This window comes from Zootoca vivipara, chromosome 4 (genome assembly GCF_965207765.1).
Source record: "Zootoca vivipara chromosome 4, rZooViv2.hap1.1, whole genome shotgun sequence".
In the NCBI taxonomy this organism is placed as follows: Eukaryota; Metazoa; Chordata; class Lepidosauria; order Squamata; family Lacertidae; genus Zootoca; species Zootoca vivipara.
In genome coordinates, this window is record NC_142587.1 from 85,581,875 (window position 1) to 85,653,812 (window position 71,938).

Genomic DNA, 71,938 nt, shown 5'->3' on the forward strand with positions numbered 1-71,938 from the left:
TTTTTTTGTTCCTGTGAGTTACTGTAAGCTGATCTGTATATTATTTCCAGATGGTCAGAGTCTGAAATCAGTAGTTAGGATTTTGTACTGTTTTCTCCCCAATAACAGGGATTGGTAGCTGGCATCCTGTGGGCTGAATTTTCCCTGGCAGGCTTCTCTTTCTCTCTACACTTCTTGAAACAGCGTGGAGAAAGGGAAAGAGGAAGACCTGAGCATGTACGAAGATGGAACGTAGAGAAGGTAGAGGGGAGGGAGATCCGTAGCACTTCAGATAGCGTGAAGAAGAAGAGATGAAGAGAGGAATGGTGGAGGGGGAGTGTGGGCTTTCTGGCAAGCTGTTTTGGGGATGGGGGTCTCCAGAAACACCTTTCAATGTGGTCTGCTCCAGGTGGCTAGATGCTATGGCCTGGGCAAAGATCTGATGACACTGGCAAGCCATATAAAAAAAGGAGCCTTGCAACTTCATCCTGCAGAACATTGGCACTGATCCAACCTTCCCAGAACAGTTATTTTCAGATCTTAATTAAGTAGCAACTGCTTTATGTCAGCAATATTTGCTTTTAGGATCAAATGATTTTATGATTTACAATTGCTTCGGGGATTAAAGCAGACAGGGGTTACATAAAATTTTGTGTAAGTTTTCTGAAGTCCGGGCATAAAAGGGTTGGCTTTCTGGCTAATGTTTATGCTGTACACATTCCTGAATTCTTAACTCAAGACTTCATCAGTTAGTGGACAGGCTTTTCCAAGGCAGTTTGAAATTCTTCGAAACCTTTTCATTTCTTCAACTCAGAGATGATCCATCTCAGTGCATCCTCACTGATCTTCCTAAATATCATATTTTTCATTGGGGCTGATACTGTGTTTGGTAATGTCAAGCCATGTTCTGCAATGGTAAGGTTTACAATGTATTGCCTTGATAAGATTAAGGAAATCCTGCGTTCAACATGTTTTTGCTTCAGAGGGCTATTGTGTGTCTATAGAGAGCAGTTGTGTTTCTGTTGAAAAGACCCTGCTGAAGCTATATTAATGCAACTAACATAGCAAATGCAGTTGCTTGCCTAGTTGAAAAGATAGACTGAAGTTTTTACTAAAGTTACTGAGAGTTTTGACATTAACATCTGTGAAGGCATGGCTTTTTATCAGGTCATTAATAAAAGTTGAACTTAGAGGCATACCTCTTCACAAACAGTAGTCTTTGCAATTTTTGGATCATCTTCTAAACACACATACACTAGTGTAAATACAAAATAACATCATTTGTTTTTATTTTACTTGTGTCACAGGGCATTCTGATCCTTTACTGCAATACATCTAGAGGTTCTCAATGGGTTTGTGTAGAAAGTTTTGAAAAACATTTTTAAGGGAGGATTACATTTCAGTGTTATAATGTTCCTGGCCGTGTGTGTGTGTGTGTGTGTGTGTGTGTGTGAGAGAGAGAGAGAGAGAGAGAGAGAGAGAGAGAGAGAGAGAGAGAGAGAGAGAGAGAGAGAGAGAGAGAACCCTAAAGCTCTAGGTTACTTAACCAACATCTGGTTATGTTATTGCTATTTTGTTGAGGGTCAGTTTATAATTGATGCTAAAATCTTATACTGTACCCACTTACCTGGGAGTAAGCCCCATTTCACTTAATGTGAATTACTTCTCAATATACATGTATAATAGGATTGCATAGTAAGGCAATTTCTTGAGAATCATTCTCACCTCAGTTCTCTAATTACTTAACACTCTGTTTAAAATCTGCATAGTTGGCTGCTTACAGTTCTATGCCCTTAGTAATTGCTTTAGTATTATGATGTTGCTCCTGCCAGAAAGGGAAGATACTGTGGGAAACAGCTGTAGCTCAGTTTGTTCATACCTTGTATGCAAAAGGTCTCAAAAGGTCCCTGTCACCTCTAGGGAGCACTGAGGGGGAAAACCAAGCCTCAAATTCTGGAGAGCTGCTGATAGCCACTGTGTAGACCGGGCAACCCCAAACTTCGGCCCTCCAGATGTTTTGGACTACAATTCCCATCTTCCCCAACCACTGTTAGCTAGGGATCATGGGAGTTGTAGGCCAAAACATTTGGAGGGCCGCCGTTTGGGGATGCCTGGTGTAGACAATACTAAGCTATGTAGAACAATGGGCTAACTCAGTATAAAGGTAAAGGTAAAGGGACCCCTGACCATTAGGTCCAGTCGTGACCGACTCTGGGGTTGCGCGCTCATCTCGCATTATTGGCCGCGGGAGCCGGCGTACAGCTTCCAGGTCAGTATAAGGCAACTTTATAGGTTCTCTATGTTTCTGTGTGTATAGAAAAAGTCAAACAAATACTGTATGCTTAGTCATATGTTTATTCACAAGCAAGTCCCACTCACATGTTTATTCACAAGCAAGTCCCACTATGTTCAATGGAGCTTACTCCTAGAGAGTTTAGGATTGTGGCCTTAAAGCAAAAAATAAGTATATTTTGTTGGGGCTGTAGGAGAGCCACAAAGAATGCAATCTAATCAAAACTATGAGCTGTGCTAACAGAATATTTCTTTATATGGGGAAGGAGAGGAATTTGAAGGAAATATTTGGAAAGCCAATGGCATTTTCTTCCTTGCTTCAGGAAGTTCAACAGTTCAATATTTCCATTTTTAAAACCTTTCTCTTTACTTCTCATTTTTATGCTAAAATGGGAGCATTAAAACACCAGCATTTAATTTGTAAACTGGAAGGTACTGGCCATACAGCCCTGACTGAAAAGTCACACCCTGTGCTTTTAAGCTCTGTACCCTTAATTCAACATCTGAGGGTTGGTTGTGGTTTTTCTCATCATTCAGTGAGGAGGAAAAAGCCCCCTTTTTTACTTCGTCAAGGGGCACTGTATTATGCCTTGTGCTCTGTGGTTGAGCTACATATTCCTGGAAATCACCTGGGTCAAACTGGGTAATACCCAATTATATAACTGCTGCAGAGATTTGCTGGCTCTTTTCTAAGCTGATCACATATTAAATAAGCATAAATGTGACAGTACTTTAGTCAGTATATATCATCCTGAATTTGGCTTGGTAACACTGGCAGCCAGTGCAGCTTTTTGGCACCATGTGCTCCTCTGTGTTTCCTCACCTAACAGCCTAGATTTCAGATCTTCTGAACCATCTTATTCTGAGATGAAAACATTTGCCATCTTTTAAAATTTTTGATAATCAAGAGCCTGTTTTATCTACATTCTGTACAGATCTTTTCCCCCTTCTGTTTGGTATTCCAGGGTACTTTCACCACAACCACTGTGGAAGAGACAGCCAGTCCAGGAACAAAAAATAAATCTTCAGAAAATCCACAGGAGAAGAAAAAATGCCACGTGCCCTGTGATTTTCAAGCTAAAGTGTTAAGAGAAGAAAAACATTACATGTGTAGTATGTACATTTGTATTTTAGAAACTCTTTCCTTTCATTAACTGTTGCAAGCTAACTTTGGATATGATACAATATTGAACTTATTTGTATTTCACTCACAGTATGTTAAGGTTATTTATTAAACATAAATATACTTACCTATTTTTACTATATTAAGAAATTTACATAAATGCAATTAAAATGCTTAACCAGGCATCCTTAAACTCGGCCCTCCAGATGTTTTGGGACTACAACTCCCATCATCCCTGAGCACTGGTCCTGTTAGCTAGGGATGATGGGAGTTGTAGTCCCAAAACATTTGTAGGGCCGAGTTTGCCTATGCCTGTTCTTAACGATTGCCTTGGTCCATACTGAGACTGCTAGGTATCCTGATCCCAAGTTGTTTAGGATTTAAATATCAGTAGCAAAACCCAGAACTTGATTTGGTTATCAATAGGCAGCTAGTGCAGATCAAACTCTGGCCCTCTTTGTAGTTTTGGACTACAATTCCCATCTTCCCCAACCACTGGACCTGTTAGCTAGGGATCATGGGAGTTGTAGGCCCAAACATCTGGAGGGAGGGCCGCAGTTTGGGGATGCCTGATCTAAAGCTCAGTGGGGTTCGATGAGCACAGGGTGAAACAGTTCTAAACGTAGTAGGCTGAACCCTTCCACATTCATAATCTAAATACTTCATTTCCTGCTGCAACTATAGTTTGTTTCAGGAATTTTCTGCATCTACAAATGCAGACATTGATGTTAAGTGGTATGAACATGCAAAACTTGCCTTATTCCAGTTGTTGATCCACCCAGCTCAGTCCTGTCTGCTCTGACTGACAGTAGTTCTTCAGGTTATCCTGACAGATGACTTTCTTAGCCAGGCATCCCCAAACTGCGGCCCTCCAGATGTTTTGGCCTACAACTCCCATGATCCCTAGGTAACAGGTCCAGTGGTTAGGGAAGATGGGAATTGTAGTCCAAAACATCTGGAGGGCCGGAGTTTGGGGGTGCCTGTTCTTAGCCCTGCTAAGGGACTGAGGTATCATTGTCTCCGATGTGCCACCCCCAGCACCTTAAGACACTAAGCAATTTGATTCAAACCCACAAATAATCCAAATCCCACTTTTACAAAGAAGCCGATCTAGGGCCTAACTGTGTGTGACGCTAACAAAGGGCAGAGTAATCATGTTGGCTTAGAAAACAAAGAAACAAACATGGAGAAGCAGAGATTGTTTTCAACTTCACAGTGTGCAAGGAGAGGTGGTTTGCTGTTTCTCTCCCCAGCTATGATCTCAGTAAATGTCCTCATGCCACCATTATCATCAGAAAGAGGAAAGTTCCCATTGATGTTACAACCTACTGTTAACTACTATGGCAGTGAGTTTTAGGAAGTCCACAGCTGGGGAGGGAAGGTTTAAACCTGCCCCAGCACTGCAGTGCTGATTGCTGTTTGTCCCCTGTGCCTGGCATTTAATTAAAAAGAAACCAATAACCTGATAGCTAATCACACAGCATCACAATTGTTAGCATCACATGTAGTCAGGCTTTTACCCTGCTTGAAATATTACCACACAACGCTAATTGCTGAAGAAAGCTCTGTTATGTGTCATTGCATTCTTTCAGTAACTTTTTTAATGACTGACGGTCTGTTTGCTTAAAGGGAACTTGCAGAATTCTCTAGTTGAATATGCAAGAAGTACCAAGAAGATGATACGGAACATGATGGATGATCACCAGTCTTCTCTTGATTATCTTTCCAATCAGGTATAAGTTATTATTTGCAGAAAGCATTTCTTTCTGTACAGGACTAATTCTACTGAATGATCTTAATTCAGCTGAACTAAATGTCAAAATCCAGTTTGCAAACATAGTGAGCTCATTTCCTAAAAACAGTTTGTCTTGCAGCAGCAAGTAATTGGTTATTTTCTGCATTGGGAAGAAACTACTGATTTCTTACAGTGCCACAAACACATTAGATATGAGGGAGCCATTAAGGTCAACAAATATACTGTTAGCTTTTTATGTAGGGCCCTCCTCAGATTTATTCTGCATGAGTCAGTGAATAGGTGGAAAATGGCAGCTGTATTCTTAAAAATTTGAATTATAAACCATGTGTATGAGCTAGCCAAAATTAAGCATTCTTCAGTCGTATTGGTTTTACTAGGAGATACTTAGGCTATTGTCCTCAGCTTAATTTCTAACTCCTGCTGAGCTCAGTGTTACTTCCTTCTGAGAAGTTTTTCTTAGGATTGCTCTACATAAAACTTGCTTAATTGACCAAAATCAATGGGGTGTGCCACCAGTTGTATATTTACAGTATATTTACTCAGTATATTCAGTATATTTACTCAGAATTAAGCCCCATTTAGTAATTTTCTTGGGATTGTAGAAGTAACTAATTTGGGCTGAATTACATCCCATGTTAATGTTTGTTTCAAGGTTATGAGGAAAAGAAAAGAAGGCAATGCTGGGCTCCCCTGAACATTCAGAATGGTTTAAGGTTTTTCTTATGATCACACAGGTCAATGAACTGATGAGTCGGGTTATGCTTTTAAACACAGAACTATCTAGAAAACCAATTGATGTATTTCCTCATCGAGCTGTTCAGTCTCATGGTAAATGCTTTTTGCTTCCTGACTTTTCCCATTTCTCTTCTTTCTCTGTAACCCCTCCTGGTAAGGCAGTGGTACAACTAAGAAAGATTGGGGGTGGGGGAGTGGTTTGCCATTACTGATTTTGCAAAACCAAAAGTGTTTATTGATCATTTCATTGTTGTATTCTTTTTGGAAAAAATAAACTGTATATAAATTTTATGAATTAATACTAGTAATAATAATAATGAATAAGAAGTAATAAATTATTTTTTCTTTGTCACCCATTTGATTGGATATGAAGGGGAAAGACAGAAGTTGCTCCTTGTATACAAATACATGCCAATGTGGACTACTCAAGTCTAATGCAAATAGGGAAATGCGGATTAACAGCTACATTATGCTCAGATGTGGGTAAACTAATTCTTTGGAATGGTACAATAATCTATGGGTCAAAAGACATGTTGCGCTGCAGTCAGGTGCAACTAATGTGTGTATGTGTGTGCATGCTTAACCTTTACCTACCAGTCACTTTGCCTAGAAGCCCGCGTTCCATGTTCTTGTTTATATTCACATGGGTCCGAAACCTTGGCAGAGAGTCAAAGCCAGGGGGAGGCAGTTCAGGGGGAAAGTGATTGTCAGAGAAAAAGTTAACTCTGTTTCCTTTTTACAAAGCTGAACCTGAACTTCCTCTGGTAATGTTGTCTGCCAGGTTTGGATTGCAGCGATATTAAAGATACCATTGGCTCTGTTACAAAAACTCCAAGTGGTCTCTACATAATCCATCCAGAAGGATCAAGTTATCCCTTTGAGGTAATACAGATTTTTCATTTTTACTGTTTGCTTAGATTGTTGTTTCCCCCTTCTTCTTATGGCTGCATTAAAGCATTCCCTTTCGCTTTAGCAGTGGTTTTAACACTTTCCAAGCCGCTGCCAAGTGCCAATATTTTAAATCTGATATGAGGGGTCAGTTTGTTCAACTGGATGTACTGTAACTTAGAGGAGTCGGAAGGTCGGCAGTTCAAATCCCCGCGACGGGGGTGAGCTCCTGTTGTTCGGTCCCAGCTCCTGCCCACCTAGCAGTTCAAAAGCATGTGACGTGCAAGTAGATAAATAGGTACTACTCCTGGTAAACGGCATTTCTGTGCACTGCTCTGGTTTGCCAGAAGTGGCTTAGTCATGTTGGCCACATCACCCAGAAGCTGTCTGCAGACAAATGCCAGCTCCCTTGGCCTATAGAGCAAGATGAGTGCCCAACCCCAGAGTCGCCCGCAACTGGACGTAACGGCTAGGGGTACCTTTACCTTTTTACCCCAAGGAGCAATCTTTGACTTCCTCTGATGTTCACTCACAGAGAACTGACTTATACTGAATCATTGGTCCATGTACCGTAGTTTAGTCCTGAGTGACTACCCAGTTGGTATTGGTTCTGCAGGGTTTCAGACAGGAGTCTTTCCAAGTCCTTCCTGGAGATGTGCAGGATTGAACTTTGCATGCAAAAGGTGTTCTGCCACAGAACTCCAGCCTTTTACTGTATGACCGTATCTCATTTGCCCACACAAATATATATTGGGGAAGACTAGGTCTGCTTGTGTGAGCAAGAAATGCATTGTTAATCTAGTCTCTATGAAATTGAGGGGGCTTAATTATTTAACTGTGTTTGATATAAGCTTGCTGATCTTTCACTGAATTGAAGAATAACAGTAAATGAAATACTAGTGATGCTTGTAAGAAAACACTGAATTCATTTACAAATGCCAGCAAGACAGAACACGCATTTGTCATAGTGCGAAGCTCTCTCTCTCCTTTTGTGTAGTCGACAAGAAAAATAAAAAATACCAATGTGACATATTTTTTATATGACACTTTAACAGTAAAGACAAAGTGGCTGCCAAGGCTGCATTAACACCCCCAGGATGGATAAACATGTCAGTTTCGGGTTCTCATTTTTCCATTCTCAAATTTGCTTCTCCACATTTCCCCATCAGTTTTTTAATCCCCCTCCCCCGAAAAAAGTTCTCATGGAAATTCATCAGCATTTTAGTGTGTATTTCTGCTGATATACACATTTTATTTGCAGCTTTGCCTAATACACACATTTTTTCTGCAGCTTTGTCTAATACCACATTTTTGCAAAGCAATTTCCCTTAATATGTGTTTTTGTATTTTGTTTTCACTTATATATGCATTTATATGCACATGATTTTTTTGTACATACTGTATTGCTTGGCAGGAGAACTGCATTGCAAAATTCTAAGAAGTGCAGATTTTGTAGGATAACCGTGTTTCACTTCTCATAGCGTTTTGGAAAGTGTGAATTAACAGAATCGAATTTCTCCTCAACCCCGAAGGGAGAGAGAAAAAAGGGTTTAACATGGTTCTTTGCTTCTTAGCTGCACTATGATTTTGAAAACCAAGAATGCAGTCATAGCAGTGTACAGAATACTGTTCCAGAGATCTGAACTGACTTGCCAAACTGATCTTGGGATCAGTTTTGGGATTGTTGCTTTTGCCAGATCAGCCTTGTGTGCCTAATAAACACTTAAGAAAATGTGCTTTTGATTGTGTACTCCAGATCTTTAATCGGAGGACTGTGTAGCAAGAACACAAGGAATAAAAGCTGGGCAAGTGTTTACAGGCTAAAGAGTACTTGCAGAGTTACAACTATTATTCAGAACTCACAATTAACTGAACTTTTAAAAGATCTCTTTACAGAAACTCTAGCTAACCTCTCATTGGTATAAACCTTGGCCTATAAAGGGCAGGTTGGAAAGAAAGTCCTGCCACAAGAACAGGGGTGGTCTCTTTCCCTTGGTAATTGTAGTGGCAGTGTCACAATCAGGGATGGAAGGTTCTGTCAATTCTGGTTCTCTCAGTTTCTCATTTTTCCAATCTTAAATTCAGCTTTTTAGTGTGAATTTCTCCTAATATTTATATTCAGTTTTGACTAATGTACACATTTTTGCAAGCAATGTATTTTAGTATGTTATTTTCAGTGATATTCTATTATTTATTGAATTTATATACAGTACTGCCCTATACCCAGAGGTCTCAGGGTGGTTCACGGAATAAAATAAAAATATAAAACCACAAAATAAATAATCAAAATAAAAACAACAACCAAATAACCCCCCCAACCCTCATTTTAAAAGAGCATAGGATGTCAATCAAATGCACACTATAGTTAAAATATCCTTATATATTTTTTGTTCACATTGCTTGGCTGAATTGCAAAATTTGGATAAGTGCAAATTTTGAATGATAGCTGTGTTTTGATTCACATATTATTTCAGAAAGTGCAAATTTGGTAAATTTGGGTTTAAATGCATACTGAATCAAATTTCTCCTCCATCCCTAGTCACAACCAATCTAAAGCTTTTTGAAGCAGATATAGTGGTACCTCGGGTTACAGACACTTCAGGTTACAGACTCCGCTAACCCAGAAATAGTACCTCGGGTTAAGAACTTTGCTTCAGGATGAGAACAGAAATTGCGCAGTGGTGGCGCAGCGGCAGCAGCAGGAGGCCCCATTAGCTAAAGTGGTACCTCAGGTTAAGAACAGTTTTAGGTTAAGAACTGACCTCCGGAACGAATTAAGTTCTTAACCCGAGGTACCTCTGTAGTAAGATAGTCCTCTAGGACAGGTATCCCCAAACTTCGGCCCTCCAGATCTTTTGGACTACAATTCCCATCTTCCCCGACCACTGATCCTGTTAGCTAGGGATCATGGGAGTTGTAGGCCAAAACATCTGGAGGGCTGCAGTTTGGGGATGCCTGCTCTAGGAGCTGTCGGGGGGGGGCAGAGTTCTCCTCTCACAACTGCATCATAGGGCAAATTATGGTGCCCTGATGTTGGTGATTTTGCCATTGTGGGTGTCCTGGAAGCAAGCAAGGTGGGGAGAAGTGGGGAGCTCACCCCCACACCCCTTGCTTTGCCATGTAGTAAGGACATGAGTGAGCGACAGGTTGTCAAACCAGTCTTACTCCCTTCCAACTTTGTAGGCGTGTTGCACTCAAGAAGCAAAAGTGGACAGAGTGACAAATGTCAATTTTACTTTGGCACAGTAGACTAGTTTTACACACACATATATATACACACACACCTCTTTATCTTCCATCCAGGGAAGCAAGAGGCAGTATTGGACTACAAGGACTCATTACAGCCAGGAAAAACATACAAGGAGGGTGTGAACAGAGATGATAAAGTGCACGGCCTGGGAAGAGTGGGTGTGGGTAAGGAGAGGGTTTAGTCTAAGAGGAGTCCCACATCTGCCCCCCAGGCTTGGTTCCTCACTCCCGATTCAGTCTAACATTGCGGCCTGGAAAGAAAATGCTTAACATTGACAGTATCATTCCCATGGTGTATATATATATATATATATATATATATATATATATATATATATATATATATATATATATATAATCCTTCAATTTTGTGCTTGCAGGAGTTAAATATATAAATCATGAAATAGTTCAGCATGCACTGGAGGATACTTTTGAAATAACTAAGATAATTAACTTCCATATTTCCTTTAAAAAAAAAACCTTTCCAGTGTTTAGGAATGACTGCCAATGTCTACAGAAGTTGAAGTCATCAAATAAGTAAAAATGTTTGCTTATGACACTGGCCAGAGATCAAGAACTAATGGAAAAACATGGTTATAGGATGTGTAGCAACTAAGGAGGAGGTTAAAACTGAAAATAAAATTAGGATTTTGAATTTCGGAGGGGGCCAGATGAAGACACTTCAGAACAGAGAAGGGAGAGGTGCAGAAAAGTCTGGTGGCTCACTCTTGAAAGAAAAACAGTTGCCTGCTAGAGGCCATTCACATGGAAAGCACACCTAATTCAATTGGAAACAGCATGCACAAATGGGTGCCACAGTATGTCCCTCATTTCTGGTTGGTCTAATTATCAGGACCGTGCACCTTTGCAAAAGCTGATATTCACCCGCTAAGCTGTTTGGGAGAGGGCTGGCTTTGGTCCAAACATGTCTCTCTCTTTCTCTTTCTCTCTCACACTCTTAAAATACCCTTGCTCCGTTTATATATAACTATAGCAATGTTATCGACAGAGGACACCTAAAAAAAGAAATAAATTAGTTTTGAATCTATACACTCATTGACTAATAATTTGACTCCAAGCCCCAGGTATGCATGCCAAAGGTGCAATCCCTGCAAGCTTCAGAAAAGCTATTTTCTTTCTTATATATATATATATATTTAGGTGTCCTGTGTTGATAACATTGCTGGACCTAGCTTCAACAAATTATTACCAAGAATTTTTCCCAAGATCTTTTTACAGGGAAGGGAAAATGAGAAGAATAACTGAACTCGCTGTGAAAAACTGAAAGCCATTTTTTTTTTGTAGAAATCCATATTGTGTACAAATGTTAGTGTTTGCTTAATTTGGCTGGGGGGGTGGGGTGGATTTGCCAGTTTCTTTACAGAAAGATTTCACCACCATTATCTATATATGTTTCAGGTATTGTGTGAGATGGATTTTCGAGGAGGAGGCTGGACAGTGATCCAGAAGAGAACTGAGGGGCTCGTTGAATTTCAAAGGACATGGTCTGACTATTTGAATGGATTTGGTGACCTTGAAGGTAGCAATTTGTTTTTTGTTAGGGCCTTTTTCTAGTTACTCCAGCCCAGCTAGGGACATACAGATCTGGTGTGTCCATGTTTATTTTTGTTAATATATATATACCTCCCCTTTCCTCCAAGGAGCTCAAGGTGACACACATGGTTGTCCCCTTCCCATTTTATCCTTTCAACAACCCTGTGAGGTAGATTTGTCTTATCGGGTTGGCCAGGGGCATGGACGACCCCCATAAGTAAAAACAACAGGAACCTTTCTAGCCTGTCCCTCCCATCAGCTTACAGCTCTAGGGAATTTTGACAGCCTTCCCCGACGATTTATAGCAGGCATCCCCAAACTTTGGCCCTCCAGATGTTTTGGACTACAATTCCCATCTTCCCTGACCATTGGTCCTGCTAGCTAGGGATCATGGGAGTTGTAGGCCAAAACATCTGGAGGGCCGCAGTTTGGGGATGCCTGATTTATAGGGACTTCGTGGAAAGCATGGCCTCCATGGGGCTGTCCCTGAATAAGTCTGGCCCAACTCATAGCCGCGGACATGCCTTGGACCTGGTGTTTATCTCTATGGATGTTGGTGATCTGACACTAAGTAAAAGCGAAACTAAAGAAGTGCCATGGTCAGATCACTACCTGGTGCAACTGGACTTCTCCGCGACCCTTCCCCTCTGCAGGGAGGTGGGACCAATTCGGATGGTCTGCCCCCACCACTTAATGGATCCAAATGGTTTCCAGAGAGTGTTAGGGGATGCTTTATCCCATGTTGATGGCCTTTCAGCCAATTCCCTGGTGGTCCGCTGGATTGTAGAGTTAACCAGGGCTATTGACTGTTTGGCTCTGAAGCGCCCTCTCTGATTGCATGGAGCCCGGACAGCCCCGTGGTTTTCCACAGATCTGAGGGCAATGAAACAATCACTGAGACGGCTAGAGCGCCGGTGGCGGATAACTCATTCTGAAGCTGAAAGGACACGGGTTAGAGCTCAATGTCGAGCCTACCAAGTGGCGGTAGTGGCGGCGAAGAAGACTTTCTTCACCGCCTCTATTGCATCCGCAGAAAACAGTAGCAGGAGACTTTTTCAGGTGGTTCACAATTTAGTGGAAGGTGACCCGGAAACTACAACTAATCCAGAATGTGGCAGCTAGACTGGTGACCGGGAGTGGCCGCCGAGACCACATAACACCGGTCTTGAAAGATCTACATTGGCTCCCAGTACGTTTCCGAGCACAGTTCAAAGTGTTGGTGCTGACCTTTAAAGCCCTAAATGGCCTCGGTCCAGTATACCTGAAGGAGCGTCTCCACCCCCATCGTCCTGCTCGGACACTGAGGTCCAGTACTGAGGGCCTTCTGGTGGTTCCCTCGTTGCAAGAAGCCAAGTTGCAGGGAACCAGGCAGAGGGCCTTCTTGGTGGTGGCGCCCGCCCTGTGGAACGCCCTCCCATCAGATGTCAAAGAGAAAAACAGCTACCAGATTTTTAGAAGACATCTGAAAGCAGCCCTGTTTAGGGAGGCTTTTAATGTTTAATATATTATTTTATTTCATTTTTCTGTTGGAAGCCGCCCAGAGTGGCTGGGGAAACCCAGCCAGATGGGCGGGGTATAAATAATAAATTATTATTATTATTATTATATCAAGCACAATACACTGATATTTCCCACTGCATGTACTGAGCATTTCCCACTTCTGGGGTGACTGAGGGAACAGATTGATATTCAGCTGAACCTATATGTGAAGTTTCAGATCATTGTTTCGTTATGGTAGAAAAACTAAATAGATCAGATTGATTATGTAGGTAGTTTAATTCTATCAATATGTAATTGTTTTTTAATGATTATTTCAATAATAGTTTTTTCTGTGTTTTTAGTGGATCTCATTTTTATCTGTAAGCTGCCTTGAGTCTGTGTCAGAGGAAAAAGCCGGGGTATAAATCAATAATTTAACATAGCTTCCTTTAACTGGTTCAGGATTAATAGCAAACAGATTGAAGGTGTGTGTGTGTGTGTGTGTGTGTGTGTGTGTGTGTGTGTGTGTGTAGGAATAAATCTTCACTTCTGTTCTTTTAGAGTTTTAATTCTGTTTACAGGGGAATTTTGGCTCGGCCTCCGAAATATTTTCCACATAGCAAACCAGAAAACAGCCAGCTTCATGCTTTATGTGGGCTTGGAGGCTGAAGATGACACGTATGCATACGCATCGTATGACAGTTTTTGGTTAGAGGATGAAGCGTGCTCTTTTAAAATACATTTAGGACGTTACTCTGGAAATGCCGGTAAGACTCGGACGGGAGCAGCGGTCTAGCTTTAAAATGACAGGCTCTGCAAATGTGAAAATAGGGTGGCAAGTCCACAAATATAGACAATAAACTATAGAGCATCTGCCAGGAGCTCCTGTGTCTTGGCTGGAGCAAGTATCATGATTTCAGAGGTACATTTTCCAAGCTCTGAGATCACCAACATTGTCATGGCCAAGGTACTCAGCTCCCATATTACACATTATGGCTGCTTATGTGAACTGCATTGGGAGCCTTTTGCTGAGAGAAGGTGTGTAAATCTAGAAAGGGAATAATTTAATTGGCACTGGGGACACTGGAAGGGATTGCATGAGACAACCCCACCCCCCCAGTTTACTGTGTGTCTTTCTAGTAATGTAAGACTACATGTGTATATATACACAATTGTGAGCCTCCATAATGCAGGACAGCCTTTGCCAACCTGATGTTGTCCAGATGTTTTGGACTACAGCTATCATCATTCCTGCTGATCGTTGGCCACGTGGCTGGGGCTGATGTGAGTTAGCATTTAAAGGGTGCCAGGTTGTGGAAAGCTAATATAGGCCAAGAATTGGGGCAAGCTGTGTTGCAAGCAGTTGCTAAAACTAGGATTCAGCCACCTTGTTGTTTCTTAGAGGAAAAGGTAACTGAGATTTTACTGATAGTACGGAGCTAGGTGGTAAGGCAATGTATTAGGCCAGCTATTTCAGAATAATCTGAGTCAAAACCTTTACACACCGTTTGGTTAATAGGCAGAATGATTTCAAGGCAAGTGAAGAGTTTATTTAAAGTCTTCATTAAAGTCTCCACTGATGATGTTTTTTTGCCAGTCTAGAAGCCATAGGTGTTGCTGGGAGACTAGCGCAAACATGACAAGGCAGTCAAAGTCAGGCTGTGTATATTTTGATACTTAACCACAGAAAGCCAGCTCATACTACAAGGGTAGTGTGTGAATTTTGGAAGAAGTTCCTGCTTAAGTTGCGGGAGTCCTCCAGTAGAAGAGTATTAGATAGATGTTTCATAGGCACGAATAGCTTTTCGGTGACATCACACATACTTTGCTCACAGCAGAAGTAAAACTCAGTGTTAGATCATTCAACAGGCCACAGAAAAGAAAGTTGCCCTATAAATCTGCTTCCAGATATTGCTGTTAGGAGCAATTCATGAATGAAGCACTTCCTATTGCGTCTATTTAAGTGTAATATAGATTAGCAGAGACTGTTTCCCATCCTCTGCCTGAATCTGTGACATGGAGAAGAAGGGCAGGAGAATGACAATTTATGTAAAAGCATAACTCAGGAGTGTTCTGGATGGGCCAATGGCCCATCTAGTCCAGCATCCTGCTCTCACAGTGGCCAACCAGATGCCTAGGGGAAGCCCGCAAGCAGGACCTGAGCGCGACAGCACTCTGCCCACCTGCAGTTTCTAGCAATTGGTATTCAGAAGCATTACTGCCTACATGGTTACTAGCTAGTAAGTATGTAGGGCCCAAGTTAGTCAGGACCTGCACTGTTAAATGCTTAATTCAGATGCATTTAATTACTTTCCCCTATTTTTTGTTCCTATAATTTAGGTGATGCATTTCGGGGATACAGAAAACAAGACAACCAGAACTCATTACCTTTTAGTACATTTGATATGGACAATGATGGCTGCAATCCAGCTTGCTCTCTCCAGGAGCAGCCTGTGAAGAGCTGCAGTAACTTCAGTGAGAAAACAGGCTGGTGGTTCAGCCAGTGCGGTCTTGCAAATCTCAATGGTGTTCACCGGGTCACAAGGAGGATGCTCGCAACAGGGATTCGGTGGGAAACCTGGACAGTGAATGACAAACCAGTCAAAATTAGATCGGTTTCAATGAAAATCAGAAGAACATATTTCAAATAATGGAACAATGCATGACTTTCTGAAATTAGGCTGTCTGGTAGCTCACTTCAGACTGTAGCATGCAAAGTTTTAGTTTAGCAACCCATTTCTAGACATGTTAGAGCCATTTTGCACACCTTACTTTGCAACAGCACTTTCCAGCACAACATAATTATAATCCCACTACGTTGTAGCTTCATTTCTAATATTTTCACTAAATACCTGGATGCCATTATTGGCTTGTTGCATTAACACTTTCATCTCACAAATCACGATGCCTTAAGCATTGATCCATTCCAGCTTGGTCGGCGTTGCCAATTGAGCCTTCTTTATCTTTAAAATGAGTCAACATAACTTAACATCTGGGATGTCATCCTAAGGGAAAAGGTTTAGAAGAAAGGGGGAGGCAGCAGGAGAGCATCTGCTTTGCATGCAGGAGGTCCCCTGTTCAATCCTTGCCATCTCAGGTGGGGCTGGAAAAGCCTCTGTGCCTGAAGCCCTGGAGAGCTTCTGCCAGGAAGTTTAAACAAAACTGAACGGCATGGATCAGTGCCCTGACTGGGTTATAATGCAGCTTCCTGTGTTCTTTGTATATCCAAACCTAACTGCTTGCATTTGGGGATCTGATTTGGAAGGGGAAAACTCCAGGAATCTTACCCATTGAAGAGTGATATGTGCCTGTTTTCCCCAGGCAGTGAGGCAACAGGGAGAATGAGGTGTGAGTTGGGAAGAAGCCACTTTTCTTCTGAGATGGCATATCAGGTACATACATATTTATTCACAGAAAAGAAATCTGTTTGCTGGTACCACACTTGTTTTACCATTGTGCTAGATAGACTCAGATAATAGGAAATGTGCTTTAATTGGCCCCTTTGGGGCTAATTTCAGCCCCGGGAAAGGAAACCAATAAGGCAATTTCTCTCTTCTGGAAAGAAAATAAAAAGGAATCACTTAAGGGTGGTTGAGGGTATTTTTTATTGTGCATCATAAAATTTCCTTCCCAAAGATTTCTGAAGCACTTACTTTTCAAAGATATACGGCTAAAATGGGCACACTTTTTCTGAATATTGACAACACATGAATATTATTTCTTTGTTTAAAATGCTCAGGTACCTGCTTACGTATATCCATAAAATTATGTCTCTTATCTTCCAAAAGGTACCACCTATTTTGTTTAGGATTTTCACCCCCAAGATATATGAATAAAACAGATGGGTTTTTTAAATTTAAAAATATCATTGAAGTTAGGAGCACTGATAGGGTTCATACACAGTGCTAACCCACCACGCTTTGTTTAGGATTTTCACCCCCAAGATATATGAATAAAACAGATGGTTTTTTTTATTAAAAAATATCATTGAAGTTAGGAGCACTGATAGGATTCATACACAGTGCTAAGCTGCCACACTGTTATTTTATATAATTATGCAAAATGATAGGACTTGCTTTTCACATCATTATTTTCTGAAGTATAAAACAACTTGCTGTGGTTTGATTGAATGTTTTCCAGCAGGAAGGAATATTAACATTGTTCCCAATGTTTTTCTTTAAAAAAATTTAATGGTTTTTTGTGTTTGAAACTTCTGTTTTGTGGAAATCTTAATAATAATAATAATAAAGTAATATAGCATATGTTCCCGTTGCTTCTCTTCCCCCACTCTCTGGGCAGTGTTGAGTCACACAACCCACTTTTAAGCAAAAATTTGTGGGGAAATTTCCTGACTTTCTCTGTGGGTATGGGGTGTTAATGGTGGGGTAGTACCTCTGGTGGGGAACACTACCTCCTTCAGGGATAGCTTGCCCACCCTTGGTCCCCACCCTGCCGCACAGCTCTCACCTGTGGCTCTTAGAAGCTGTCAGTATGAGACAGTGGAAACACCCTCTGAAACTGCTTTGGCTGGCCAGCTAAACCAAGTGAGGGTAGCAGATGGGTCCCAAATCCTCCATGAGTTAGGGATGTCCCCTGCATGCAAAGACAGGTGAATTAAGCAGACAGGACCAATAGTGAGCCCAATGGTCAAGAAGGCAGTTTCTGCACATTCTGTAGAGAGAAATGAGGGGCAGATGGGGCTCATCAACCTGGGAAGGTATCCCATCTGGGAGAAGGAAAACTCTGATCCTCAACCTCTGCTGCCTTGTGGGATATATCTTCTGGAGAAGAAAAGGCTATGGAATAAACTCCAGGGGAAAATATGTAACCTCTGCCTTGCTGGATGCGACGAACCCCCTCGCCGACGTTGCCGATAAATTATGAGACGAAAGGGTACAGGGGTAAAGCAATCCCCACTCAATTCCTTACGCCTTAAAATAAACCCCTCAATTCTGGGCTTCTCAGTAAAGAGAGTCTAATTCCAGCTTTTGTGGCCTGATCTCACAGACACTTGGGGCTATTTGAATGAAAAACCTCTTGCCTACAGAACAGGGACTCCCTCAACTCAGATCCCCACTGTATCAGTCTGCCATATCACCCTGGCAAACTTGTAGCACTCTAGGTTTTCACCATACTGCCCTTCCTGTGTGACTCTGGGACACAAACTATCGCCTTTTCCTTAGGTAAGTTTTGCTCTTTTCTGAGTCTCCACCTCTGTGAGTTTTAATACGCTGCTGGAATAACCAAGACGATACGCTTTGGCACAAAAAGATGAATTTTATTTTCTTGAGAACATAGGTTTTTCTTTTCTTAACGATGCATAAGTTTACAAGCTTAGTTACAGTTATACATTAACTCTGTCAGACTTTAACTTCAAGTTATCCTAAGCCTAACCTAAACCACCACTATCCTGGCCCCACAACCTTCTTCTTCCCTCTTCGTCACCATACTCTCCCCCTCTTCCTCTTCCAACTGCCAAAACCGGTCCCACCTCCTAAAGATGCGCTGTCAGTTAAGCTGGAGGTGGATTAACTCTTTCTAATCCAGTGTGTAATAAATCTTCCATCCTGGGGCTAATCCGTTACACTGGACATCTTTGAGAGAAGAAAAGGCTAAGGAGTAAACCCTACACAATTCCAGAGTGCAGTCCCTGACAGTTGGATGGTGCTATGTATGCTTCCTTCTGGCAACTCCTGCAGCCAAGCTGGTGCCAAACGTATTGCTCTGCTTTCCTTTGGGCCACATCAGCAAGGCAGAGAGCAGGTTATTTTTGTCTGGGCAGCCCAGGCCCTCCATACACACTGACTAGGCTTGCACCCCAGAGAGGTCACTTGGGTGCTGCCAATGCAGCAAAAACAATGCAAGAGGCAGCAGTTACAAGGTACCAGTCTCTGCAGCCGCAGGTGCTGTGATTCTCTAGCAGTTTGACTTCACCCCCAGAGGTGCACTCCATTGTCTCTCAAGACAGACGGATGCCAACAACCAGCATGGGTGTAGCCACCAGTGTAATTTGCTACCATCACAGTGGTGAGTATCCTGGCTTTCTTGTTTAGGGAGAGCAGGATCTGTTTTCTTGCTCACGCAATCACTTGATTGTTAGCAGGAACTATGGGTAATATCCCACATTAGTCATAACTTAAGCCCTTTTATATCATTAGTTCTACTCTGAGTATGACTTAGCTGGAGAAATGGATATGCTGCTTGATTACACACACGCGCACACACACACATCTCAAAGTGTTTTACAAGAAGATAAAACAGTAAAACCAAGAAAAATTCACAACTGTATTTTAAAACACACAGAAGTCAAAATACTAAACACATCAAAATTACCACTTCTTTCATGGCATAGAGGAAGACTGAGGAGAAAGATGACTGGATGTAGGAACAGATAAATCTGCCTGTTGCAGTTTCTCATCTTTCTAATCATTTCAGTTCTCCACATTTCCACATCAGTTTGTGATTATTATTATTTTGAAAACACTCACCAGTGTTTTTGTGGACCCTCTCCCCCAATACACACATTTTGCAAGTAATGGTCCGTAAAGGTAAAGGTACCCCTGACCATTAGGTCCAGTCACGGACGACTCTGGGGTTGCAGTGCTCATCTTGCTCTATAAGCCGAGGGAGCGGGCATTTGTCCGCAGACAGCTTCTGGGTCATGTGGCCAGTATGACTAAGCCACTTCTGGCGAACCAGAGCAGCACACAGAAACGCCGTTTAGCTTCCCGCCGGAGTGGTACCTATCTATCTACTTGCGCTTGACGCGCTTTTGAATTGCTAGGTTGGCAGGAGCTGGGACCGAGCAACGGGAGCTCACCCCATCATGGGGATTCGAACCGTCAACCTTCCTATCGACAAGCCCTCGGCTCTGTGGTTTAGACCACAGCACCACCCATGTCCATAGTAGAATGCTATTTTATTTGCAGGAATATATTCAGTTCTAGACACTATTTCCCGTAACATACACATTTTTGTGGATTTGCTAGGAGATGTGCATCACAAAAGTCAGATTTCAGAAGTGGAGTTTTTGAAGGATGGCTGCATTTGGGGGTCACAAGTCATTTTTGAAAGTTTAAAATTTGTATCTTCTTGTAAATATATATATACAGTATATATTCCTGCATCAGTAGCTGGAGTAGAGTGAGCACAGGATCAGAAGTGGGTAATGGGCGACAGAAGGACTGCAAATATGAAATATAATGAAAATCTTTCATTCCTGCAGCCTCCTTCACGACTCTGAGTGCCTTTTCTCAGTCCTAACACATGCTAGACTGGAAACTTTGCATGTGAAAAGTCTCGGATACAAGATGTCTTTTAGTGTCACTGAGCAGCGGAAAAAATTGTTTCTGCAGCAAGTGGGAAAGTGTACAGCCAGACTCCATCCGACGTGGCAGCAGACACTCAATGTGTTAAACATCTGGAAAGAACAGAGTCTTTTCGTCCAAGGAGTTTCCTTTTTGCTCCGAAAACCCTTTTGTCTGGGCTGCACAGTCTCTGCAAATGTACTCAAAAGGACTAGTGTTTGTGCCCATCTGCGTTATAAATAGAGTTAGATGAATTCCTCCCTGTAAAGTGTATTGACATACACTTAATTGTTCGTGCATTTGCACTGTACCAGGTTAAGGAGCGGATACTTGATATTGTAGATCATAGAATTGTTGAGTTGGAAGGAACCTCGTGGGTCATCTAGTCCAACCCCCTGTGGTGCAGTAATCTTTTGCCCAGTGTGGGTCTCAAACCCATGACCCTGAGATGATTAGACAGTGGATTTTAATTTTGGAAGAAAAAGAAGAAACACATGCTCCTCCCATAGGAGCCAACTCCTAGGGGCCAAAGTCCTTTGACTCCCCCTCCATAAAAATATTTTGAGGGGGCCACCCTCTGTAAAGTTGATGGCCATTGCCATTCAAATGGTGTGTGTGCACTGCATCTTGTGATCAATTATGCAGAATGGGGCTTACTTCCCCCCATATTTTATTCAAGTTGGCAACCCTGGCTCCCCAAATCCAGAATCAGTATATAACCAGGGAGTGATAAAGTATCCTTCCTTGGGAGATTCCTGCTCCAAAACCAGAGAGGCATTAGTCAAACCTATGCTGCAGGGATGGGAGAACATTTTTCAGCCAGAGAGTCACATTCCTTTACACGCAAAAGGGATGAGACTCTTACCTTTGTTCAGTGGGACATGTTCCAGCCATGCAGCAGTAAGAGGCTGTGTGTATGAAATATACTCGGAGTAGAGTATTGATTTCATGCTCTTTATTTCAGCTCATAGTAGAAAGCGGATGAATTTCCCCCCAAACCTCTGGCTATATATACACATTATTTACACAATGGGTCCCACGTGATTGGCTGATTCAACTCCCCTCCTGGAGCCTGATTGGGCTGCTCCTGCAGGCCAATCAGGTTGCTGCCTTCTGCCTATTGTTCTAGTAATAGGATGATTCACTTCCTCCTGGAGCCGGATTGGGCGGCTCCTGCAGACCAATCAGGTTGCTGCATTCTAGGATCCTACCTGCCTATTGTTCTAGGATCCAAGCTCAGTACATAACAGTGTACAAAAGTACACAGCACACCTCTGTTTTCAATTCATTGAGTCCTTTCTACAGATCAGTTACATTCAATGGGAGACATCCCCGTTATAGGCAGCATGATGCTGGGGGAGAAGAGAGGTGGGGGGAGAGAATGGGGGGGGAAAGCAGGGGAATAGAAAACTTTCATTCATTTGTGTAGTGTATGTGCCAGGGGTGTACCCAGGATTAAAATGGGGGGGGGCAAGGCACGGGAGGGGAGGGGCCACAGTGGGAATGTGGGTGGGGCTACGTGGCCTGCACCTTTCAGCTCTTCCAAGGAGGTGGCCCCAGGCTCCCGCTCCCCGCGTGAAGCTCCAGAGGCGTGTGGGGAGTGTAAGCCTGGGGCTGCCATGCTGCGCCCCTCAGCCTTTTGCTTCTAGGGGGGGCAACTGCCCCCCTGCCTACGCCCATGGTATCTGCAGGGTTTTTGTGCCAACATCGTGTGGATAGATTCTTCACCTTTTCATTAAGGCTGGCAATATTTTAAAGTCTTGGGCATTTTTTAAAAAATAAGAAAGTAAGATGTCTGAGCAATTTTAAATGTTGTCTTAAGCCTGAAGTTCAATGTGCCATAGCTGCCAAAGTAAGTTTTGCCCAGTTACAGCAAAATTTTCTCCATCTATCATAGAGTTGGATGGGGACCCTGAGGATCATCTAGTCCAACCCCCTGCAATGCAGGAATATGCAGTTATCCCATACGGGGATCAAACCTGCAGCCATGGCGTCAACAGCACTATGCTAGTCTAACCAACTGAGCTCTCCAGGCTGGTTAGCTTTAAGCTGCCACCAGATAGCTATCTCAGCTACAACAGATAAACCAGAGAACAGGGCAAACTTCTCCCATGCCTGGTTTGGGGATTAAATCTGGGGGTTTAATCACCTCATATAAGAAGCAAGCTTTTAAAATCTCAGTTAGAGTTTGTGGCTTCCCTCTCCGGTTGTTTGCCAAACGCTTGTAATAATATGAGCCACCAGGTGGCAGCCCAAGCAAAGAAACCAAGTGCAAATTGATCACAGGTCAACTTGACTCTCAACTGCCAGGGTAGAGATCAGGCATCCCCAAACTTTGGCCCTCCAGATGTTTTGGACTACAATTCCCATCATCCCTGACCACTGGTCCTCTTAGCTAGGGATCATGGGAGTTGTAGGCCAACACATCTGGAGGGCCGCAGTTTGGGGATGCCTGGTAGAGATGCATCTTCAAGCATCACACCAAAAGCTAGACAATGGCGATGCAAGATACACCTGTATGGGGAGCTCACAATTTAGGGGCTGCTAGAGAGAAACCCCTCTCCTGGTCCGGCTGCCCTTCCATGCACTTCTGAAGTTGGCAGAACTACCAAGCAAGCTGAGGTCTTATTGCAGCGCTGCAAACTTTGGGGTTACCCTGCGACTTCCCAAACATCCCTGTTGCATATACCCAGATTGGGTTGTTTTGGATAGGGATCTGCACCCCTAAGTTCTTATTAGTGTGCAGGATGGTGCACTATTCAAGAACCCTTTGTAAATGCAATGCAGAGTTCTGGATCATCGCTGCTCTTTAGGGGTTTGGATGGAAACCATAATTGGCTGTTCCCAATAACACTAAACATGAAATATCGAAGTTTTGATGGGTAGCACTCCTAAGTTCCGGTGATTTGCATCTAGCACAGCATACTGGGATTGATTTCAACGTTTTCGGCGGCCGGGGGCTTTGCGGACATACGATGCAGCCGCTTTACTTAAGCTTTGCAGATGGGAGCCTGTTAATACTTTGATTGGTGGGAACATTTCATGTGCTGCACTGAGCTGCTCAGAAGGCTCCAAGACTGTAATATGTAGGATATTGCTGTGCATGAAAGAACGTTTAAAAAATCCCAAAAGCAAATTATTCAACCTTCTTGTGAAATCTGGGGTTGTGCTGACAGGGCAGAAGGTGGGGTGGGGGACGTGCATTTTTTTGTTTCTTGAAAAACACTTTCCATCCCACTGGAACCTGAGAGAGGTTTGCCCCCTGTTTAGGGCCGTGTGTGTGTGCTTGTGTTGGGTGTGTGTGTGTGGAATGGGAGCATCTTGGCTGATGAATGAGATCAGCTTGGTCTCCAACTTTTTGCAACTTCTCCTCCTCTGCTAGATGAGGCCAGCCTGGTCTTGCCTTGCCTGCAGCTGCTCCTTCTTCTTCAGCTGATGAATGAGGCTGGTCTGGTCTGCCACTTCACCCAGCTGCTCCTTCTTCTCTGGCCGATGTATGAAGCCAAATTGGTCTTCCCCTTGGCATAACCTTCTTCCAGGGAGTCAGGGAGTGCAACATCCCAGTGACCCTGCTCAGTGACAGAGGCCAGAATGTTCTTCCCTCCGGCACTGGAGCCCCTATCCTATTACTCTCATGTGTATCAATATCACTTCTGATATTTGTATCCTGAAGTTCTTGCCCACTAGATTTTCAGAGCCACATAACAGTCACTCCAACCATCACATGCATATTTCAGTATTGAGTGAAGAGCAAATACAAAAGGGTAAAGGTAAAGGACCCCTGGACGGTTAAGTCCAGTCAAAGGTGACTATGGGGTTGCGGCGCTCATCTTGCTTTCAGGCTGAGGGAAACGGCATTTGTCCACAGATAGCTTTCCAGGTCATGTGGCCAGCATGACTAAACCGCTTCTGGTGCAACAGACCACCGTGACAGAAACCAGAGTGCACCGAAATGCCGTTTACATTCCTGCTGCAGCAATACCTATTTATCTACTTGCACTGGTGTGCTGTCGAACTGCTAGGTTGGCAGGAGCTGGGACAGAGCAACGGGAGCTCACCCCATTGGGGGGGATTCGAACCGCCAACCTTCTGATTGGCAAGCCCAAGAGTCTCAGTGGTTTAGACCACAACGCCACCCACGTCCCATTGCAAATACAACAACCAGCTGACATCCATACAGATGGCTTGCCATGCATATGAAACTGGGATCTCGTCCCCACTTCCCCTTGCCCTGTGGCTAGAAAACAGGATTCTAGGAAGTTTCCTACTTGATCTGTGTATTCTAGACACGGGCCCAAGCCTTTGCCCCACTGCTTCCCCCCCAGAAAACCCACCCTTTAGTGCTAATATGGAACAAATTGCAATCTGCAGAAATCCCACTTGCTCTTTGTTCTGATTCATCTCTAAAATGTGGGCTTCCCTGGGGGAAAGTGATGAGGCCAACAGAGGGGTGGATGCTTTTGTTGAGATTCCTGCCTTGCAAGGGGTTGGACTGGTTGACCCTCAGAGTTCCTTCCAGCTCTACAATTCTAGGATTCTCTCCATCCTCCATCCTCCCCACAACGACCCCAGCACAAAGTCCCCGGACAAAGCTTTGCCATTCTGATTTGTTTAAAGGGGATTTGCAAGCCATGAGAATTAATTTCAGTTGAGTGAGTTAAAAAATGTCCCCCCCCCCATTACAGTGCTAAGAAATGTTATCCTGCCAAGTAATGTGTACAAAAATGCACTGAACTGCCTTGGTTGCGCTGGTCGATGATCTCCGGCGAGCTAGGGACAAAGGTGAGAGCTGTTTCCTAGTTCTGCTGGATCTCTCAGCGGCCTTTGACACCATCGACCATAACATCCTTCTGGGCCGTCTAGAGGGGCTGGGAGCTGGGGGCACTGTCATGCAGTAGTTCCGCTCCTTCCTCCTGGGCCGTGTTCAGAAAGTGGTGGTGGGGGGTGAGTGTTCAGACCCCTGGGCACTCACTTGTGGGGTGCCTCAGGGTTCCGTTCTCTCCCCCATGCTTTTTAATATCTATATGAAGCCGCTGGAAGAGATCATCAGGGGGTTTCGGCTGGGTGTTCATCAGTATGCAGATGACACCCAGCTCTACCTCTCTTTTAAATCAGAACCAGTGAAGGTGGTGAAGGTCCTGTGTGAGTGCCTGGAGGCGGTTGGAGGATGGATGGTGGCTAACGGATTGAAGTTGAATCCTGACAAGACAGAAGTACTATTTTGGGGGGACAGGAGGTGAGCAGGTGTGGAGGACTCCCTGGTCTTGAATGGGGTAACTGTGCCCCTGAAGGACCAGATGCACAGCCCAGGAGTCATTTTGGACTCACAGCTGTCCATGGAGGCACAGGCTAATTCTGTGTCCAGGGCGGCTGTCTACTAGCTTCATCTGGTACGCAGGCTGAGACCCTACCTGCCCGCGGACTGTCTCGCCAGAGTGGTGCATGCTCTGGTTATCTCCCGCTTGGACTACTGCAATGCGCTCTACATGGGGTTACCTTTGAAGGTGACCCGGAAACTGCGATTAATCCAGAATGCGGCAGCTAGACTAGTGACTGTGAGTGGCTGCCGGACCACATAGCACCGGTCCTGAGAGATCTACACTGGCTCCCAGTACATTTCCGAGCACAATTCAAAGTGTTGGTACTGACCTTTAAAGCCCTAAACGGCCTCAGTCCTGTATACCTGAAGGAGCGTCTCCACCCCCACCATTCAGCCCGGACACTGAGATCCAGCACCGAGGGCCTTCTGTCGGTTCCCTCATTGCGAGAAGTGAGGTTACAGGGAACCAGACAGAGGGCCTTCTCGGTAGTGGCACCCGTCCTGTGGAACGCCCTCCCAGCAGATGTCAAGGCAATAAGTAACTATTTTACTTTTAGAAGACAACTGAAGGCGGCCCTGTTTAGGGAAGTTTTTAATGTTTAATGCTGTACTGTTTTAATATTCGGTTGGAAGCCGCCCAGAGTGGCTGGGGAAACCCAGCCAGATGGGCGGGGTATAAATAATAAATAATAATTATTATATTATTATATATCGGGGCAAAGTATCGATAAAAATGCAAATATTGCCGACAATAACGTACAAAATGCATTATATCGTGGAATAACTGTTTTGCAAAATTATGTAGGTATATTAGGACCCAGGTGGCGCTGTGGTTAAACCACTGAGCCTAGGGCTTGCTGATCAGAAGGTTGGCGGTTCGAATCCCTGTGACGGGGTGAGCTCCTGTTGCTTGGTCCCAGCTCCTGCCAACCTAGCAGTTTGAAAGCACATCAAAGTGCAAGTAGATAAATAGGAACCGCTACAGCGGGAAGGTAAACGGCGTTTCCATGTGCTGCTCTGGTTTGCTAGAAGCGGCTTTGTCATGCTGGCCACATGACCTGGAAGCTGTACGCCGGCTCCCTCGGCCAATAACGCGAGATGAGCGCGCAACCCCAGAGTCGGTCACGACTGGACCTAATGGTCAGGGGTCCCTTTACCTTTATTAGGCCAGAATGCAAACAGACATGTGTATATTAAGAGATATATGCACTAAAATGCAGATGAGTTCTCACAAGGACCTTTAAAAAAAACACAAATCAAAATCACAAGCTGATGTGGAAATGCACCAGACTGGACTTAAGACTGGAAAAATTAGAAGCTGAGTGAAACCGTAATGGATAGATTCACCCATCCCTACTCAAAAGTCAGTCCTTTAGGGATTTACTCCCAGGTAGGTGAAGCTATGATTGTAGCTTTAATAACCCTGAGTGTTTATTCCTCAAAAAAATCTCATTTAAGGCATTGGCAAGTTGTTTTTTTTACTGTAACAGCAAATTTCAAAGGATGGTGGTGTTTTGGTTTGTGTGTTGTTTCAGAAAGTGCAAGTTAGGTAGGTTTGTTTCCAGCCGAGTCTCAGCAATTCCGGGTTTAACTTTTACAGTGCAATTCACTTCATGTTTGCTAGAATTTAAGTTAGTCTCTTTGCGTTCAGCAGGACGTATGTTCTAGGGAGTTTATTTAGGATGCACTTCTAGCTGAGGAATGTAGCAAGGGATCCAGAATGAATATAAAGACATTTTTTAAAAAAATGATAATATTCAGAAGCTATTGATGGTACACTAAAAATAGAAATGTGTTTTGCAATTTGCCATTTTGGATTATGTCAAGTAGTGGAAATCTTTACATCTTAATCTGAGTCACAAGTGTAGATATTTTTATTCTGCAAGGTTGAAAAGGACAGGAGGAAAAAAAATGATTGCACTTAGATTTTAGTCTAAGCGCCAAAGCAAAACTTTAAACGTGATTTGACTTTATAGCAGGCTAAGCCAAATCCCTTATGTGCATAAGCACTCAATTGTTCAATTTCCAAACTTCAGGCTGTAAGCATAGCTGCCAAGTTTTCCCTTTTCTTGTGAGGAAGCCTATTCAGCATAAGGGAATTTCCCTTAAAAAAGGGGAGAACTTGGCAGCTATGGCTGTAAGTCATATTGCTTAATATGTAGTAAAAAGCAGCCTAAGGCAATTTTGCAGAAGTACAAGCATCACCAAGACCTGGCCAGGTCAGATTTAACTCATCTCTGCCCACCTGGGTACTTGGTTGTCTCAAGTGTGTTGTTGGAGGAACTCAGAATTGTGGTTTGGAGTTACTTCAACATACATGCCGAGGATGTCTCAGGTCTGGCTTGAGAGTTCATGGCCTCCGTGGCAACCATGGGCCTGTCTCAAATAGTCAGAGCAGGATATAGCTTTTGCTCCTTGCAGGGAGGGGTGGTGGTCCGTAAATGAGGGAGGGGTGGGGTTGACTATCACCCCATGGGCATGGTCAGACCACTTCCTGGTGAGGTTTGGGCTTGTAGTGATGATTCTCCCTTGAAAGGCTGAGGGGCCAGTTAGGATGGTCATCATATTCTGGAAACTGGAAACAGACGGATCCCCAGCTGCTCTGGGGGAGTTTCCAGTGGATGGAGCAAGTGATCCTGTTGAGGCCCCTGGTTCCCTATGGAACTGTGGAACTCGTAGGGCCATTGACATGATCACTCCAGTGCTGTGGAGTCCATTTCACTCCTTGGTATACTGAGAATCTGTGGTTGATAGACTGGGCAAGGGCTGGGACGTAAGTGGTGTATACCTTGCTCAGGAGCCAACCGAGTACATGTTCAGGCTCCTAACTGGGCCTACCGCATGGCGGTGAGGGCAGAGAAGAGATCCTACTTCACTGCCTCCATTGCATCCTCAGGGGGATCTCTGGCGGAGGGGTTCTGTGCAGAGGCAATTTGAGGGCAGTGCAACCAGTTTCACCGGGCACCAAATGGAGAGGGTACCCAGCTCCAGGAAGGAGGCATGAGGGCTCTGGCAGGGTCCTAGAGCCCTTCCTCCTCCTTCCAAAAGCCTAGTTAGCACCTGTCCAGCTTTGGGAAGGAGGTAGAATGGGTCTAGGACCCTGTCGGAGCCCTCATGCCTCCTTCTCAAAGCCCAACATAGCACAAAGATTGGTGTGTGTGTGAGAGAGAGAGAGAGAGAGAGAGAGAGAGAGAGAGAGCCTGCCAAAATTTGGCCTAGCTCAGTGTCCGTGTTCCACGTACGGTAGTTGAACAATATCTGAATGGCCACAGATTCCCCCCATACCTGGCTTAGGACAGCATCAATTTTTAAAAATAAAATCTACCTGTTCCCCCCCCCTTTTAAAATGACTTTATAAAATCCTTTGGCTACGAGAAGCTCAGTTTCCATAGCATTATCTTCATGCCCTCAATGGATGAATAAGTGAAGGAACATCTTTTCCTTGCAGTACTTGCCAGTGATAAGCCTTAAGCCAGAGATGTCCCCGTTATTTTCTTCCCCTAATTGCCTATGGAAATGAAGTCATAGCATCTTCCAGCCAGACCTTTCTTCTTCCCCCTCCTCTGCAAGATATAAACCCAAGAGACAGACAGCCCAAAGCCTGCAGGTTGATGACATGTTGAAACCACCTTCCACGTTGTACACACACACACACACACACACACACACACACACACACGAATAAGTTTATGAATACAGTGTCTCTGGGACATTAATCAGTCGAAGGTATGACAGGTAGCTTGTAAGTTTTGACAAGGCAATTTGTGGAGTTTAGGCATTTTATGAAAGGCAAGCACATATATCAAGTGGGGTTTCATGAAGGCCAGTCGAACACGCACACCGTCATCGAAACCCAAAATAACTGCTCAGGCAAAGCTAAAGAATAAATGTGTAGATTGATTGCACTTGAGGCCAACTCTACAGCAGTCTTCTTTCTCCAGAGTATGAAGGAAAGCTTTAAAGCTTTTTTTAAAAAATTATGTGTGCAAAACAAACAACAAACCTAAGTGGGGAATGTGTGTGGAGGAAACCTCTTGAAAATAAAAGCTAAAAAGCTGTAGGTAGGAGGGGAAAACAAGAGGGGGGAGCAGAAGAAAAGAAAATTTACTGTTGTTATTTATTTTATCCTAGTACATTTATTTCCTGCCCTTCCTTCGAAAGAGCTCAGGGCAGCTTGTTTATTTCTGAAAAGATTTATAAACCACCTTACAAGGCAATTGCTCTCACAAGGTAGTGTACAAAGCACAGAAATCATAACAACATTGTTTTAAAAACCAAAAAATGGCTCCCCTTTTAAAAAGAGCTGCATAACTTCGTCAGCACGCAAGGCCGGGTCCTGTTCATTCTATGGGGAATGCAATGTTTTGACTCCAAAAGAATATTTCTGAATATATTATTATTATTATTCTTAAGCAGATTGAGAAGGCATCTTTTTTTTCTTAGGAGTGCCAAGTGGAAAACTCATTATCACAAGCAATGAAAAATGTATTTCCTTGATAAACAGAGCTTATCCAGGTCCATAGCATGCCAAGTGTACAGTTTTGCATGCTGAAAGATTTCAATCACATTTGGTTTTCTTAAGTGGAGATTGCCATGTCTAAAATTATCCATGCTGGGAAAATGCATGTTTCTTATTTAGATCTGGGCAGCTAAGGAGAAGTTTCCTGTGTAAACCCAAGGGCTTTGCTTGACCCTTTCCCTCTAGCTTTCTGTTGTAAGAGTGAATACGTGTAGTTAAACAATTTATTTTTCTTAAGAAAAAAGGGTAGATCATGAGAATCAAGAAGAACAATTCTTAGGAAAAGCTTAGAACCACAAGAATGAATAAGAGATTCATTCTTATCAAAATGGCCGCCCATGAGATTCACAGAACCTGTATACCTTTTACGCTGGGACTGGAGATAGGGAGAAACAGTATGGTGTAGTGGTTAGAGTATTGGACTAAGACCTGGGTTCAAATCCCCAATCAGCTTTGAAGCTTACTGGGTGATCTTTGGCCAGCAGCTATAGCTCAACCTAGCCTACCTCACAGGGTTGTTGCAGGGATAAATTGAGGAGGGGGAGAACCATGTATGCCACCTCAAAACTCCTCTGTGGAAAGATGGGGTATAAATAAATAAAGATACACCACATGTGCTGTTTTCCTTTCCTTTGGACCACATCAGCATGGTCTTTTCGTCTGGGCAGCCCAGAACCTCTATACACACTGCCCAGGCTTGCACCCCAGAGAGTGTTCTAACCCAGCAAAAACAGCACCAAGGGGCCAGCAGTTATGAGTTATGCACTCAACCTGATCAGCATAGGGTACGAGCACTATGGGTTGCCTTCCTCGGTGGGAGAGTTCATTGTACCTCCCTGGTCAGCTACTGCCTGCCTTAAGCTGGGCAACTGGCGGTCAATGAAGGGCTGACCAGCAGCTGTCTCCCTGCTTCAATGGGTGCTTCGAACTCAAAGTGCAGTAGTACCTTGGTTGTTGAATGGCTTGGCTCCCGAACAAATCGGCTCCCGAACGCCGCAAACTCAGAAGTGAGTGTTCCAGTTTGTGAACAATTTTCGGAAGCCGAACGTGCGATGCAGCTTCTGCGGCTTCTGATTGAGTGCAGGAAGCTCCTGCAGCCAATCAGAAGCGGTGCCTTGGTTTTCAAACGGACTCCCGGAACGGATTAAGTTCGACAACCAAGGCACCACTGTACCACTCGACAAGCGGACCCAATTGCCGCACCCTGAAGGCGGACTCTTCCATTATCTCCCGAGAAAGATGGATGCTAACAAACACTACTAGGAGAGCCAGTGTGGTATAGTAGTTAAGAGCGACAGACTCGTAATCTGGGGAACCAGGTTCGCGTTTCCGCTCCTCCACATGCAGCTGCTGGGTGACCTTGGGCTAGTCACACTTCTCTGAAGTCTCTCAGCTTCACTCACCTCACAGAGTGTTTGTTGTGGGGGAGGAAGGGAAAAGGAGATTGTTAGCCTCTTTGAGATGCCTTCGGGTAGTGATAAAGCGGGATATCAAATCCAAACTCCTCTTCTTCTGCTATGTCAAATATGAGCAACCCTGCCTTATGCACATTCCACTTGTGCGTGACTGCATTTATGTGGATCGCCATGAAGTAAATCAATCAATCAATTGGCCTTCCCTTGCTTGGGGCTGCTGCCTGGAAGTGAGCAAGGGAAGGCCCACAGGCTGCTTTATTGGTTGAATTGTTTATTTGGTTATAATAATAATATTTTATTATTTATACCCCGCCCATCTGGCCAGGTCTCCCCAGCCACTCTGGGCGGCTTCCAACAAAAGAATAAAACACAATAATCTATTAAACATTAAAAGCCTCCCTGAACAGGGCTGCCTTCAGATGTCTTCTAAAAGTCTGGTAGTTGTTTTCCTCTTTGACATCTGTTGGGAGGGTGTTCCACAGGGTGGGAGCCACTACTGAGAAGGCCCTCTGCCTGGTTCCCTGTAACTTGGCTTCTCGCAACGAGGGAACCGCCAGAAGGCCCTCGGTGCTGGACCTCAGTGTCCGGGCAGAATGATGGAGGTGGAGACGCTCCTTCAGGTATACTGAACCGAGGCCATTTAGGGCTTTAAAGGTCAGCACCAACACTTTGAATTGTGCTCGGAAACGTACTGGGAGCCAATGTAGATTTTTCAAGACCGGTGTTATGTGGTCTTGGCGGCCACTCCCAGTCACCAGTCTAGCTCACCGGTTTACCCCTCCGGGTGCTTTATTGATCACCCCGGCTTGGTTTTTCCAGATATACTCAATGAACAAGCATGCTTTAAAAAAAAGAACCCAGCAGTTCCCAGCACCGACTCATTCTTTCATAGAATAAACACCAGCCTGACTTATGGTCACCATCAATGAGTAAGGAATGTCCAATGGTTTAGGAGCTCTGGCGTTGCTGGGATTGAAACCAAGTGGTTCTAGGTGATGTTTGATTAACCTGCTGACATCTATTTCTGAAAGCTCTTTGCTCCGAGGATGAGTGCATACCAGAAAGACACACGCTAGCTCTGGATATTAGCACACTGACGTCAGATGATGCAGCAGCGTACAGTGTGGTGAAAACGAGGAATTTGCTTCCTTTTCACATGAAAGCTAACACTGTGCAAACTTCAAAAGAAAATGCCGCAAATGTTTATCGTGTTGGGGGAATGGGAACATTCCTCCTCCTCCGCCAATTCCTATGTCATGTGTGGGCTGTCTCCACATATTTCCCTTGATGATAAAACATCAGCTCGTACCCTTCTCTGGGATCTATTTAAAGAGGTTCTCAGGAATAAAGGTCACAGGTTTTGAAACAGGAAGCAGGGAAGCATGCTGTGGGAAATATCTGTACTGTACATGCTTTGAAAATATCAACATGCTATTAAAATAAACCAAACCCGGGAAGCATTGAGAAACGCGCTTAACTTGCCGTAACCATCAAGCAAATGGAGCTTGATTGGCAGACAAAAGAAAGTGTTTGCTCACACGAGGTATGTCCAGCTTCTTCTCTGGTTGGGCTCAAACAGGCATTAAACGTTTGGCTGCTCCAAGCTGTTTTTCTTACATATATAATAAGCATATAAGAGTGTCGTCATTCTGCAGTTTGCGTGGCCACAGAAAGATGGCGCTGTGAGCTGCAGCAGAAGGAGAGGTGGTGAATGGGCTGTCCAGGCAAGTCGTGGAGGGACAGTCAGAACAGGCTGTGGGGACAAGGAAGGCACCCAGAAGTGCAGGCCTGCCTTGGGATCCACAGAAGCAGTGGCATGAGGTGGAAAGCCGCCCCGATGTTGGGGACAGGCAGGACTCTGAGGGTTGTGTAGAGGAGGCAAGGGGGCTGGAGGGGAATCTAAGGAAGGAGTGAGTGTCTGTGGCATCTATAGGGGCTGGAGGAAGAGGAAGAGGCAGGACTGATAGAGGTGGGGGAGGAAGAGTCAGAAGGAGAGAGTCAAGAATTGGGATCTGTCAAGCCATTAGGATCTCCTCCTCCTCCGTGTCTGTCCTCCTCTGCTGTCTGCAAGGACAAGGAGGGGCTTAAAGCGCCAGGCCTCAGGCACAGTGGCAACTACTGTGCAGGAAAAGAATGACTCCATTAGAGCACAGGGCTCTCCTCTCTGTCCACGGGGCATTGCTGCCCTGTCTCAGCTGCTCTTGAAGCATGTTAAATGGTGCTTGGAGCAAAGCAAGACACTCCCAGCTGCTCTCTCTCCAGTTCCCTGGTCTGCACAGCACCCTTGGCAGTAGCATTAGTGAGGCTTGCTAACCAACTCTCCCCTCACCTCACCACAAAGTCTGGATGAATTCCTTTATTCTGCTTTTGGGCCAGTTGCCAGATAAAAGAGATGTCTGGGTTCCTGCTCACCATTCTTTATCTTTTTTTAAATCTTTTTTTCTTTTTTGTATTTTCAGTCACAGATTTACCATAAATTTAAACCACATGACCCCCTTCCCCCCAAAAAAAAGAATAATGAGAACTGTAGTTTTCTCACTCACAGAGCTACAATTTCCAGCCCGCTTGACAAAATAAGAGCTCTCAGGATTATTTGGGGGAAAGCCATATGCTTTAAATGTATTGTACATTCATATTGCCATTTGGGGAATTATCCAAAGAAATTCCAAACCATTTGTTACCTGTTGGGAATTTTCCTTGCCTCGACAAAACAACAACAACAACAACAACAACAACAACAACAACAACAACAACAACTGTATATGCCCCCCATCTGACTGGATTGCCCCAGCCCCTCTGGGCAGTTCCCAACAAAATATGATAAATGCTATAGAACATCAACCATTAAAAACCTACCATATTACCGAGCCTATTTTTGACTACTTTGCATGTTTGGATGGCTAAGCATGAACACTGAGCCTGTTCTGCAGCTTTACTTAGAAAATTGCACCTCGCCGTTCCTGAAAAATGCTCCCAAGGCGAGACACCTTTACTGTACAGTACAACACAAAATTATATATATATGCAGTAAAAGGCAATAAAAATTCAAAGCTCAATTTAAAGAGCCTAAAACAGAGAGGTAGAATCACATCGCGCTGTGGGCATATCCACAAAGTGTACTCTATTCCATAAAAGCAACAGCAGCAAGAAGAGTAGCAGCATAATTAACAGGCTGCTTAAAGCAGGGCTTACTCCATGGGTAGACAAACTAAGGCCCGGGGCCCAGATCCGGCCCAATCGCCTTCTAAATCTGGCCCGCGAACGGTCCAGGAATCAGCGTGTTTTTACATGAGTAGAATATGTCCTTTTATTTAAAATGCATCTCTGGCTTATTTGTGGGGCATAGGAATTCATTCACCCCCCCCCCCAAATATAGTCTCATTAATAAGCAATAATTCCACTTCAAAAATATCACAGTAGAGGGAGGAATACACAAAACTTCTTTTATTCACGATATTCAACAAATTAAGATCTAAAGGGGTTCTTCATATTCCTGTTGCACTTTCTCATCAGGCAAATAAGCCCAGAAACCAGAGGAAATTCTAATACTGTGGTACTTCAATGTACTAACTTAAGTTCACAGTGGAATACTCCTTTAATGCTCTTTACAAGTGACCAAACAATCTCTTAAAACCGCTTTTTGAATTTAAAGGCCATGACTTCCAGAAGTTGTTGTACTTCAGTTCCCCTCTGGCCGTTCTGGCTAGTGCTGGTAACAGGTAAAGTCCAAATATATTGGGAATGTATGTCACTGTTTTTTCCATCCCTGTTTTAACTGGTGTTGCAAGATCCTGCCTGACTCAAACAGGAATTTAGATACCAACATGGATGCTTATGTTCCTGACATTTGGAAAGATTGCCCTTTTCTGAACTTTTCCTAGCTCTTTGTGTCATGCACCTCTCCCACTCCATTAAGCCTCACTGTGGGCACATTTAATGGAGAAGGGGAAGAGGCTCACAGAACTTCCCCTTCATTTAAACAGCTGGATTAGGATGCCTTCCACTCGCACTGCTTGCTTCCTCACCTACTTGGCTGCTGTTCAGCCTTCTGGAGCTGGCATGGTCGCCTGTTGCAGCCACACTAATCACAGCGTGATGACAGCCCTCCATTTTTATGTCTATAGGAAGATAATGTCCACTGCTGACAGGGCCAAACATATCCTGCTTTTTAAACCATTTCTTTACAAAGCCTCAGAGTTTCTACTGAAGATAGGAAAATAAATCTGATCTGACCTTGAGAGAATACAAAAAGGGTCCTTGATCTCTCCTCAGAATTGAGAAAGCAGGTGCAGGACAGCTTCTTCTCAATACTTGGTCAAAATTGGATTCCTGTCGAAGGCAAAGTGCTCAGCTGCAGAAGCCAAATTAAAGGATGACACATAAAGATGGCAGTTCAGTTTGGGCAAATATAATGAAACAGTCCTACTGCCGTCTCTTCCCTGTGCGTGTCTACTCAGAAGCAAGTCTCCAACATTTCTCTGATGAAAATAGGGACATCCAATTTAATAATAATCGCAATAATAGCAATAATAATATTTATAACCCACCCATAAAACACAATGAAACATTAAATATTTTTAAAAAACCTTCTCTGTACATGTTCAAAGGTTGAATAGTTACTTATCTCCTCGGCTCAGGGGTCACATAACTCCATATCCTCCAACATTTCTCTGATGAAAATAGGGACATCATAAGGAAAAGTGGGACAATCTGGGATCAGGTCAGAAACTGGGATCGGGGTCTAGCCCTGGAAAACTGGGACACTTGGAGGGTCTGTTAAACTACAAAGCACTGTTAAAAGCAATACAGAGCAGTCATTAAAATGACTAGCTACTCGAGGAAAGTTTAAACAACTGCCTAGGCCTGCCTGCATAAAAAGGTCTTCCGGAGACAAATTCAAGCACGCCTGCCAAATCTCTGCTGGAAGAGAGAGCCCACAATGTTTGACTGTCAACACTTAATGCCTGGCTTGTGGTGGTCAACTGGGTCTCTGTGACATGGGGAACAACTAACAGCACTCCTCTGGGTGATCTCAGTGATCATTCTTAGATAGAAGGACTCTGGAAGTCCTTAAGGTAACTCAGTTGCCCCTCAGTCTACAGATGAAAGACTTCAAAAGATTTTTTAAAAATTAATTATTAGACCAATCATGAATTTATCTGCCTCATAGAAGAGTTCATCCTTCCAATTATTGGTGCTGCTTCCATCCCTTCAATGTTGTTATACTGAAATCCACAACTTGTTTACTTACAGTTGGTCCTATTAAACGTCAGTACAGCAGCCCAGGGGTTGACGATTTCATCTCCAGAGAATGGTCTTGTGATTCTCAGAGCGATTTACTAGCCTCTCTAACAGTTTCTGCGTTGAAGGCCATTAACCAGCTACCTTACAAGGAGAGAATTCCTCGAGCAGTTTTTGGTCCTGCGCTGTCTCACCTCTGCCAAATGGTTTGATTGTTTGTGTGCCAAATTCGGGATGCGTTAAGCCTTATTCACTCATTTTCTTTTGAAAATGGAAACCTTCGCTGCTCAGTCTCCACAAGAGTTCCTCGTTCCTTGGCTGCAGTCCACAAAGACTTAAGGCAGTGGATTTTTATATACTGCATGCAAACTCACTAGGCTCCCAATCCTGAAATTTGCAAACGACCAGTTCAGTACCTATTGTCAGTGCTAGTGATATGAGCTAATGATTCTCTCCAGAAAAGGTATTATGCAACTAGTTGGATGTAGCAGTACTGTTTTGAGTGTCTGTTTTGGAACAAGTTCTGTTAGTAAATCTTATGAACTATATTTTTTTGGACTGAACAATTTTTATTTCAAGAGGAGTCAGTTTTTATTCATCCTGTTGCTTTCATTATGTGTAATATTAATAACCACAATAATAGGATTTCAGGAGAGTTGGGGGAAGCCCAAACCCAAGTTCTGTGGGGATGAGTGGAGCTGGAATCAGCAGATCTCCAGCCGAAGTCCCTTATTCCACCTCAATCAAAGTTATAATAGCGTAAGTTCCCCATCCCAGCTAAACGGCCTCGGTCCAGTATACCTGAAGGAGCATCTCCACCCCCATCGTTCTGCCCGGACACTGAGGTCCAGCGCCGAGCGCCTTCTGGCGGTTCCTTCGCTGTGAGAAGCCAAGTTACAGGGAACCAGGCAGAGGGCCTTCTCGGTAGTGGCACCCGCCCTGTGGAAAGCCCTCCCACCAGATGTCAAAGAGAAAAACAACTACCAGACTTCTAGAAGACATCTGAAGGCAGCGCTGTTTAGGGAAGCTTTTAATGTTTAACATTAAATATTAAAAATATTTTAATATTTTGTTGGAAGCCGCCCAGTGTGGCTGGGGAAACCCAGCCAGATGGGCAGGGTATAAATAATATATTATTAGTATCATCATCATCATCATCATCATCATCATCATCATCATCATCATCTGGGCTTCAGCCAGCTGAACCTGGAGCATGTCCTGGAAAGGGGGCATGCTTGGGATGTAGCAGGAGGGGCATGGGGTAGAATGGACTTATTCCTGTTCCAAAAGCCATTCCACTGGCAAAATATGTGGCGTAAATCGAACTCCATATTTTAAAGGCTTGTTTTTTCCTTTCCCAGGCTTGGGCAGCCCCACTCCTAAACAGGGTAAGTATCTTGTTTTCCTATAGTTTGGATCAGGGGTTCCCAACAAAATTTTCTCGAGGACCCCTCATCGATCCGCTATTGTGACAAGGACCCCCATTAATTCCTAATCCTAAAATTAAAAAGTGAGAGCCAAATTAAGAGTCTTTTTATATTTTATATTTATACTTTTTTACAGTTCTTCTTCATCTGTAGGCCTTTGTCGTTTTAACGAACCACTTTTTAACCAACGGTCCATTTTTAACTATGCGAACTGTAGCTTCCGCGAAAAACAACGCTTTGTTTACAAACACTACTGTTTTGCAAAGAGGCAGCGCGCGCCAGGGAGGAGGGAGGGGAAGGAGAAGACAGGATACCTGCACAGTAGCGCACAAATGAAGCCGACGCGCGCAAAGCATCTTGGGGAGGTGAGCGTTAGTAGAATGCGTGCACTGCCTCTTTGCAAAACAGTAGTGTTTGTAAAGCGCCACCTAACGGCATACAGCAGAACTACTGCCTCTATCTAATTCTAGTTTTGCGCTAGACTCTGCTCATGCAGGAAGCGGCCAAAACAAAAAATCTGTTATCATACGAAATATATTTAATATATATTTTATTCTAATAGCATCTTGCGGACCCCTCTGGCATAGCTCACGGACCCCTGGGGGTCCGCGGACCACCTGTTGGGAACCACTGGTTTGGATTGCTCTTCCTGACTTTTGGTTATCCTGCCCTTGATGACAAGTAAGCAGCGAGTTCCACAGTTCAGCCTTCTATTTATCTGGTATATACATTTAGGACAGCAGCCCCAGAGGTAATGCTTAAGTCAGCAGCAGCAGAACAACAATTTCTGCCATTCAGCAGTGGGTGGAACACAACGTTCTCTAGAGAAACAGAGTGACCCGAGAATGACTCAGCTGAGCTGAGTTGTATGTTAAGTGGAAGATCCATGAATGGATCTCCAAAGGTCTTCATTTTTACAATGTCTGCGTAGTTCACAGGCAGAGTTGTAAGTTGCCCATGACTCGCTTCCATAAAGCACATGGCAGGACAGAGTTTAAAACAAAAGATGTGCTCTCCCAAGCGCACATTCCCAGCATGTTCATACTCCTGACTCAGCTGGCTTGGTCATGTCCGCAGAATGGAAGATGGCAGGATCCCTAAGGATGTGCTCTACAGGGAGCTGACTTTAGGCAGCAGGCCCATTGGCATTACAAAGATGTCTGCAAACATGACATGAAGGCAGGCGACATCAACCCCGCCTTGTGGGAATTCCTTGCAGACGACAGCAGTGCCTGGAGACAGACTGTCAGGTTGTGCATTTGTAGCAGTGACCAGAGGAGGAATGGCCGCTGGGAGGCATGCAGAGAGACATAGCTGCCAAGTACTCCATTTTCCCCGGGAAATCCCCGTTTTTACTTACCTTTTCCCGGTGGTCCCCTGTATCACTTCATCTCCCGTTTTTCTCCGTTATTTTCTCCTGCCGGCGGCCTTTTTGTTTTTCTTTCTGATTTGCCCATCTATGGGCACAAAAAATGGCTGCCGCCAGCTTCAAAAGTCGCATCTACGCATGACCGGAAGTGCGTCGATGCGACTTCCGGTGTCGGCAATGGCCATTTTGGGTGCCCATAGATGGGCGGGCCAACACCGGAAGTTGCGTTGACGCACTTCCGGTCATGCGTAGATGCGACTTTTGAAGCCGGCGGCGGCCATTTTTGGTGCCCATAGAATGGCAAAGCGACACCGGAAATTACGTCGACGCAACTTCCGGTGTCGCACGGCTGCCGGTCCCGGATTCTGAAGTCTGGGACTTGGAAGGTAAGCAGAGAGAAGAAATGCCATGGTGCATCTGCAATAGCACAACCAGACACCTTCATCCGCCCCTGCTGCAGCAAAACATGTCTCTCCTCAGCCACAGCAGGTGCTGCAACCTTCCAACGGATTTGACCTCACCCCTGAAGACATACTCCATTGTCTCCTAAGGCAAACTGCTGCCAACGATGAGAATGATGAGATGAACCACTACCAGGCTCTGATTAGGGAACGAAACTCCGTAGCTTATCGCTGCTTATTGATGCTGCTTTCAAATGGAGACAATTTGCGCATTCAGCTGTGAGCCATCAAGTGATGTATTATCAATTGCTCTTGATTAATGCATGTGCATGTTAATCAGCACCTATTTCTGAGAGCCTGAGAACTTTACAAATGTTTGGAACCTCCAGCAGATAACCCATTTGCTGCTGTAGGAGTTAGAGTCATAGCTGCCAAGTATCCCGTATCCACCGGGAAAACCCCTTTTTTCTTACCGTTTCCCGGCGGTCTCCCGTTTGGTGGAAAATCCCGGTATTGTCCCTTAAATTGGCTTCTGCCCGGCGGCCATTTTTCTGGTGCCGCTTTGCCCTTCTATGGGCATCAGAAAATGGCGGCGCCGGAAGTCGCTTTTACGTGTTTCCGGTCATGCGCAGAAGCGACTTCCGCCGCCGCCGCCGCCATTTTCTGATGCCCATAGGAGGGCGAAGCACCACCGGAAGTTGCGTCACGCAACTTCCGGTCATGCGCGCGCTGCCGATCCCGGATCTTTACGACCCGGACTTGGCAGCTATGGTTAGAGTGGGAAGATATTAGGCTGGAGCAGGTATCTTTGGCCTTTACAGACCCAGGACCCACTTGCATGCATTTGGGGACCCATTTCTTGATCTTTTACCATATAATTGCATGGTGCTAGTGTTCCTGTGGCGACCCACTTTGTGGACTTCCACCCTTTAGTGGGTATTGACCCACCATCTGAAAACCACTGGCCAAGAGTGTAAGTAGGCACAGAGCACTTGGGGTAGATCTATGCACGGGGGGGGGGGGGAGAGTCAAAAATTAGATCGTTATAACAAAAGTTTAAAAAACAACTATGGAAAATTGTGTATAATTTTTCTTTGCTCTCTGGCGCCATCTGGTGTTCAATGTTTATAATGCATCCAATTCATTGTTCTTTTGATTAATGTAGCTGAGTCCAAGGTACACACTAAGCAAGGGACTCTGGGATACTTTCCCCCAGGGAAGAGTTCACAGCTAAGTCATTAAAAAGGTAGCTAGCTGTGGGCTGCACACAAGTAGAAAGGTTCGGCAGGAGCAGAGCCTGGAGCCACTGTGAATGAAAAGGGTAGCTTGCAAATGCTACTCCAAAAAGGCCCCTTTTGTTTGCCAGTTTAATTAATGTAATCACGACAGACTGAATGGCTTTATGACCGTATGGGTCAATTTGAATTGGAAATTGAAATCTGGGCTCGAACTGCCCCAAAGTCTGGCACCTTGAGATTGGATATGGAAGGAGGAACAGATGGAGAAGGAGACTGTCAAAAATGTCTGTCAAAAAAGGAAGCTATTCATTTCAAGAGAAGCAGTATGTTTATCGCTTCCCCCTCTTTCTAAGAGGCATCGCTCAAAACTGTGTCACATTCTGGTGCGGCTCTGAGTAACAGAACTAGGGGTAGGGTGAGGCGGATGAAGGGCTAAGGCTTTCTAGACTGGTCGTGTAGGATTGATGCTCAAGGGTGGGAAATATATGGAGCAGGGAACATTGTGTCACATACCTAGTGCACCTTTTTAGTTTTTCCATATAAGTGAATGGTTGCCACTGGCTCCCATAGGCTAATGTTGCAACACTTGGAAATTCTATTGGGATGAGAGCAAAGGCTGTCCTCTTCCAGTCCTGGTGCTGGGTGATGGAGCCCTTGTAGATTCCTATCCTGTGTATGTTTAGTGGAGGGTTGCAATGCACCTCTGATCACAGAACATGTAGAGGTGCACTCAGGGGTCCAGCTGCTTACATAGGGTTCATGTTTCCTTTAGAAATGAGGCACAGTAGAGACTGTGGTGTCTTCATGATATATGGTTTATTTACACATATATTCAACCTGAGCCTATGATGGAGGGGCTCACAACATTAACACCCCAAGAGGTTCTTACTTTCCTCACAGCCACAGGCTTGGATGCCAGCAGAAATCAGCCATGGCCCTCTGCTCCAGCTTGCCGCATTTAACAGACTGCAACCTCTTTTACCTAGGTCACATAATCACCACTGCAATCTTAAACCCGACTCTGCCTTATCTCTGTCCACAATCTCTCAGTGAAAGGAGGGACTCCACCGCATTACTGTCTGGTACAGCCTATGCCTTCTTAATGGCTCTTCATCTCCCCTATGGTTCTTCTCCAAGGCGATTTCCTGAATGGGGAAATGGGTTTGGCTTGTATTTTAGCACTTTGCTAAATCCAGTGCCTGGCAGCCCATTTCAATACTCCAAGCACTGATTAAATTCTAATATTTACTAAATCCAGGGATTATGGGTGTTTTGCACCCACAAACTCTGGCACCTACAATTTTATTACAAAAGAATTGGTCTTATATATGCATGAATAGTCATTGCAACTGAATGGAAAACAGCCCACAATCTTAAACTGGATGCTTAGTATCACTCACTCTGGAATATAGCTATAATGGAGAAATCACATATAATTAGAGATTTCAATAAGGACTAGAACCTCCAGATACTTTTTGAATGATTTGACATTAATTTTTGACCTAGACAGCAGAACCATCATTTTTGATTCAGGTAGGTAGCCATGTTGGACATCCCCCCCCCCATCATTTTCAAGATAACTATACTTGATGATGTGATCACATTGATAGTCTTTACTTTGACTTTGTTATTTGAACTCATGTGCAACTACTCAGTCTCCTTGTCTATTTCATAGCTTGTTTTTCATCTCTTAACTTTTGTCTGTTATTATAATTGTTCTGTTTTATATACTTTATAAATTTAAATAATAACAGAAAACCTTACAAGACACACACTTTAGTGACCACGAGAGTCTGGAGGATGTTTTAAGGTTTGGGGATATAGCTCACAAATTTGGGTGAGTTACTGGAGAAAACAGATTTTCTCCAATTCTGCACCGTGTGTGGTTTCAGCAGCACTGAATGCGATTCCATGGGAAGGCTTTCAGTTTTCCAAAGCTGGGGTACTTTCCCATTTAAAAAACCAAAAAGCCCAACCCAAATATTAGAGAGTGCCTAATGAAAATCAGATTGCTACTATTATGTGCATTGCTGGTAATTTCTACCCTTTGGGCAAACCACATACCATGATAGATTTATATGCAGAGCATGTTCGATATATCCAGTAATTGCTCACAATTAGTACAAAATTATAGTCAATCTGATCTTTATTAGAAAGGCACAATGTAATAAAGCTTTCAAAATGGCTGGTTGAATAGGGTAATTATTACATGTGCAAATGGATGTCTTGTCTGAACTGTCTTGCTCCCTGAGAGTTGGTAGCAGCTAAGCTCTCCGTTAGGAAAAGAGATAATACCAACCATTTCCACTTCTGGCCAAACTTCCATGAACTTTTTTGCCTTATAGGATCACAGGCACGGAGGAGGCACCTGCAGCTTCCTATTGGCTGCAGGAGCTTCCTGCAGCTGGCAGGAAGCCCCGCCAACACCAGCAAAGCAAGTCCCTGAGCTGCGCTGTACCGGTTTAGCGCAGCGCGCAGGGACTTGCCGAGCGGGCGGCAGGGTTCGGGGGCAGCTCGGGGGTGGCTTAAATGACCCCCACAGGCCTTAGTTTGCCGACTGCTGAGCTAGATGGACCAATGATTTGACTCAGTATGAAGCAGCTGTCTGTGTTTCTTCATAGAAATGAATGAAGTGGCTGTTTCGGGCCGTTGGGGAGAGTTGGGTATGTGACTCAGATCTTCAGACTCTAACGCATCCCCCTCCTCAAAAAAAAAATAAAAAATGTGAAGTGCTTACCTCCATGTCCATCTCCTATAACAAATTGTTTGAGACAGGTGGCATTACTTAAATTGATTCCCCCCCTCCCCATTTTTCCTCAGAATCTAGGTTGCTGACATACTGAAAAATTACAAGATCAAAATTAATTTCCTGTTTCTGTCCTCTGCTGTTCATTAACTTTTACAATGTCAAGCATTTCATACTCTCCGTTGGGGAAGGAGAATTCTGGGAAACAAATCTGGATGGTGTTTTTTTTTAATAACCAATAATATATAACACACACAAACTTGCTCAGAAATCAGGGACTGGGTGCATCTTCTTGGAAGTGCATGGCAACCTCCGCTTTCTGAAATATAGAGATGGTCACGTCAAGTGCCATCATGTCACCGTCTGAGCTCAGTCTTTCCACATCCCAATTTAGGCATGTCCTGGTTATTGTGATGTTGCAATTCTACTGAATCATGGCAGAAGTCAGGATTTCAGGTCTCTAAACATATAATATGAAACATTTATATGAAGTTATATAAATGATACTGTACCACTCATTTCTCCCCGTTCTGTCTGAAAGCTTTTGAAAACTCTGTCGTGGAATATGCTGCCAGATTGATTTGTTCTTTTTTTCCCCTCCCCTTTTTTTATATTAAGGATTTTCTTGGTTTACGGAAATATGGGCAATGTCTCTCGTAACATTTTTACAGATCAGTTTCATTTGTCGAGACATTGTTCTGAAAGAGAGAGAACTGTGGCATTCATTGTGTGACAACTTTGAAACAAGAAATTACACATCTTCCTATTTAGCTTTCTGATTGAGTGTTCAGAGACTTGTATTTGAAGGACTGGTGCCCTGTTTTCAAAATAAACTGCATTCTAGGCATGATGTGTCTGTTATATTCACACACACAGTTATTATATTATATTATATTATATATTATATTATATTGTTGTTGTTTAGTCATTTAGTCGTGTCGTGTTTAGTCATTTAGTCAGTGTTGCCCCTTTTGAACTTAGCAGGAATGAGGATGGGAACAAAACCAGGATTAGTTGGCTCCGCTTGCCCTTGGCGCTGGCTCCACTTACAGATGCCAACCACTCCTGGACTGAAATGTGAGTGAGTGCCAGGGAATGGTCTGAAGCAGAGGAGTGGGGAATGCATTCCCAGGCAGAGCAGCTTCTCTCAGAAGAGGAGCTGGGGGGGGGGGAAGATTCGCCCCATTGCCTACAGGTGTCTCAGAAGCGGAGACAGGCACAGACACAGAGCAGCTTAGGCAGGAGTTACCTACCTATGAGATAATGGCAAGGGAAACAGAAGGAAGGGGGCAGATAGCAGAGACGTCATTAGAGAGTGTGGGGGACACTCCCTCCCCATGAACTAGGGGGTGATCCGACCATATTAGAGAACAAAGGAGGCGGAGAGGAGGAGGAGGAGGAGGAGGAGGAGGAGGAGGAGGAGGAGGAGGAGGAGGAGGAGGAGGAGGAGGAACTTCCCGTTGGCGCCTCGGCTGCTGTGGAAAATGGAAGAGGGAGAATTTAGAGTAGCCAACTGCTCTCCTTGGGGAGGGATGTAGATTTTTGCTTGCAACCTGATGCCTGAATAAAAGGACTATAAAATACAAACCGCTCGTTAATTCTTATCTGTGAAGTTACTGAAGGGGGTGGTGAACTCTCCACACATGACAGTGAGCCTTCTTGGAGTCTTGCCCATGAACAGAGGTCCAAGGTCTCCGTCTTCCCCTCATGCTCATTTTATTTGACATTCATTCATTCATTCATTATTAATAAAGATATTGATAAATTGCCAGCTCCTACAAAATGGCAAACTGCTGTACAGCCACACACTCAGAAAACACACAATACCGTAAAAAAAAGCATACGAAAGGTCATGCCAACTAAACAAAGGTGTTTTGGCTGTGAAATGGAAACTCTCCTCTTCTTTTGTACCCACTGTCAAACTGCTCCAGAGGGTTGGGGGGGGGGACACTGGAACAGATCTAGGGGTCTCATGAGAGTGGAGGGAACAGTTGGGGAGGGGGTCAGGAAGTTCCATTTTTCAGTTTCGAATCTGATGGTTCAGAGGGGTCCAGCACATTTGCTTTAGTAGGAATTCATTGTGCAACATAGGCCACAATCTATTGCGGGGGAAAGTCACCCGCAACTTGCTTATGTGTGTGGGGATGATTAGGGAGGCAGGAGAGGATATATTATTTAATGATATCCTTCCTAACTTGCGCTAGCAAGTTCCATATTCTCGCAGAGTTCCAAACATCCTCCTTTTAAAATTACGCAGCGATCAGCTTATTGCTGACTCATCTGAGTCTTACTATTAAAGATTCCTTCCTTGTAAAATCCCTTCTAATCCCTCTTAAAAAGAATAAACACAATAATCTGATTAACGTTAATATAAAAGTAGTTTACTCACAGATTCATTCAGGTTCACAGACATATCCCTGAAGGCAGGCTTGGGTTACAAAACAACTAGAACTATTCCATAAAGAAGTGAGTCCTAAGTGAGTGCGACTAAGCAGGGGCGTCGCAATGGGGGGGCGATAGGGGCGGTCCGCTCCTGCTTCCACTCTGGGGGTGTGTGCCACTTGGTGCCCCCACCCCTCGACTCCCAAGCCGAGCCTCTAGCCTCCCGGTAAAAAGTCCGCTCAGCGCACCACCACACTGAGTGGGCTTTCTACCTGGAGTTTGTAGCTGGAGGTGCGTGGATTGGAGTCGCCGGGGGCGGCGGTGATACCCCACTACGTAACACGCATGCGCTGTGGCGCCTTGCTACGCCCCTGCGACTAAGCAGTCACTTTTCCAAACACACAGCAACATACAAAATGGAGAACACACACACTGATCAGAACATGGAGCCGGGTGCTCCTCCATGCTAGTACAACAGACTGCACCCTCTTCAAGTCACATGTACCGTAGTGGACGTCTGACCCAACTCAGGAGGAAACAGGAAGACAAAACATCCCCTAACATGTCCACTGTAGGAATGTTGTACTTGACTGCAGTTTTACACCCCACAATGTGTCCCCTTGTGCATTCCACCGGTGCAGAGCATTTCACAAGCAAAACATGTATACTGCTAAGTGACTTTAATTTAGTGCTTTGTACAACCCTGAATACTTTTAAAATTAAATATCATTTTATCACGGTCTAAGATTCTTTCACTTTGACTTGATACATAGAAGACATCTCCGTAGCATCAAATTGCCATCACACCATATATGTTTTCTGATTCTGTGTGGGTTTTTAAAAATGTTAGCACCCAGTTTTAAATATATAAACAGGGAAATAATATCAGACGAATGGCTCTAAAACCATGTTAATATATAAACACATCAGAAGTTGTCGTATGTAGCCAAAAGCTATCCATCAAAAGTCACATGGAGTAAGGGAGGGAAGATTTATTTCACTAACAGTAGATATGGTAGGGCTAATATAGCAACTGTTTTTGTGATAGCAGAGCTAAAAATAATTTAGGAACAGTTTCGGACTTCTAGATAAATCAAGCTTCTGTATAAAAAGAACACACCAATAGAAAGGGGGTGGGGGTGGGAAGGAATGTAATCTGGAGCCAAACTATCAGTAGGATTTAAAGCCTTTGACACTTTGCAGTTCCCAAAACACAGCATCAGTCTTTATCTATATGATGGAAAGAAGTCAATTAACCCCTGGTCTATCTGATTCTCAAATTCTAAGGCAGGTCTCTCAAACTTGCTTCCACAACTGAAGATCTACACTGTTCCTTTGAAGCACATCCAACACAGAATCCTGGGAACTGTAGTCTCCCCCTTGCAGAGCTACAAATCCCTGCACTCTTAACAAACTATGATTCCCAGGATGCTTTGGGGAAAGTAATGTGCTTTAAATGTATGGCCCTCCACCCTCCATAGGTGGTTGTGTGAATCTTCATACAGGTTGATCCCATCTAGACACAACCCTGCCTTTTACTTTTTCTACCTGTTGTTGTTGTTGTTGTTGTTGTTGTTGTTGTTGTATTAAATTAAATTAAATTAAATTTGTATATCACCCTACATCTGAAGATCACAGGGTGGTTCATAACATAATAATACAAAATGGGAACACAATATATATAAAAACAACAGCAAGAACAAAACCAAACCAATACCCCCCCAAAAAAATATTTAAAAGGACATGGAGTGTTAATCAGCCAAAGCTGGGTTTAAAGAGAAACATTTTACCTGGTGTCTAAAGATATGTAATGAAGGTGCCAGGCGAGCCTCCCTGGGGAGAGCATTTCACAAATGGGGAGCCACTGTAGAAAAGGCAAATAAATATCTAGCTGCAACTGCTATCTGATTTGTCTATCTTGCTATCTAGCTATCTGCCTTCCTCTCTGGTCTTGAAGCACCAAAATTAAATAGGCTGCCCAGCACTAAGGGTTATGTTCAATGTTAGTCCTATCTGTTTAGTTAGAACTCTTGCTTTCGGGTATCTATCCATATGATTTTTAAGCAATCTCACCTTAGCCACAAATTAAACCCGAACCAGAGTAAATGGGAAAATGAATAAATCCAATGATAATTTACTGTTACAACAAAATAATTATCATAGATGCAACCACTCCAATAATAAATCCATAACAGGAAAAAGCCTGTCTTCATCACTAAACCTGACAGATTTGTAAAAAGTAAAAACACTAACAGATCAGGGTCTCTAGAACGACAAAAAACAAGCTGATACTCACCCACAGGCTTTGAGTTTGCATATAAAACATAAGAGGGAAAGACATCCATTGTAAACAACTGTCTTAGATAAACAAATGGTTATTCTTTAATATGACCACCCATATAAACTTTCCCAGGCTAACTAATGCAGCCTACCACTTCCATACAAATGGATCTTCTTGTTCCAGACTCAAACCCCATGAGAGGTACGTGATGCAAGGATGAGAAGATTTATGTGAAATGTTCTGTATACTTGAAATGTGGTATATAGAAGGGCATAGGAGCCAACTCCTAGGGGCTGTGGGGTTTTTGGCTCCCACAATAAAATATCTGAGGGATCTGGGCCCCCAAAAAGTTAATGGGCATTCTCATTCAAATGGTGTGTGTGTGTGCATTGCATCATGTGATCGATTATGTGGGGCAGGGCTTATCTGGGCCCCGACAATATTTATTCAAGTTGGCACCCCTGGATCAGGTGTAAATGCCAAAGTTTGCCAAAGTTTTCAGGTACCACAAAAGAATAAGTGGGCTGACATGCGAAGTTCTATTTCAAGTCCAAATGCAGGAAGTGAGCAACAATTTCTAGACTCCCCTGGCAACCTCTCCTACACAAAACCCTTTGAGACGAATGGGACTTGCGTAAGGGCACAGCGGTACGGTTGCTCGAGTTTGGTCCGTTTCAATGGGTTTTGTGAGGGGGAAGTCCCCGCTGCATTGTTGCATGACCGAAGCTGCCGTTCCCCCAAAGTAAATAAAGCGTTTACTTAAGCCGGCTGTGAAAATAGCAAGCTTTCCTGCTCTGACGTATAACAAAGATTTGGGGGCGTTAGAACAGCGTGCAAATTCTTCCCCTCTAACAGTTCCCCTTTGTTGAGAATTGGGTATTGCTCTAGTATCTCGGTGAGTTTGTACACCGGATTTCGGCACTGTTGCATGGGAAGGTGTTCCCTGGGACCGAGAACAATCCAATGTCACAGCACTTGCCATGGCAGAGAAAGATAGAAAATAAAAATTGATTGAATCCTGTCCATATAATTGAGTCTTTCCCCCCTTTATCATAATTATATGGACTTAGTAGCAAAGGAAGGAGGTCTTTGTACATTGGCCTAACTTTTCAGATGCGGAACATAAAGGAAAGTGGTCCTAAATGATTCCAGTTATAGAACCCAATTATAGGGTCAATTGTGAATGAAGGTGAACCCATTGTTTCCCTTGGAGTTAAGTAAATACTTAGGTCATGATTTAAACACACACACGACGATCAGCAGCCTTGTATATAAAGGCATAACATTTTTTTGTTTAAAAAGAGGCAGGCAGGGAACCCAAATGAGAAAGAATTTATTTTTATTCGTCCCACCAACAAAGCCTCTTTAAAGAGGCTGTTTTAAAATATATTAAGCATTTCAAGAAAATATATACCAGTTCTAGTCAGTTTTGTTTTCCTAAGCAGTTAGGAAAATCGCCTCGATCCCTGGTTTTTTGGTTGGGGTTTTTTTTTTGCATGGATGAGCCAGTTTTCCAGACAATTGTCAAAGGCAAACTTGCAAAGAGTATGTAGCAAAAGGATTTGGCCCGAAGCCTGCCGCACACATTCTTCCAAATAGCAAAAACTCCCTGACTTTATCTAGAGATGATTTGGAGGTAACGGATGGGAGTAATTAAAGGGAGACAGGATGGATCTGGAGCAAGATCTGCTGTGAAATAAATTGTGCATAAACAAATCAAGGAGGAACTGATCTGGCATGATCTGGGGCCATAGCTGCCAAGTTTTCCCTTTTCTCGCGAGGAAGCCTATTCAGCATAAGGGAAAATCCCTTTAAAAAAGGGATAACTTGGCAGCTATGTCTGGGGCGTGATACAAATTGAATTGAATTTGTCTGGAATGATTTGGATTGGAAATTATTTGGCTTGCCTTCTGTGACATTTGAATTCTAAATTTGCATCTATATAAAATAATAATAATAATAATAATAATAATAATAATAATAATAATAAAAAATAGCCCAAGTGATTTTGGGTCTATGAGCCCAGGTCCCAATTGGGTATGCTGGAAAGGAGATCTTGGCAGATGTCAGTCTCTGATGCTGGCCCTGGATTCCAGTAATGAGAGCAGTATTCTGTTTCAAACAGAGCCCTAGACTAATGTTCATTTGCTTGTTTATATTGTTGCGAGCCACCCCAATCTCCAAATGGTGCGAGATTTCATGGGTTCCATGTGCTTACCCAGGGTTCATGTTGCCTTTGGAATGAAGGACAGTGGAGACTGTGGTGTCTTCAGAATATATGGTTTATTTGCACATATAGAAAGCTGAGTCTATGGTGGAGGGGTTCAGAGCATTAACACCCCAAGAGGGTCTTGCTTTCCTCACAGCCGCAGCCTTGGATGCCAGCAGAAATCAGCCATGGCCCTCTGCTCCTGCTTGCCGCATTTAACAGACTGCAACCTCTTTTACCTAGGTCACATAATCACCACTGCATTCCTCAGGCATGGCTCTCTCTCCCAGCTGCCCAGCCCACAGCCTTGCCAGCTGCCAACTTCTAGCTCACATAATTCTCTACTCTGGCTTTTGTCTTTCTAACTACCAGCAGATTGAGAGATGGAGGCCTGCCCATTTGCTATCTGGCACGGAACCACTTCCTGTGTTACCTTAATGGCCCATGCTTAGAGGGCCATTACCTCATTGGGAAGCTAGCCTGGCTATTCCGGGAACTGAATCCATGCTGGACCCTCAAATTAGAAGGGGGCTCCCTCCTCTCCCGCCCTCCTAGCAGTATTTATTAAAATTATTTCTATATGCTCCACCACAAAATATCTGTACAAAAATACAGATAATCGTTAAGGTGACTCGCTAATAAAAAATTAAACAGTGGCAAAGGCCTATCAGCATTTTTTTAAAAGGCATTCCTGAGACACAAAAGTCAAAACTCCCACAAGCGGGGTGTGAATGTGGTGCCTTTGTAAGCTTGTTCTGTGAACAGTGCCTGGTGCTCAGAAGTAAATTTATTCCGCCTTTGAAAACTCCCCCCCTCCTTTGGGTATATATTGGGTTTCCCTTGAAATAATGTAAGTAACTCTTGAAAATTAAAAGCTTTTTGGGGAGTGAATGTCAATGTGATTTACAGGATAGTTACATCTAGGAATTAAAGCCATGCAATTAATTGTCATTCATAGTGCAAAATCTGAGAGCTGTACAATGCTACCCATTGTTCAGTTTGACAGATCAAATGCATGCTTAATCAAGATGCTGGCTATTCCCTGACATGCTTTCTCATCCCTCTGCACTCTAAGGGAGTAGCCATGATGCTAAATTAATAATCTGTATTGCAGTGCACTAACGGCTGTAGCGGCAGTGATGAGAATTGAACTGGTTGACTTAGCACCCTGCCTATCACAAAGGAATCAGTCAGTCAGAAGGCCTCTGGATTCCGCTGAGCTGAGCTCCTCTCTTCCATGGGCTGAGCTGTCTCACAAGATGAGCTCTTCTGGATCAGATCAAAGGCCTTTCCAGACGAGAATCTCGTTTCCCACAGCGGCCAGCCAAATATCTCTGAGAAGGCCACAAGCAGGACATGAGTACAGTAGCCCTCAGCTGCTGTTGATCCCCAGCAACTGCTCTCACAGAGAGGGTCCCTGCCTCTGTCGCAAATGGAGCTCCACAGAATTTAGGGAGAGGCAGAAGGACCAAGGCAAAGAGGCGCAGGGCAAGCAGGGACTTAGGAAAAGAGCAGGCAGAGGGGACCTTGGATTGCATGATAGCAACAGGGAATGATCCTGAAGAATGCAAGAAAGAGGAGAAAAGAGGGAGAGAGATTAGGAGAGAGAGAAAATGACTAGAAATTTTGGGAAATGGTGCAGTTCTCTGGTAGCCAGTGGCGTAGCCTGGGTTGCCAGAGCCCGGGGCAAGGTAAGTATTGTACCCCCTAACCCATGGTCCATGTGCTGCAGTTGCCCCGCGGAAGGTGTTAAGAGGAGCGGCCAGGAGGAACCCTCTCCACCACCTGAGAAGCGGCCCCACAAGTGGGGCTGCTCTGCCTAATAGGCCTCATGGCTGCCCTCAAGCACAGCAGCATGCACACACAACTACTGTCCGTCCTCCCTCCCTCAGGAGATCACAGCTGCAGAGATAAGAAAATATGTTCTGTTCTCTGGAGAGTTCACTTCCTGGTCTGCATGGAGAAGCCATTTTCAACAAAGCCCAGCAACGGAAGTGCACTACTGTATTGAGGTAGAGCTGGGTGTCTAAATTTTATGCCCTTAAGAATTTTGCGCCCAGAGAAACCGCCCCTGTGGCCACCCCACGCTACACCACTGTTGGTAGCACATGTTTTGAATGTAGAAGTTCCCTGGTTTAGTCCTTGACATCTCCAGCTAGGGCTGGGGACGTCCCCCACCTGAAACCCTGAAGAAGCAGCCAGGGCTTTTCCATAACTCCGTTTGCCCTGCTGCTTTCCCCTGGGAAAATTCGCAGTTTGCTGCTGGATCAGAACAAAAGGCAATAGGGTTTTCTGCAAATTGCCATTTGCTCTGATTTAGAGCTAAAGAGCAGGGTTTTTTTGGGGGGGGGGGGAGAGCAGTGGGGAAAAGGCAAAACTGCTCAGACCCATGCTTAGAAAGCATGGGGCAAGTGGAAAACCGCTCAGACTGGTGCTTCCTAGAAGCTGGGTAGCTCAGTTGGTTAGTGTGTAGTGCTGATAATGCCAAGGTTGCAGGTTCAATTCCCGTATTCCTGCACTGCAGGGGTTTGGACTAGATGATCCTCAGGGTCCCCTTCCAACTCTACAATTCTATGATTTTTAGGATTCTAGGACAGGGAGAAGTGTGGACAGTTGGATGGACCAACTGTCAGACTCAATATGAAGTAAAGTGTATGACTAAATAAACAAATAGCAAAGTTGCAAACTAACATATCTGGTATGCCAGCAAAGCCACAGTATGGTGGATGAAATATACTCGGAGTCAAGAGTGAATTTCATGCTCTTTATTCAGCTCATAGTCATCAAGGAGGAGAAGAGAAGACGAATGCTCTTTTCCCAAAACCATCTGCTTATATACATTATTTACACAATGGGCCTTGCGTGATTGGCTACTTCAGGGCTACACCTGTGGGCCAATTATATTGTGGATTGACTTTTGCCTGCAGCCTGATTGGCTGCTCCTACAGGCCAATCAGGTAGCAGATTCACTTCTGCCAGCCGCCTGATTGGCTGCTCCAGCAGGCCAATCAGGTTGCGGATTCACTTCCACCTGGAGTTGGATTGGGTAGCTCCCGCTGATTCTGAATCCTATTGTTCTAGGATTCAGCTCAGTACATAACACCCCTCCCCTCTAAGTTCCAGTCCCCCCCGGGAAGTTGCATTCGTAGTCCCCAAGGTCTGCTGGCCGCCTCCGTGTGCGTTGTGGCCTGGGGTGTTCCTTGGTCAGGGGTTCTGGTTCTGGCTCGTGTTCCGAGGCTGCTGGCTGTGCCGGGGCTGTCTGGTCTGGCGCCACTGAACCACTAGGTTGTAGCTCTGGTTCCGGTGTCCTTCCAGCCTCGGGGCGCCCCTCTGTGCCTACTGCTTCTGCTTCCTCTGCCCACCCCTCTCGCTCTACAGGCCTCACTGCCCTGCTGTCCCCTTGGGACCCCTCTGTCCCGCTCTCCTCCCGGGTTCCTCCTGGGAATCGTCGCCGTATCTGGTCGCAGTGGCGACGCCAACATTGCCCCCCCTTCCGTTAGTACCTCGTACGACACGGGACCGGTCACCTTGGTGACTGTGGCGGGTACCCATGCTGGGCCTGCCCCAAAATTCTTTGCATACACTGGGTCCTGGGCCACAAATGTCCGGGGGTTCCTGCCTTTCCCCACCACTACCTCATCCTGAGCTCTGTCGGGGTGAAGTCGGTCCAGTCTAGTTGCAAGGCGCCGGCCCATTAGTAATTCAGCTGGGCTCCGGCCCGTCGTTGTGCTTGGGGTGCTGTGCTGTGCTAGAAGAAATGCGGCAAGGCGGTATTCCCAGTCCCCTTGTGTCATGCGGCGGAGGCTGTCCTTGGTGGTCCGCACCATGCGCTCCGCTTGGCCATTGGTGGCAGGGTGGAATGGTGCTGAGCGGATGTGGCGGATGGCGTTCTGCGCTGTGAAGGTCTGGAACTCCTCTGACGTGAATGCGGTTCCATTGTCCGAGACGAGGGTGTCAGGGAGCCCGTGGGTCGCAAACAGCTTACGTAGTACCCGGATGGCTGCCGCCGTAGAAGTGGATGGTACCAGTGCGACCTCCAGCCATTTGGTGTAGGAATCCACCACTATGAAGAATGTTTTTCCCTGGAAGGGGCCAGCGAAGTCCACGTGCAAGCGTGACCATGGATGTCGGGCGGACTCCCAGGGCTGGACTGGGGCCCTTGGGGGATCCGGGCGGGATTCTTGGCAGGTCTGGCAGTGTTGGACCCAGGCCTCTATCTCTCTGTCAATCCCCGGCCACCACACATAACTCCTGGCAAGGGCCTTCATCCTCACTACCCCTGGGTGTGTCTCGTGTAGGGCTGTGAGGACCCTTTTGCGGAGGGGCTGGGGAACAACAACCCTGCTTCCCCATAACAGGCACCCCTTGTGGGCCGACAGTTCATGTTTGCGGTTTGTGTAGCCAGCGAATTCTGGCCCGGGGCTGCTGCTGGGCCATCCTCGCCACACCCAGTCCAGGACCCGGGAGATGACCCTATCTTTTGTGGAATGGTGCGCAACTTCTTGTGCCTGAATGGGTCGGTCGGGAAGCAGCTCCAGGGTCATAACCTCTTGCGCAGGCGCTGGGTCGGGGCCTGTTTCTGGTAGTGGTAGCCTGCTGAGGGCGTCTGCGTGGCCCATCGCCTTCCCAGGGCGGTGGATTAGTGCATACTGGTAGCCGGCAAGGAAAATTGACCACCTGAGGACACGTGGAGACAACACTTGGGGGGTCTGCTTCTCAGGGGCAAACAGGCCAAGCAACGGCTTGTGGTCAGTCACTATGGTAAAGGGCCGCCCGTACAAGAAATCATGGAATTTTTTTACGCCCTTCACGATTGCCAGACCCTCCTTGTCAATCTGTGAGTAGTTTCGTTCGGCTGCAGCAAGCGTCTGGGAGAAGTATGCCACCGGCACCTCTCTTCCATCCGGGAGTTGGTGTCCCAGGACAGCGCCGATGCCATCGGGAGAGGCGTCGCATGCCAGCACCACTGGCAGCCTCTCGTCGAAGTGTGCCAAGACCGAGTTCGAGACGAGCAAGTCCTTGACTGCCTGGAATGCGGCCCTTTGTCGCTGGCCCCACACCCAAGGGGCCCTTTTATCTAGGAGTCTGTGTAGGGGCTCCGCTACCGCTGCCTTATGGGGAAGGAAGGCATGGTAAAAGTTCAATAGTCCCAAGAATGACTGAAGTTCGGGCTTGCTCTTGGGCGCTGGGGCCTCACAAATGGCCCGTACCTTGTCACCGGTTGGATGGACCCCTTCTGCGTCCACCTTAAATCCCAGAAAGTCCACCTGCGGCACTCCCAGTAAACACTTTTCCCGCTTCACCTTGAGGCCCGCCGTCTGGAAACGGTGCAGGACGGAGCGGAGGCGGTCCTCAAATTCCTCTGGTGTGGGCCCGGCGATCAGTACATCATCGAAGAAGGGGGTGACACCAGGAATCCCTTTAAGGAGAGAGTCCATTAGATTCTGGAATATGCCTGGTGCCACGCTAACGCCAAATTGCAGCCGCTTTACTCTGAATGCCCCTCTGTGCGTCACAATCGTCTGAGCCTCTGCTGTGGCTTCGTCCACAGGCAACTGTTGATACGCTTGGGGCAAGTCCAGTTTGCCAAAGATTTTTGACCCAGCCAGGGTGGCGAGGACATGGCTGACCACTGGCACTGGGTATGCATGGGCCGTGAGAGCCTTGTTTATGGTGCATTTGTAGTCTGCACAGATGCGGACCGAACCGTTAGGCTTGACGGGTGTGACAATTGGAGTTTCCCAGGGGGCGTTGGGCACCGGCTCCAGCACTCCTTGCTCCACGAGCCGGTCCAATTCCTCGTCTATGCGGGGTTTCAGGGCAAACGGGACCCGGCGGGCCTTGTGTCTGATGGGTCGTACAGCGGGGTCTAGCTGTAGGGCAATGGGGGGTCCTGTATATCGTCCCAATGCCCCATCGAAAACCCCTGGAAACTCTTTGCATATGGCGTCCACGTCCACTTGTAAGCTAGTGCGGTTCACCCCGGTAACGGCTAGCCCCAGAGGTCCAAACCATGCCAGTCCCAGTAAGCTAACGTAGGGGCCCTTAACTACCAGCAAGTCCAATTGTTGCTTTCGCCCTCGATATTGCACCCTGAAGGTCCCCACCCCCATAGTAGGGACCTTACGTTTCTGGAAGTCCCGGAGGGTGAATGGGGCCGGCCTTAGTTTGGGACCCCCATTAGGGCACAGTTCCCTTAATGTTCGGGCCGAGATTATGGATAGAGTTGAACCCGTGTCCAGCTCCATGCGGCATGGGGCTCCCTCTATCTGTACCTCTATATAAATTTTCTCTGTGCTGGGATGGGGCAACTGGAATACCTGGTAGTCCGTGATCTCCGTCGAGTTGCCTTGGTGCATGGTGCCGTGTGACCTGAGGCTCCTGGGTCGGTCATCTGATGCTTGTCGACGGGTGAGTCGAGCCCGACACACCCGGGCGATGTGTCCCAATTTTCTGCACTGCCTGCACTCTGCGTTGCGGAAACGACAGGTCCTCCTCTCGTGGTTCTCCCCGCAGCTAGCACAGTTCCCTCCTTCTCGTCGAGGCTGCTGTGGTGTGTGTGCTGCTTGAGTGCGCCGCTGTACTCGGTGTACTTCCTCCCTGTCAGATTCGGATTCGTCGGTGAGGTCTTCGTGGTAGACCCTCGGTTGGGATGGCGGAGCCGGTCGTGCCTCTTGCGTTGACCTCTCGGCGGCTTCGGTTGCCAGGGCTTCCTCCAGAGCAATCTGGAACGTGAGGTCTTTTTTGGCGTAGAGGCGTCGTTGCAACATCTCGTCCCTCAGGCCACCGACGAGGCGGTCACGAAGCATGTTCTCCAATTCTGAGAAGTTGCATAACCGGGCGGCTTGGCGGAGGGAGGTCACAAACCCAGTTATGGTTTCCCCCGGGGCTTGCCGTTTTGCGTAGAAGGCATTTCGGCAAGCTACCACCGAGGGCTGTGGTGAGAAGTGCTCCTTCAGCCGTTCCATTATTGTTTTGTAAGAGACGGTAGCGACATCTCTAGGTGCAAGGAGAGCCCGGGCGATTTCAAACGTCTCCTCTCCACAGACGCTGAAGAATGTCGCCCTCTTCATGGCATCGTTGGTGACTTCTTTCGCTTGCAGGAGGAAGTTGAAACGGGCGGCGTACCCTTCCCAGTCTCCTGATGCTGGTTTGAATGGCGAGAAGCTGCTGTCGGTTGCCATTCTGGGTTCCTTGGGTCCTGGAGCTGAAGCCTGGATGCACGGTGCGATGCAGCGGTGCAGCAGGTGGCGGTGCTGCGGTGCAGTGCGTGGTGGCGGTCAGCTCAGCAGGATCCCACCTTCGTCGCCAGTGAAATATACTCGGAGTCAAGAGTGAATTTCATGCTCTTTATTCAGCTCATAGTCATCAAGGAGGAGAAGAGAAGACGAATGCTCTTTTCCCAAAACCATCTGCTTATATACATTATTTACACAATGGGCCTTGCGTGATTGGCTACTTCAGGGCTACACCTGTGGGCCAATTATATTGTGGATTGACTTTTGCCTGCAGCCTGATTGGCTGCTCCTACAGGCCAATCAGGTAGCAGATTCACTTCTGCCAGCCGCCTGATTGGCTGCTCCAGCAGGCCAATCAGGTTGCGGATTCACTTCCACCTGGAGTTGGATTGGGTAGCTCCCGCTGATTCTGAATCCTATTGTTCTAGGATTCAGCTCAGTACATAACAGTGGAGGAGCACCGTAAATGGTTAATTCAATTAAAAGCAACAGGTTGTCTCCAACTGGATAATTGCACATGCAGAAGGACTTCTGCAAGCACAATTGAACTTGCCCCTCCTTTGGGTAAATATCAATTTTGGCTTTAAATAACATAAGTGATGCTTTAAAATTAGCAGGTTTAGACAGGAAAACATGTTAATGAGATTCAAGGTTATTTGACAGGGGGTGAAGGAACTGTGCAATCGACCAGCGGTCTGACTCATTATATGTGTACCCCCCCAATTAAACCCACCTCATTGGAATAAGAAATTCTGCATTTTTAAGCTGCTTGCTGGTTCCCAGCCAAGTTTGTTTTTCCCCCCAAGTGGGAGAAAAGAAATAACTCTGTGGCTTTTGCAGTAAGGATGATTAACCTCATAAGGTCTTTTACATCTTAAAATAGGGTGCCATCAATGGGGAAACGAGTTATTTTCTTAGGCTCCGGGAGGTTGTTTTTGAGCATCATACAAACAGGACATTGAATCATCAAAGGATGTCCCAACAATGCTGTTTACCATCAGTTCAGTGTGTGCCTTAGCCACAATATTTCAAGGAGTATTTAAAATAATGATAATGAAACTCATCCTCAGGGCTGTGGTAACACCTACAAACAAAAATAAAATAAATGATTTGACCCGCTAGATTCTCCACTTGTATTTTCCAATTTTACAAGTTAAGCATTTTAAGGAGTCCCATCAGATGGTATCCTATGCTATCCAATGTCTGGGGCTTCACTTCATCGCCCTTTTCTTTGTCCCGTCTATTTGTCCCTGTGCCATTGTCACAGAGAAAATGCCACTTCTGCTTTGTATCTCTTGCCCCGAGGTTGTTTTCCAATATGTCAGATCACATCATCATGCCAGCTTTTTGAAGTTCCTTACGGAACAATATCTATTTGCTGCCGTTAATGTCTAATCTACAAGGTTACAAGATGAGGGATGGGGGAGAAGTTCAGTTTAGCTCACATTTTAACATGAGCTCACGCAATTCAGACTTTCCAAAACAAAGCAAAGTGCAGCAATTCCTAGAAGTTCGCCCTTCGCTGAATTTTGCAATGCGGTTCTCTAACAACAACAACAAAAAAGTGCCCCCAAAAGAATATACTGGGACAAAATGTGAAAAAAGCAAAGCAAGCAAGCAAGCAAGCAAGCAAATGAGAGTTCTTAGGGGAAATGACATACAAAGATGCACATATTAGGAGACATTGTTTGTGAAATGTGTATATTAAACAAAATTGCATACAAAATTGTGTGCACTAGGGGAAACGTGCAGTAAAATTGTAACAGATTTTTATGAGGACTTTTTTTTTTTAAAAAAAAGCAAACTGCTGTGGAAATGTGGGGGGCTGAATTTAAGGACTGGAGAAAGGAAAAACTGTGAGAAACAAAAATGAGCAGATTCTTCCAGTCCTAGTATAGATTCATTTTTTAAAAAAGAGAGAGAATGAGTTAACAGGCACTTTGAGAGCTGTGCTTCCTGAACTGCAAAGACTACCAAGTTCAGCCAAAGTAGAGTCACACTGAGCATCGTGCTGGGAACAGGGGTGTAACTCACTTATGGTGTTCTGGTGCGATTTGTCTTTGCTTGCTACACTTCTAGCAACTCATGAGGAGGAGATCCATATTCCCCATGCAGAGCTACAATTCCTAGGCTTCTCTAGGAGGAGGGATTGATTGTAAAACCACACTGAGAATTCCAGCTCTTTGAGGGGACTGGGGTGGTGGTGGTCTCCCAACAGCTATTGGCACCCTTAACAAACTACATTTCCCAGGATTCCTTGGGGGAAAGCCACAACTGTTTAAAGTGGTATGATACTGCTTTAAATATGTAGTGTAGATGGGGCCAACACCAGGCAGAACCAATTAGCCCCAGTGTTTTCTCGATCCTGCAAAACTAAAACTAAGGAGGAAGGATCTGGCGGGCAATGCCACCCCCTAAGTTGGGTTCTAACAGAGAAGGCAGGAAGGTGGGGGCTGAGTAGGGCAGGATGTGGTCAGTGGGGCCATGGGGATGTGCCCTATTCACCGCAATGGATCAGCCCCCACTGCCTAAGAAATGGAAGCTCTTTTACTAAACAAAAACAAAACTCCTGAATGCATTACTATGCAATCACTGCTCGAAAAATTGCTTTATTGTAATATTATCCAACCCAGGCTATAAAAATATAGTCCAAGGACAATTATATCTGATCTGTATTGACAAACACATCATGAACTGCAGAGGAAGAAAAGGCATTTATGAACATGAAACTTACTCTGGTTGGATAAAGCAGGCAAAAATAGAGAGGTTATTCTCATGGGTAATAGGCATAGGTAAGGGAAGGGAGGTTAACTTTCCTTGAAACGCCCTCATGCAAAATACATTCAATACATTCAACTAACATTTCTTCAGTTTCACAATGGTAAGAAGGCGGTACATTTACCAGCATTTGTCTCCCAGGAATCCTTCACAACCATTCATAGATAATTCAACAAAATTGAGGACTTTTTGGCATTTGATAACTCCAGGATGTTTAATACTAGAAACAATACTTGCTAGAAATGAGAAGCAGATAAAACAAATTTCTTGTCATTGCTGTTGGGAACCTACAGAAGCAAAAATGCACTAGCAACAAATTACAGCAAATATGAGTAGTATTTTGCAATATTCAGTTAAAAATGACCCGGTTCCCCCCCCTACTTATTTGAAAAAGGCAGTAGCTAAAGATGATGAGAATTTGCTATTTCATTTGGTATCAGCTCTAGGATCTTATGTGAAAGATACTGGAGAAACAAAGAAACTCCCTGACTGAGAGAATGGTAAAATTTACTTAGACCCTTTAAATTTGACAAGGGATAAAGGAAACAAAGAAACTGATCTGAGGAAAACTGGCAAGTGTTTAAGTTACTATGGAACAGAAAACAGGAGACAATCCTAGGGCAAGATTCACTGGGATGAGTAGCTAAATCACCTTCTGGCGCCTCCCCCCGGCACATGCGTCATGACGCATGCACAACGCCACTGACGCCGCTGCGTCCCCTCCATAGGCGGGAGGGCGCTGAGCTCTCATTTTGGCTCGCGCGCCTCTCGCCTATGGAGGAGACGCTGTGAGCTCTTCAGCGGCCGCGGCAGCGAGCAAGCGTCGGCGTTGGCAGCAACAGCACCCATAGCTGAAGGCTTCAGCTATGGGTGCTGCCGCCGCCGCCGCCGCTCCCTTGTTGCAGCTGCCAAGGAGCGCACAGCGTCCCCTCCATAGGCGGGAGGGCGCTAAGCTCTCATTTTGGCTCGTTGCTCCCAGCGCGGGCGGCTCCGGCGACGTGTGTGGAGGCACCGGCAGTCGGCGGGCAGGCGGTAGGCGGTGGGCAGTGGGCAGGCTCGACAGCACCCCCTCCATTTCGGCACCCTAGGCCATGGCCTAGTTTGCCTAAATGGAGGCGCCGGCCCTGCAGCTGGTTGAATCCTGGCTCAGCTAGGCTCAGCATGTTGCATACTGCAGATCACCCAATGATATACCAGTGTAACTTGCTCATCCCAGCTCAGATCAAAGTGTTCTCATAGAAACATGTTGGGTAAGATTTCCCAAGTTGCTTTGTAAGCTAGAACCAAACCATGATGGGCTTTATATACCAATATTAGCACCTTGATCTTGGCCCGGTAGGAAACTGACAGCCCCATGCAGATATCTGAGTAGAGGTGTGATAAATTGGCAGATTATCACTCCCATCAGAAATCATGCTGCTGTATTCTGTATTCTGCTATGTTGTGCCGAGTGCGGAAAATTCAGCCTCAGATAAAACAGCATGGTTAGATCTAGTTAATGCATGAAGGGGTCTTTTCCCTAGACTCACCTAGGTCACGCTCCCTCACCTCCTGTTATGAATTGTTAGGAAAGTACTGTTTGTCCTCTTCCACCATTTGAATCCGACCAGAGAGTTGTTCACATGTGAGCTGTTCACTCTAAGTTCAGGCCGCAGGGTTAGAAATGTTTTTACCAAGTTCTGTAACTTAGGTTTTTCTGCCTGCGTTTTTCTTGCTGCTGCATAGAAAAGCACATGAATCTGGCCTTCAAGGAAAGAAGAAGGAAACCATTTTCATAACTTACTAAACTGTGTGTTCTTTTCTATGCTAAAGGGGGAGAAAGGGGAAGCTCTTAAAGCAACTAATAAAAGGGATATTTTAAAGCTCTCACAGCCTACATTCCCACACTTTATTTTGCTGCATGCTTTGTGGTTTGGAAATCTCTGCTGGGGTTCCCTTGCCAGGAAAGTGCTTGCCCACATCTGAATTAGGGATCCAGGGAAATTCTTCTTTTACTAACCAAAGCCAATCATATTGAAACCAACATGGAGGTCTCAAATTTAAGCCTGTCCCCTGCTCTAAGAGTCACTATATATTTCCAGTTGGTCAAGCAGGCTGATTTCTCCCTCCCCCCCATTCTACCCCCCCACAACTAGTTCCATATATTCCAGAGGCGCACCGATTTTTGTCAAACTCTTTGTGTGTGTGTGTTTTTAAAATGTTATCTTTTAATCTACAAGCATCTATACTCCTGTGTACCATATAATGATTATGGATTTGTATCATACAGAATTAAGTCACAAAAGAACTATCCTGTCCTCTTAATGTTCTCAAAGGTATAGAAAATGATTTTTTTTATTTTTTAAAAAACCCTTCCTAAAGTGGAGAATTGGTAATAGCTTTACTCTTTTTCTTCTTCTTGATCAAACAGGACCATATGCTCTACATCATTTTTATCGATGGCAAGGAATAAGTCACTGGTGTGGCATCTGTATTCCATTATGATTAGTGTTACAGAGTTGATTAAAGACATCATGTTCCTGATTAGCCATAAAGATTCTGGCACACTGTAACAGACACTCTCCTAACATCTTTTACTAGCACATACAGACTTTGCACAGATAAATGAGCAAAGAACTGGTGCACAGGAAATGTTTGAGAAATTTCAGTTGGTCCGCGCGCATAATAACACCAAGTGTACATTTCAGCAGTCAGGTCCAGGTCATTCTCCACCAGAAAACATGTGGGTGAAAAGGTAATGTGGGCATTAGCCGGTCGCAGATAAGGTAGCGACATTTCTTGTGGCTATATTTGCATATTAGTACATGCGATCAGACCAGCAAACATCTAGGCCAGGCATAGGCAAACTTGGCCCTCCAGATGTTTTGGGACTACAACTCCCATGATCCCTGGCTAACAGGACCAGTGGTCAGGGATGATGGGAATTGTAGTCCCAAAACACCTGGAAGGCCGAGTTTGCCTATGCCTGATCTAGGCTGTATTCACATATAGTGTAGCCATGGCTTCCTCCAAAGACTTCTGGGAGATGCAGAATAAGGAGACCCACATTCCCCTCCCAGAGTTCCCTGGGAAGAGGGATTGGTTGCTAAATCACTTCTAGAATTGTAGCTCTAGGAGGGTAATAAGGATCTCCTAATAGCCATCGGCATCCTTAACAAACTACACTTCCCAGTATTCTTTGGGGGGAAGCCATGACTATTTGAAGAGGTATCATAGTGCTTTGAATGCAAGGTGTGAATGTAGGCCTAGTTATGGAATCATAGAATTGTAGAGTTACTTGGAAGGGACCACAAGGGTTGGTCATCTAGTCCAACCCCTTGCAACGCAGAAATCTTTTTTTTTTGCCAAACCTGGGACTCGAACCCATGACCCTGAGATGAAGAGTCCTACCAACGTACCTATAGTCCAGCAATCTGCTTCCAACATTGCTTTTGGGAGGTCCACAAGAAGACAATGAAGGGCAACAACTCTCTCCCTCGTCCTTTTACCCCCCCCCCCCAGAAACTAGTGTTGAGAGCCTGCACTCTACGTGGGGCTACCTTTGAAGGTGACCCGGAAACTACAACTAACCCAGAATGCGGCAGCTAGACTGGTGACTGGGAGCGGCCGCCGAGACCACATAACACCGGCCCTGAAAGACCTACATTGGCTCCCAGTACGTTTCCGAGCACAATTCAAAGGGTTGGTGCTGACCTTTAAAGCCCTAAACAGCCTCGGCCCAGTATATCTGAAGGAGCGTCTCCTCCCCCATCGTTCTGCCCGGACACTGAGGTCCAGCGGCGAGGGCCTTCTAGCGGTTCCCTCGCTATGAGAAGCCAAGTTACAGGGAACCAGGCAGAGGGCCTTCTTGGTAGTGGCACCCACCCTGTGGAATGCACTCCCACCAAAGAGAATAACAATTACCAGACCTTTAGAAAGCATCTCAAAGCAGCCCTGTTTAGGGAAGCTTTTAATGTTTGATGGATTTCTGTATTTTAATATTTTGTTGGAAGCCGCCCAGAGTGGCTGGGGGAACGCGGCCAGATGGGCGGGGTATAAATAAATTATTATTATTATTATTATTATTATTATTATTATTTCCATTTAGTCATCACAACCTGATAGATCAGCCTTCTCCAACCTGGTACCCTTCAGGCGTTTTGGACTATAACTCCCATCCCTGCCATGCTGGGATATGGGATATGTTATAGATTAATCCACAATCTATTACAGCTTTGTTGTGAGTCCTGGCAGACCAGCTCCCTGCCTTGCAGGCCTTTTTCCACCTAGCCTAGGAGGGTGGGACCCTGACTGACTCCAGCTACAAAAGCTGAGGCTGCTGAACAGACTCTTGTGCTGAGGTGTTGTCTAGGGGGGGTTGTTGCGATGGGTGGGTGTTGTTGTCATTATTGATATCAATTTTTTGTATCTTTATTTTAGATCTTATTATATGACTTCTGTAGAAATTGTTTACTTAGGTTGTGTAATTTTTAATGTTTCATTTATTGTATTTGACGTCTTTGGTTATGTTGTCATTATGGATTTTTTTCATGTTGTAAGTCACCTTGAGCATGGTGTGAACTATGGAAAGGCTACATACAAATAAAATTAAGCATATATCTATTACAGATATTTTTTTAAAAGTACTAATTGTTTCCCTGTTTGCAAGTACCGATTGCCTGTCCTTCACAGCATGATAACTCTTGTCCTTCCTGTTTAATACCCCCCAATTTCTCTTTAAAAACAATTAAGTTGTTTTATAGTTTGAGCCATGATTTCCTGGCTTTGCTACATAAGCTCTGTGCTCCTTCTTCACTAGAAGTGAAAGACACGTTGATGTTGAAATGGCATTTCTGGCTGTTTAAAATAAGAGCACTGGGCTGTATGCAAGGATTTTTCTCCTTGCACAATGGAATGTTATCCCCCTTTCCTCCTGTTAGAGTATAAGAAAAAATGGGGTTGGCTTTTACAGCCCAGCTCCCCAGCAAGGGATTCAGTGTCCTCTAAGTCCATTATCGGTCAGAGAAGAATGCGTGGAGGCAGGAACCAGCCAAAGCAATGCAGATCTTTATTTTTCTGTTGCAACAGAGTTCCAAGTAAAGAAGAGAAGAAGAGGAGTTTGGATTCGATATCCCGCTTTATCACTACCCGAAGGCATCTCAAAGCGGCTAACATTCTCCTTTCCCTTCCTCCCCCACAACAAACACTCTGTGAGGTGAGTGGGGCTGAGAGACTTCAAAGAAGTGTGACTAGCCCAAGGTCACCCAGCAGCTGCATGCAGAGGAGCAGAGACGCGAACCCGGTTCCCCAGATTAGGAGTCCACCGCTCTTAACCACTACACCGCACTGGCTCCCAGTAAGATTGTCTTCCATAAACACCATTTTAACAGTGAGTCCGTAAGTGACTGTGGAGGCTAATTCTGGATCCACATGTCCTTCTGCAGTGGGGACATTGGTTTCCGGGTGGGAGTTGATCACGGTGAGGGCTTGCCAAGCGTGCCTTCCTCTTAGTACGCTTCTCTCTTGCGTCCTGAGTTTGAGTGTCTTCAAAGCCCATGACACATTTGGTAAAGGCTGTTCTTTAATTGGAGCACTCGCAGGCCAGTCTACATATTCAGCAGAGGGAATGAATATTCCTGCCTCACTCCCAGTTCCCTGGATCTGAGCTATTATATATTTTCCCATATAGCCAAATTACATAAATTCAGGATGCTCGCACTCACGGCATAGAACTTCTTTCTTTCTTTTTGCAAAGTTCGATTTTAAACCAGTTCAAAAATCAGAATTTCAAATAGGATATGCAAAATCCCATTTTGCCTATTTGAAGTACTTTTTCAACATAACAATAATTCACAAGCAGTAATCTACGGAATGAGAAGTGGGAACATAATGGTTGCAATAGCAGCTCTAAATACAGAATAGGGAAGAAGAGAAATTGCTTGGCAGAGAGAGGGGGGGTGGGGAAATCTTCAACTCTAGACACAAAAGTTCAGACCCTTGAACGAACCTGAACATGCAGAGCCAGTCCAAAAAAGCTCTATCACAAAGAAGTTCAGTGCAGTCTACAGGTGAAACAGTAGCTTTGATCCAGCCATTTCATACAACCATAGAATCGTAGATTTGGGAGGGATTCTGAGGGTCATCAAGTCTAACCCCCTGCAATGTAGGGACATCAAGAATCAAGAAGCCTGACTCCATCCATTTCCATCAATGAGGGGAGTTATAGCTGCTGCTGCTGCTTAATTTTCCAAAAGTGAAGAAGGGAAGATAAATGAAGCTGACTCAAGCCAAATCAGGCAAGCCACCAAGTGCTTTGGGACAAAGCAGGCCATATCTTGCTCTGAACCTATTCTTGTAGTTGCTACGCACTCCTACCCAACTGAATGTTCACAAACAGGGCCAAGCTGGCTTGCACAGGTGTAGAACAGAATCAATATGGGGTACCAAGGATGATAAAGTGTGGTGCATTTCTACGCAATAATGAAAACCACAGTACAGTACAGACATACAGATTTCACTAAAGGCTCAGGGGGCTTGTATTGTTTAAATCTACTAACTACTTCTACTCACTCTCCTGATTCCAGATGTGATAATAGCGACCCTTTGTGACATTTCTAGTAAGTGATCCTTTGCAATCTGGGAGAGCTGGTCGTAGTTTACAGCTTATTTAGGATGTCTGTTTAAACCAGTTTCATATATCCTCCAGGTACCCAGCAAAACTCCCCAAGGGTGTTATTTCTCAGTCTTGACTAGGGAGCCAAGCCAGGCTGAGCAAAATACACTGTGTTATTACTGAGTTCCTGTAGGCAACAACTGCTGACAGCCCGGAATGTCAAAGGGGCTGAAATGTTCTCATGCCATGATGTGTGAGACAGTTTACTTCACAGTTTGGGCAAGGCTACCGATGTTGTCATATTGTGTTTAAAACAGATTGGTTCCTTCCTTCTACGGTATGTATATCTGAAGGAGAATGCTTGTTGTTGCAGTTTGGTTAAAAAGCACTGGCTGGTGAATATTTACAGCAGTGTTGAAAGATGACTCCCTTTGTTGATTTTTATCTGATTGCTGCAAAAGTGTTTTATTAGCCTGTTGCCCTTGCTCTGAGCTGGCTATGCTTGCCCTATGGGTGAATATGATTTGCTGTTTGGCATCATCATGACTTCATCTTGTTCACCATGGGCACCTGGAGAAATAGAATTGTTTTTAGAATGTTTTTAACTGAAACTGTTTTTAGACATTTTCAATTGAAACTGCATCTAGAATGCTTTTTTTTAAAAAAAAGTGGATGTTTTTGCCACCCTGGGCAAAAGAGGAAAGGCAGGATATAATTGCTGCTGCTGCTGCTGCTGCTGCTGCTGCTGCTGCTGTTGTTGTTGTTGTTGTTTTCATATTCCACACACATGTCTCAAGGCAATGTACAAGATGCAATAAAAAACAGTTAAAAGACATACTTACCTTGTTTGATGGATTTCTGTATTTTAATATTTTGTTGGAAGCCGCCCAGAGTGGTATACATAAATTATGTTATTATTATTATTATAGTTGAAAACAAGACATAAAATAACAGGTGATAAATTTTTAAATGATATTCATCCAGTTTCTCCCAACGAGATATGTGCATACATCTCCAATCAGTTCTGGGTTGAAACCAGATGCTGCTATAAATTCAACTCACTGTCTTCTGAGCTCTTATTTTTATGCCACTTTATAACTAAGAATGGTGTAGAAGATGAATTAATGGCGCTAAGGGCCCAGCAGTTAAGATAAGATACATCTTCCAGGCCTGTTTGCTGAGCAGAAGCAGCCCTGAAAACGCACAGCTTCCCTCTCAGAGCAATCGAAGGAGGAGAAATTGCATGTCCGGCAAATGTTCCTTCCCCATTTAATAGACTTCAGTCTATTAAATGGGGAAGGAACAGTGGTGCTGTAGCGCAGGAAAGGGAATTCAAATGGTACCTGCGAACGCCGGAATATTAAAGCTTAAGAAAATGCTTGCCATATGTTTGCAGGACGAATTTAACAAAGTGACTGCTTTGTCGTCCTGTGGATGAAACTTGACAATCAGCAGAGTAGTTGGCACCGATTGCAAATGCACAGAGAACTTCTCCAAGGCACATAAGGGAACGATGAGCTGAATGAAATTCAGTGGATGAAATAATTCAGGACAACTTCTGGTTGAATCAGTTCGCAAAAGGACAAGACAAACCTCCAGTGGTATTCTCCCTTTAAGTGAGAACCACCTTTTAAGACACAACCTTGATGGCAGAAAGTGAGGAGGAATTAAAGAGCCTCTTAATGAGAGTGAAAGAGGAGAGCACAAAATATGGTCTGAAGCTCAACATCAAAAAAACTAAGATCATGGCCACTGGTCCCATCACCTCCTGGCAAATTGAAGGGGGAAAAATGGAGGCAGTGAGAGATTTTACTTTCTTGGGCTCCTTGATCACTGCAGGTGGTCACGAAATTAAAAGACGCCTGCTTCTTGGGAGAAAAGCAATGAGAAACCTAGACAGCATCTTAAAAAGCAGAGACATCACCTTGCTGACAAAGGTCCGTATAGTTAAAGCGATGGTTTTCCCAGTAGTGATGTATGGAAGTGAGAGCTGGCCCATAAAGAAGGCTGATCACCGAAGAATTGGTGCTTTTGAATTATGGTGCTGGAGGAGACTCTTGAGAGTCCCATGGACTGCGAGAAGATCAAACCTATCCATTCTGAAGGAAATCAGCCCTGAGTGCTCACTGGAAGGACAGATCCTGAAGCTGAGGCTACAATACTTGGGCCACCTCATGAGAAGAGAAGAATCCTTGGAAAAGACCCTGGTGTTGGAAAAGATTGAGGGCACAAGGAGAAGGGGACGACAGAGGACAAGAAGTTTGGGCAGTGTTCTCGAAGCTACCGACATGAGTTTGACCAAACTATGGGAGGCAGTGGAAGACAAGAGTGCCTGGCGTGCTCTGGTCCATGGGGTCACAAAGAGTTAGACATGACTAAATGATTAAACAACAACAACCTTTTAAGAGAGATCCAGCTTGAATTTTCAAAGTGTTCTTTCCAACTTTGGGAACTTTCTAACTTTGGGAAGGGGTGTCACTCATTGGTAGGCAGTGGTAGGCAGAAGGTTTCAGGTTCATTCTTCAGTATTTCCAGGTAGGACTGGGAGAAACCTCTGTCTGAAACCTTGGAGAGTCACTGCCAGGCAGTGTGGACTAGGAGGTGGAGGACTTCTGGCCTGCTGACAAAAATAACCCACTGAATGCATCACATTTAACACAGTGGCCAGTACCCAACTAAATAATTGCACAAGTGCAAGGATCAGCACTAGTGCAATGGGACTTTGTCCCATCTCCTTCCTTCACTTTGGACCCAGTAATGTCCCCAAATCTTCTGCAGAAAGTTGGGAAGAAACCCAGAACATATTCAGGGGGCACACACCAGAAAAAAGCAACGAAAAAAGAAAAGAGAAGAAAAAATGAAAAGAAAAAAACCACCATACATAAAAAAGATTCATTTAAAAGTTCACTTCCAATCATTTATATATCACTTCCATTTATATAGCCTCTCTAACTTGCTATTCCTCTTTTAACATTACTATCTATACTCACACAATAACCTATATACATTTATATCACCTCTTGTATAACTTAGTCTAAACATATCACTAGATCTGTTTTTATATTCTCTTTTTCCAAAAATTCTTCCACAAGTCTCCACTCAGCCTTTACTTTTTGCTTCAGTATATTTCTAATTGCCGTCGTTAATTTTGCCAAATTCATAAATTCAACCAATTTGACTTGCCATTCCTGGATTATCAGGAGCTGTTCCCCTTTCCACTTCTGTGCTAACAGTATCCTAGCTGCCGCACACGCATACAGGAAAATATTTTCTCTATCCTTCGGGATATTTTCGGGGGTCATGCTTAGCAGAAAAGCTTCTGTTTTTTCTCAAAAGTAATCTTCAGCATTTTTTTTTCATTTTTTCATAGATTCCAAAATTCAACCACTTTAGTACATTTCCACCAACAATGGTAAAAATTCCCAACTTTATCTTGACATTTCTAACACTTATCCGAATTGGTCTTATAGATTTTTGCAATTTTTTTCTGGCGTCAGATGCAATCTATATACCATTTTAAATATATTTTCTCTTACTCCCATACATGCTGTGAACCTCATATTTATTCTCCATAACTTCTCCCATTGTGCCATTAATATTGGCCTGCCGATATCTTGGGCCCACTTTATCATCGTACACTTTGTCTGTTCATCTTTGAGTTCCCATTCAAATAGGAATTTGTATAGCTTTGACAATGGTTTATTATAATTATCAACTAATGATTATTGCATTGATTGCAACATCTCATTCCTTAGCACCGCATTCTTATTTTTTGAAAAGTAAAGATGGTACAGTAACTCTATTTGGGGACTTACTAGAGCCTTTGTATTAAGGCACCTGGACTTCTAACTGGTGAAACAACAAAAAATTATGCTAAGATCATTCTCTTAGCAACCTGTTTTTCAAAAAGTCTGAATCCCCCAAAATTGTTTCTTTACATTTACAGAATTGAAAGACCTTAAAGGAACCCTCCTGTTAAACATTGCTAATACGTTTGTTAATGACTCTGTAAAACTGAGGAAACAGCTAGTTTTACAAGGGAAATTATAATGAAGGGTAAAAGCAATCTGTTCAGCTACAGTTCTTCATAAGAAACACCAAAGGAACCAGTATTGCGCTTGTAAGAATTCTAGTTGAAGAGTCACAGCACAATCATACACTCACGCACACTCGGTAGTCACACTTGCGCCAATATAGAACAGCAAAGGAGAACCTGTGATCTCCCAGATTTGGGCTACATCTGCCATCTTCCCTGACCGTTGCACATGCTGGCAAGGGCTGATGGGAGTTGGAGTCCAGCAATACCTGAAGGGTCATGGGCTTCTCCATCCAGGATATAGAGATTACTCCCAGGTATGTCTGTATAGGGTTGCAGCATTAGGAAGGAAGGTTCTGATGGAAGATTTTCTCCTCTTTCTCC

The 71,938-nt window shown here is 44.7% G+C and overlaps 1 protein-coding gene and 1 long non-coding RNA gene across 5 annotated transcripts; one reads left to right on the forward strand and one right to left on the reverse strand.

The window, feature by feature from the left end:
* The first annotated feature begins 714 nt into the window (after positions 1–714).
* Positions 715–17,317, forward strand: ANGPTL5 (angiopoietin like 5). Of its 2 annotated transcripts, XM_035115571.3 has the most exons (8): positions 716–894; positions 3,237–3,384; positions 5,024–5,127; positions 5,885–5,978; positions 6,667–6,767; positions 11,442–11,562; positions 13,637–13,822; positions 15,396–17,317. In XM_035115571.3, the coding sequence occupies exons 1-8, from the start codon at positions 796–798 to the stop codon at positions 15,704–15,706; spliced, it is 1,164 nt and encodes a 387-aa protein (XP_034971462.1). In that variant the 5' UTR covers positions 716–795; the 3' UTR covers positions 15,707–17,317. The 2 variants fall into 2 exon arrangements, with proteins under 2 accessions (XP_088524508.1, XP_034971462.1); XM_088668382.1 differs by lacking the exons at positions 5,024–5,127; positions 5,885–5,978 and having other exon boundaries at positions 715–894.
* Positions 2,317–37,246, reverse strand: LOC148686031 (uncharacterized). Of its 3 annotated transcripts, XR_015949715.1 has the most exons (5): positions 36,868–37,246; positions 35,850–35,967; positions 17,523–17,648; positions 15,444–15,633; positions 2,317–3,348 (listed from the first exon to the last, which is right to left on the reverse strand). It is a non-coding gene; the product is annotated as an uncharacterized LOC148686031 (long non-coding RNA). The 3 variants fall into 3 exon arrangements; XR_015949714.1 differs by lacking the exon at positions 17,523–17,648 and having other exon boundaries at positions 36,868–37,237; XR_015949716.1 differs by lacking the exon at positions 17,523–17,648 and having other exon boundaries at positions 35,850–35,945; positions 36,868–37,236.
* Positions 37,247–71,938: the final 34,692 nt, after the last annotated feature.

Coding starts and splice junctions, on each gene's coding strand:
- ANGPTL5 (XM_035115571.3), top strand. CDS start 796: ATGATCCATCTCAGTGCATCCTCACTGATCTTCCTAAATATCATATTT. Junction 895..3,236: donor TCAAGCCATGTTCTGCAATG/GTAAGGTTTACA, acceptor TTGGTATTCCAG/GGTACTTTCACCACAACCAC. Junction 5,128..5,884: donor TTGATTATCTTTCCAATCAG/GTATAAGTTATT, acceptor ATGATCACACAG/GTCAATGAACTGATGAGTCG.